The following is a 72,089-nucleotide window of genomic DNA, read 5'->3' as shown; positions in this document are numbered from 1 at the left end:
ACTGCGGCAACATAAGTTGTGTGCCAATTTGGAGAAATGCACTTTTGGCATGATGCAGGTTTAGTATCTAGGATACAATATTGATGAATGGAGGGTGCATGTGGTGTTGGAAATGATACTAAGAGGGGCGGGGGGGGTGAATCAATATTTACAAATCAATAACTTTTTCATTTCCATAATCAGATTTATATACGCTACTTTAGTGAAGGGAACTCGCGTGTGCATGCAACTGTTCTTAAGGCAACCAGTGTATATCCAGTAAACTTATGTTTCAGTTAATTCATCATATGTTGATCTTTAATCAATGCATCAGTACATTATTAAACATTAAATAGTAATCATGTGTAGTAATAACAGTATAAACCATCACAAATAAGCAACACACATGAACTCCAAGATTTAAGGTGGAAATCCTATGTTGGTGGAAACCAATTACTGTTGTCATCTATGTCTTCTTTTAATAATAAGAAAATATGTTTACATTCTTGTACTGGTGCAGACTCATACCAGTATGTAGGCACCCACTTGCAGAAGGCTACAACCTTCTCTCATTCTCCAGCTTCTACTGGAAGGGAGCTACAACCCCCTAGTTCTTGTACTAGCCGATATGTTTACTAGTACGTAGGCTCCAACCTACAAAAGGATACAACCTTCACTCATTCTCTAGCTGCTACTGGAAGGGAGCTCCAACCCCTTGATCAAATCACCAGCCACTACTAGGAGGAAGCTTCGACTTCCTCACTGAAGGCTCCAACCCTCAGTATCCTCCAGGGACCACGTTTCATAACTTTTCACACTTAATACTCCTACTACACAATACTATAATATGAAGGCCACATTTCATCAAATTTTCACACTGGATCCATTAGTAACATTGAAGCTCAAAATCAATCACCACTGCAATACAACCATTAAAAACAATCACTGAAACTCAATCATCAATCTCTGACATAACTGAAACCAATCATCAATATTTGAATCAACCATAACTGAATCAATCACTGAAACCTCTGACATACTTAATCAAACAATCACTGAACCTCTAACACAACTGAATAAACCATTCATTCAAACTTGATCAAATTCAACCAATCAACTGGAACGGACAGATCACTGTAACTAGTACACAGATCTGAACCTAGAACAATGTATCAACAACCAGAACTAATTGTAACCTCAAAATTCATGTGTTAGAATGTAAATGCTTCTTCAATGAAGCCAACCTGTGCGTATGCGTTACTTCCTTTAGCTCAAACTGCATATACCTCTAAAGATACTAAATCATAAAACCTCTGAACCACAAACTGTACCAATCAGTGACATTACGAAGATCTACTGTCATATTATAGAGTTCTAAACAGATAGAAACAAGTATCACCCTTCTTTATCAATAAATCAATCAATCAAACTCAATTTCCTTATACATTCAGTTCTACTTTCATATCTAAGAAGAAGACATCATTGAAAAACAACAGCAAAACAACAGTACTGATCTGATAGATCAGTCATCCCTGAACATCAAGCTTTTCTTTTGCATATTCTACTTGGAAGAGCCAAACCAACGTGTATATTCACCTTCACCAAAGTGAACCAGCATATATATCTAGAAATACTTACTTATAACTTCGCTGCAATTCTCGATTTTAGACATACCCAGATCGTCACATATAAAGGACAAAACATGTGTTAGCAATCGGATCTAGCCCATCCATTATCAGATCACACAATGATAAGTCATTATGATCCTGATCCATCATTAGATCTCATCCATCATCAAACACTCAGGTGCATACTTAGTCTAGATCAAGCGAAGAATCAGAAACCCATAACATGCATATTTTCTTTTGATCTAGCATTTCATAAGATATTCATACTTCTGCACTTAACCCTTTGATCTTCTCCTCATTATATAGTTTTTGCATTTCTCAATACCTCAAACCAAAACCAATTAGTACCAATACCTCTGACCAAATACCTCCGACCAAGTACCTCAAACCAAAACCTCGGACCAATACCTTGGACCAAAAGCCTCGGACCAATACCTCGGACCAAAAACCTTGGACCAAAACCTCAGACCAATACCTTGGACCAAAAACCTCAGACCAATACCTCGAACCAAAACCACACTTAGGATCTATGGTATTCTTGGACGGGATCAAATAGTCGTTACTCCGCTCAATATTGTGGGTTAATACCATGGTATTGACCCCTAGTATTCTCTACTCTTGAAATTCCTTGATTTTCCAACCTATACACACTTTTTCTCTTGTGAAAGTGCATGCATACATATATGCACTTTTTGTTCTGTGAGCCCACGTGCATATGCTACTTGGACAAGTTGAACCAGCATATACTTCTTAAACCATTCTCTTTCTTCAATTTCTTGATTTTGATCTGTAGTTGATGCAGGAGCATCGGGATGGGCCAGCAATGTGGGAAATTGCCCACATGTTGTGGCTTGACAAAGTGGAATTCATTTCGGTTCAGTTTGTTAAAGAAGGCGACTTTACAAATTATTAGCTATTACTGTAATAGGCGTGTCTATCTTATTGTTAAGATTGTTATAACAGGTGTATGAGAGCCCAAATAAGTAGGAGTTTATTGTTAGAATTCTTATAATTAGAAGAGTGTGTATTAGAGTGGGAAGGGGACAGCGTGTATGGTTTTGGGTAGTTCTGGAAAAATAAAGAAAAAAAACCAGTCCAAAGCTCTGTTTTTATCTGTGTTTGCATGATTATTTTCCAAAAAGTCGAATGACAATTACTGGAGGTTGCGCACTGATGTCTGTGTAATGAATTTAAATAAAAATCTGCAAACTGGCATTTTAAATGGTCATCCTGAGGAGCCCTTCTTTTATGGGTCTGGAGATAATCGGTGTTTTGCTCAATAATTTGAATTCATTTGTTGAGATCAATTCCAAAAATCCTAATTGCATCTTTTGAATATGTCATTCATCATTGTGAGCTTAGGCAACATGGATCTGTAGCGAAAAATCATGGTAGTATAAACCATTGACTTCCATTTTCCAAACTCTTCAAATCTGGAATTTCTTTACCATTTGCTCAGCGCTGTCGCCTTTGTGAGTTGGGAAGTCCTAACATAGAGAACGTGGAGTAAATCCCTATCGAATCACATATGTGGAATTGAATGCACCGTTTGAACTGAGTTAGCTCAGAGAAATCTGCATCGGCGTTATGAAGTTAGCAATAAATAATTGACAATCAGTCCTGGAGATTGCGATCCACCGCATCGGAGCGGATCTGGATCCGGTATTGCGGCATTCAATCGCGAGTTTCATGGGGGTGACTGTCGATCACGGTAAGTGTAGCTGTGCTGCAGGGGAACACTGGACAATCAACATACACGTGTGTTAATTAACCAATTTCTATGGGATCACATCAATTTTAAATTAGATTGAAATGGTTGGGATCGTTTTGGGTTTTAACCGCGCACCAGTGCAATATAGGTATGCCTGCAAAGGTTTGTAACGAGCGCTTTAACATGGTTGTGTGATTGTTAATGCATTGTCTTGCCTATGTTGTTGTTTGAAGAGGCTAGGAATTCGATTCCAGTGCTTAAAATAAAACAATGTTCCTATTTGTATTGTGAATTGGTAATTACCTGTTATTGAGTTGCGCCCAGGAAAAAAATTGGGAGTGCGCCCAGTGTTTTCAAGGGTCATCACCATTTTTTTTGTTTCAGCAATAGGTAAGGAGTGCGGGGCAGAGCCTTCAGGTTCTTGGTCATCAATTTTTGGTATCAAAGCAAAAGATACAGGTGGTTGCAGCTAAGATGCCGCCAAGGCGAGGAATTGGTCGAGGAAGACCAGAACCAAATGCAGTCCTGATAGAAGAAGTGCGAAGACTGCGTGAACGAATGGAGACAATGGAAACAGCCCAGAGAAGAGCGCCTGATGAGGGAGCTGAAAGTTCTTCAGAAGAATCTGAGGAAGAAGCGGAAGCAGGAGAAGAAAATGAAACTGCCAAAGTCCTCAAGATGCTAGCAAAAGTTGGAAGCAAACCCAAGATAGAAATTCCTATGTATGAAGGGAGTTTAAATGCCGAGGAGCTCATGGATTGGATCAGATCCATAGATCAGTATTTCGACTATGAAGAGGTTGAGGAGAATAAGAGCGTGAAGTTTGCAGTCACTAGACTGAAGGTCCATGCAGCCATCTGGTGGGACGAGTTACAGACATCAAGAACGTGAAAGGGGAAATCTAAGATCAAGCAGTGGGATAAAATGGTAAGCAAAATGAAAGCTAAGTTTTTGCCTAAAGACTATCATTTGAATCTTTTTAAGCAGATGCAAAATCTGAAGCAGAAAGGAATGTCTGTTAAAGAATATACTGAAGAATTTTACAGGTTAAATATCAGAACAGGGCATGTAGTAGATGATTTGGAGAAAGTAGCCAGGTATATTAATGGACTAAGGTATGAGATCCAAGATGAGATTAGCCTGTTAAGTTTGAAAACTGTTGAGGATGCCTATCAAGCAGTCTTGAAGGTAGAGGATAAACTGTTGCGCAAACAAAACCAAAGAAACAGAGGAAAGAGCTCAGCAAGGGGTAGAGGATCAGCCAGATCCAGAGGAACACAGCATCAGTTTGAAGCAGGAAGTTCAAGCAGCAGATCACCACAGATGGGTGACTCTAGTAGAGGGAGATTCGTGCCCAGAGTAAGAGGGCGGGGAAGAGATGTCAAGTGTTATACCTGTGGAGAATGGGGACATACGTCGTGGAATTGTCCTCATAACAAATCAGCAAGCCAAAGGGGTGCAAATGTGGCTGAGGCAAAGCCGGAACCACCTCGACTTGTAGAGAAGGAAGAACCACCGGAGGAAGGTGAATCATTGCTGCTCAGAAGAACTTTTCTGAGATCAGAAAAAGAGATTGGAGAACCTGCGCAAAGGAAGAACTTGTTCATAACTACATGCAAATCAAAGGGTAAGTGTTGTAAGGTTATAATTGATAGCGGGAGTACTGACAATCTTGTGTCTACAGAGATGGTGGAAAAGCTTGGGTTACCAAAGAAAGCACATCCTGCACCTTATAAAGCATCTTGGCTTCAGAAGGGTCATCAAGTCACCGTAACAGAACAATGTAATGTGGAAATGCAGATTGGCACATACAGAGATGTGATTTTATGTGACATAATGCCCATGGACGTATGTCACTTGTTATTGGGGAGACCATGGCAATTTGACCGAAAGGCGATTCATGATGGAAGAAGAAATACCTACACCATAGAAAAGGATGGAGTTAAGCATACGTTGCTGCCAGTGAAGAATGATGCTAATAAAGAGCTGCCTGAAAATAATATTATGTTGATCAGTGGCAAAGAATTTCTACAAGAGGTGGATAAAAGCGCAGAGATGCATTTTGCTATCGTGGGAAGGCCAAAGGTAATTTTAACCTCCACAAATTTACATGATTTGCCTGAAGAAATTCAATTTGTGTTAAATAGTTACATGGATATCATTGTGGATGAATTACCAAATAAATTACCACCGGTTAGAAGTATAAGTCACCATATCGACTTAATACCAGGAGCAAGTCTACCTAACAAAGCTGCATATAGATTAACTCCTCAGGAAAATGCAGAAGTTGCAAGATAGGTTCAAGAGCTGATGGACAAAGGGCTGATTCGAGAAAGTCTGAGTCCGTGTGTTGTGCCAACGGTGCTTAGTCCGAAAAAGGGAGGAGAATGGCGCATGTGCACCGATTCCAGAGCTATCAACAAGATAACATTCAGGTATAGATTTCCTTTGCCCAGGATGAATGATTTAATGGATTGTTTAAGTGGATCCAGGTACTTCACTAAGATAGATCTGAAAAGCGGGTATCATCAGATCAGAATCCGGGAAGGCGATGAGTGGAAAACCGTTTTCAAAACCAACAGTGGATTGTATGAGTGGTTAGTGATGCCTTTTGGGCTCACTAATGCGCCCAGCACATTCATGAGACTAATGAATGAGGTTTTGAAGGAATATATAGGTAAATTTGTTGTTGTTTACCTTGATGATATCCTAGTTTTTAGCAAAAGTAAAGAGGAGCATTTGGAACACTTGAAGTTAGTTTTGAAAACTCTGCAGAAAGAGAAACTACTAATCAATATGAAGAAATGTAGTTTCATGAAAGAGGAGCTGGTATATTTGGGATTTGTGATTTCCAGAGACGGTTTGAAAATGGATCCGGAAAAGGTACAAGCAATCAAAAACTGGCCTACTCCCAGGAGTGTCTTTGACGTAAGAAGTTTCCATGGACTTGCTAGTTTTTACCAAAAATTTATAAAGGGATTTAGTCAAGTTTGTGCACCAATCCTTGAGACAATCAAGGAGGTCAATCAGCCATTTCGATGGACAGAAGCAGCTAATAGGAATTTTAATTTGTTGAAAAGAAAGATAATAGAAAAGCCTATTCTAGCCTTACCAAATTTCGAGAAATTCTTTCAAGTGGAAACCGATGCAAGTGGAGAAGCAGTTGGTGCGGTGCTAAGCCAAGAGAAAAGGCCGATAGCATATTTCAGCGAGAAGTTAAATGATGCAAAGAAAAAATATTCTTCTTATGATAAAGAATTTTACGCTATTGTGCAGGCATTAAAAAAATGGAGGCATTACTTGCTACCGAAGGAGTTCATCTTATATTCAGACAACCATGCTTTGCAGTTTATTAGTAATCAGCCAAAGCTAAATCAGAAGCACGCCAAGTGGGTGGAATTTCTGCAAAGTTTCACTTTTTTAATAAAGCATAAAAGTGGTAAGTCTAACAAAGTGGCGGATGCATTGAGCAGAGTAAGTTTCCTTTTGCAAGAATTTAAAGTGGGTGTTGTAGGTTTTGATGAAATGATAGAAATGTACAAGGATGATGAGGATTTTAAAGACATCTACACAACAGTGCAGAATCCAGTGAGCAATAACAGAAGTCAATGGATGGATTACCTTGTTCAAGGAGGCCTGTTATTTAAAAGCAACAAATTATGCATTCCTAAATTTTTCATGAGAGAGAACATCATTAAAGAGAAGCACAGTGGAGGATTGTCTGGTCATTTTGGACAAGACAAAACTTTTTCTCAGGTGAATGCTTTTTATTATTGGCCTAAAATGCAAACTGATGTTAAAAAGTATGTTGAGAAATGCAGGGTATGCCAGTATGCCAAAGGAAGGAGTCAAAATACCGGACTATATCAGCCATTGCCCATACCAGATCGACCATGGGATGCAGTGAGTATGGACTTTGTTTTGGGTTTACCAAAAACCCAGAGAGGAAACGATTCTATTTATGTTGTTGTAGACAGATTTTCTAAAATGGCTCCTTTTATTGCTTGTAAGAAGACTAATGATGCCACACACATAGCAAATTTGTTCTTTTCAGAGATTATAAGATTGCATGGTTTGCCTGTGAGTATTGTATCAGATCGAGACACTAAATTTGTAGGGCATTTCTGGAGGACACTTTGGAAGAAGCTGGGAACTAAACTTAGTTTTAGTTCAGCTTACCATCCTCAAACGGATGGTCAAACTGAAGTTGTAAACAGAAGCTTGGGGAATATATTAAGAAGTTTGGTACATCAGAATCCCAAACAGTGGGATTTGGCATTAGCTCAAGCTGAATTTGCTTACAATGACACACCAAACCGAAGCACTGGAATGAGTCCATTTCAGATTGTCTTTGGAATGCATCCGAGAGGAGTATATGAGCTAAGAGACTTGGGGAAACAGGAAGCTAGAAGTGCAAGTGCTGAAGATTTTGCTGGACAAATGCAGAAGCTACAGGAAGAGGTTAAAGGTAAACTACAGAAAAGCAGCAAGAGATACAAGCAGAGAGAAGATTTGAGAAGGAGAGAAAAAGAGTTTCAGGTAGGAGATTTGGTCATGGCATATTTGAGAAAAGAGAGATTTCCTACAAAAACTTACAATAAGCTGAAACTGAAGAAGATAGGGCCATGTAAAATCAAAAGGAAATTTTCAGCCAATGCATATGAGATCGAGTTGCCGGAAGGGATCGGAATATCTCCCATTTTTAATATTGCAGACTTGTATCCATTCAGAGAGGCAGAAACAGAATTGCAGACTGAAGCTACAGGTGATGAAGTTCAAACTGTGGATTGGAAAGAACAGGTACCAAAAACATTCAAGAAAGAAGTTGAAGTAATTTTAGATCAAAGGATATCCAAGAAAACTCGAGGGCAGACATATTTTCAGTATCTTGTCAAGTGGAAGGAGCAGCCAGCGGAAGATTCCAGTTGGTTGACAGCAACTGAATTGTAGAAATATGGCATCAATATTGAAAGTTTAAAGAACCAATCTTTTCTTCTCCGGGAGTCTGATGCAGGAGCATCGGAACGGGCCAGCAATGTGGGAAATTGCCCACATGTTGTGGCCTGACAAAGTGGAATTCATTTCGGTTCAGTTTGTTAAAGAAGGCGACTTTACAAATTATTAGCTATTACTGTAATAGGCGTGTCTATCTTATTGTTAAGATTGTTATAACAGGTGTATGCGAGCCCAAATAAGTAGGAGTTTATTGTTAGAATTCTTATAATTGGAAGAGTGTGTATTAGAGTGGGAAGGGGACAGCGTGTATGGTTTTGGGTAGTTCTGGAAAAATAAAGAAAAAAAACCAGTCCAAAGCTCTGTTTTTATCTGTGTTTGCATGATTATTTTCCAAAAAGTCGAATGACAATTACTGGAGGTTGCGCACTGATGTCTGTGTAATGAATTTAAATAAAAATCTGCAAACTGGCATTTTAAATGGTCATCCTGAGGAGCCCTGCTTTTATGGGTCTGGAGATAATCGGTGTTTTGCTCAATAATTTGAATTCATTTGTTGAGATCAATTCCAAAAATCCTAATTGCATCTTTTGAATATGTCATTCATCATTGTGAGCTTAGGCAACATGGATCTGTAGCGAAAAATCATGGTAGTATAAACCATTGACTTCCATTTTCCAAACTCTTCAAATCTGGAATTGCTTTACCATTTGCTCAGCACTGTCGCCTTTGTGAGTTGGGAAGTCCTAACATAGAGAACGTGGAGTAAATCCCTATCGAATCACATATGTGGAATTGAATGCACCGTTTGAACTGAGTTAGCTCAGAGAAATCCGCATCGGCGTTATGAAGTCAGCAATAAATAATTAACAATCAGTCCTGGAGATTGCGATCCACCGCATCGGAGTGGATCTGGATCCGGTATTGCGGCATTCAATCGCGAGTTTCATGGGGGTGACTGTCGATCACGGTAAGTGTAGTTGTGCTGCAGGGGAACACTGGACAATCGACATACACGTTTGTTAATTAACCAATTTCTATGGGATCACATCAATTTTAAATTAGATTGAAATGGTTGGGATCGTTTTGGGTTTTAACCGCGCACCAGTGCAATATAGGTATGCCTGCAAAGGTTTGTAACGAGCGCTTTAACACGGTTGTGTGATTGTTAATGCATTTTCTTGCCTACGTTGTTGTTTGAAGAGGCTAGGAATTCGATTCCAGCACTTAAAATAAAACAATGTTCCTATTTGTATTGTGAATTGGTAATTACCTGTTATTGAGTTGCGCCCAGGAAAAAAATTGGGAGTGCGCCCAGTGTTTTCAAGGGTCATCACCATTTTTTTTGTTTCAGCAATAGGTAAGGAGTGCGGGGCAGAGCCTTCAGGTTCTTGGTCATCAGTAGTCCTTTGTTCCTTCATCCTATTCTTTTGTACCATTACTTTGTTCCCTCTGAATAGACATGTTATAATGCGATTTGCCATATTACTTTTGAAATGATTCCTTTGAACTTCCCTGCATTTTTTCACATCTGTAAACACAACTGCCATGCATTTTGTCGCATCTTATATTTCTCCTGAAGATTCATCTAGTTACCATATACAAGTGAGTCATTCTTCTACTAGTGGGTTTCCATCAAGTACAACACATGCATCATAATGCTAACAATCTCCCCCTTTGGACTTTATGGAAACCATGTTGGTGTTGATTACTGCAAGCTATAGAAACTGTTAGAGATAACAACCAACACCAATAACAGGAAACGCCAAAATACTCTCCCCCTTTGACATCAAGGGCAAAGGGTGGACCAAGATATTCTCCCCCTTTGATATCAAGGGAAAAGGGCTAACCAAAATGAAGACTTTCATATTTGAACAGTTGAATATGAACATTGATCATGCTCCCCCTAGGCACATGTTGAATTCTCTGATTAAAATCCCCCTTTTTACATGCTGAGATGCACTATACCGTCCATGCTCCCCCTGAGCACATGCAGAGTCTGCAAAAAAATATTTTCCAAAAGAATAACATGACTCTATAACTCAACTATGTGAGTATGACCTTCCTATCACCAATGATTCATACATACATCAATCTCCCAACCAAGTGGGGATATACCAAATTTGACTCATCTACCCAACCAAGTGGGGATATACCAAATTTGACTCATCTACCCAACCAAGTGGGGATATACCAATTGTTTATACATGACTGATATATAGCAATTATTACATCATCCTTCCCATGCATAGTGGGGGTACAAATTACATCATATGACCAAAACAGACTCATTAAAATACTATGACAAACAGAGACATATTATTACATCATGGGCCTTTATATGACCTTTACATCGAATGATATACATGACATTTATAACAAAGACCAAAGATCTAAACAAGACCATGATAGTCATCATCAACTATCATACACCATATGTGATCTGCACCATAAGCATCTGTCAGCAACATCCAGACCAGCAACCTGTATATGTCCATCATCAATTCCCAAGATATGACAAGGTAAATATCATCAACCTGTGACAAAGTATGCCGCATATCAACTCATCCTCTTGATCTCATCAAGATCAACTTGCTTTATTTCCTTAGTAGAAAGAGCCTTATCATAACCTTCCATGGATCAATTAAGCATATGTCATATCTCCAAGCAGTAACACATAATCATTCATATCATATCATATGTATGTGAAAACACCATAGTCATCATCTATGATCATAACATCATCATCAAGAACTGCATGATATTTCCACAAGAACCCTCAATATATCAACCATGTATCATCACTAGGGAACATCCAACATCTGATAAGAATCAACCATGATAATCAACATATGTGAATATCAAACCTATCATCATAAAGTAAGAATTCATTATCATTATGTGACTAAGTAAGCCATGTCTTCAAATAGCTATGTCTTCAAGTGACCTACAATAAAACCATTCTCTTGGCCAACCAACACTATTTATCAATATGCAACTTAAGTGATCATCCATGTATCGAGCATAATGTGTATCCATCAAAGAGATAGAAATATGTATCATTTAAACGCTTTAGCCACATAAGAATCATCACCATTGATAAGAATCATTAGGTACCAAATACTTCTAAAAATAATGCCAACAATGCATTATTAGAATCATAACATATTCTCCCCCTAAACCTGTACCACCTGTTCACTGTCAGATCTGATCATGGCATATATCAGTAATAAATATCAAGACGTCATCATCAATCAGATATACATCAAGTCATCAACAAATTATGAGGATGAAAAGAACTTCTACGTAACATCCACATATTGTAGTCATCAATCATCAAGGCAGAAAAGATAATTGATAATTGTCTAAACCATATTAGATCATTGTATGAGTTTGTCCCACTACTTCTTCATCAAACCAACATATATGTGACTGTGCAGCTTCTAACTCGCGAACATACGTGACTTGTCTTCATGATAACTGGGTATAAGACTTAGAACACTGAAATTTCATACTTTTAGTTCCTCTTGAATTTGTTCTATTTGCATACTGAGCTATGCCACATATTTCTGGTTGTACTTCCTTCTTCTTCCATACCTTGGAGTGTGATGATGTTTGTTCCTTTTGGTATGTTGGCTGAAATTTTCTCTTGCATTCTTTTGTTGTATGCCCAAACTTTTTACAAGCATAACATCTTATATGTTTCATATTCCTTCTATAGCAATAAGTGGCTTTGTGACCAAACATATTGCAAGGAAAACAATATCCCTTAAAGTACCTGGAAGTTGATGATCTTTCTGTGTGACTATTATTAGCTTGAACCATTCTAATTCTGCATCTCGCTGCAACATGTCCAAAATTATGACATATAAAACATTCAACATTATTCATCAGAGGAAAGAATCGATTAACACTTCCATAGTTCGGAGTAAATGATTTTCTTTGAAGACTTTCTTTCCTTGGTTGTTGATGGGGTTGACCTCTTATCTCCTTGTTGAGCATTTCAAATTTTGCACTAGAGTTCCTTGCTTCAATTTGTGAGCTAGATTCACTTTTAATAGTTTCATGAAAACCAAGACCAAATTTGATGTCAAGAGACTTTTGACTACGAAGAATATCATCCAAAGTCTTAGTACTATCTTGAAATCATAAAAGTTTATCCTTTTCTTCTAATTTACCTTTTAGGATATTTACCATGACTTGATATTGTTCTTCTGTTTCAAGATAATGCTTCTTCATGATTTCTTCATCTTTTCTTCCTTATTCCACTCGTTTCCTTAATTCGAGAACTTCATTTTCTTGTTTTTCAAATGCTTGGAGTAGTTCTTCATTCTACTTATTTGCATTTTTGAGATCTTCTTTTAGAGAAATGACCATAGCTTCAAGACCTTCACAGTAGCTACTTCTTTCTATAATTTCCTTGATTGTTGTGTACTTTTCATTCACTTCATTTCTCAATGATGTCACTTCATCCTACAACCTTTGAATTTGATCTTCCTTTTCTTTGTACTGCTTCTTTATTTTGTTCCCTTCCTCTAACTGGGCTTTTAACCTGGTAACTTCTTCTTTGTAGGCACATTCCCTTTTATCAATTAGATTTTTTTTATCTCTAATTGTGTCTGTGAGCTTTTTAAATTCTGCCTCTATTTGATTTCTTTCTCTTTCACCCATAAGAGCAAATTCAGTTGTTTCGTTGTCACATTCATTATCTTCAAATGAATAGAGAAATGTATCACCAGAGGACAACAAATTCATACCTGATAATTCTTTTTCTTGTTCATCTTCATTCTGAGGTGATTTTGAATCTGAAGAGTTTCTTCCACATAATGGCCAATCATCTCTCCCACTGTCACAGTTCCTTTGAGATGTCTTCTTCTTTTGAGGTGCTTTCTTCTTTTGCTTCTTTCCCATTGTTACTACGGATCTCCTTCAAGCGATCAAGCTTCTACCAAAGGACCTACTCTGATACCAATTGTTGGAAATAATACTGAGGGGGGGATGAATTAGTGTTTACAAATTAATAACTTTTTCATTTCCATAATCAGATTTATATACGCTACTTTACTGAAGGGAACTCGCGTGTACACACAATTGTTCTTAAGGCAATCAATGTATATCCAGTGCACTTATGATTTAGTTAATTCTTCATATTTTAATCTTTAATCAGTGCATCATTACTTTATTAAACATTAAACAATAACCATGTGCAGTAATAATAGAATAAACCATCACACATGAACACCAAGATTTATGGTGGAAATCCAATGTGGGTGAAAACCACCTGCCACTGTCGTCTCTGTCTTCTTTTAATAATAAGAAAATATGTTTACATTCTTGTGCTAGTGCAGATTCATACCAGTACGCAGGAAACCACCTACAGAAGGTTACACCTTCTCTCGTTCTCTAGCTTCTACTGGAAGGGAGCTACAACCCCCTAATATTGTACTATCTTATCTATTTACTAATACGTAGGCTCCGACCTACAAAAGGCTACAACCTTCACTTGTTCTCTAGCTGCTACTAGAATGGAGCTCCAATCCCCTGATCAAATCACCAGCCACTACTGGAAGGAAGCTTCGACTTCCTCATTGATGGCTCCAACTGATCTAAATTGGATCCTTAAACACAATTAAAGTTCCATGTACTCATAAAAGATCATACCGAAGTTTCAAAGTATTATGGATGTCGAAGCTTATCAGAAATAACCTCTGAACAATGGAAATTTGTGGTCAGCACGAAATAGAATGCTAATCGCATATCGCAGGGCATCCCTCTTAATGAAGGAAAGCCCCAAGCGCTCGGTCACGAGGAAAAGCATAAAACTGTATGGAAATCGTCGATTCCGTCAGAAGGAGAGTCCCACGCTAAAACCGACAAGATATCGGAAGGGCTTCAAGAAGTAAGAGGGTTCAACCGAGTCCCGCCCGATGCCATACACTGGGTGACACGCGTCCAGTGGATGAGAGAGAAAACCACTCACATCGCGTGGGTAAAGGTCATGATACTTACCTGCCCAATATGGATGGAGACCATAGGATCTGGAGGCTCCAGATCAACGACGAAGAAATGATTCGATGGATGACCTGATTCGACGGGGAAATAGGCTGAGTCATATAAGATTTGAGGTCCGGCATGACCAATGAGTTGGCAGGGCAATCAGTTTCATGGGAAATCTTGGAGCAATGGAAATAACGACCGTTCAAAGAGAACTGACACTCAGTTCGTGAGAAAACAAGTGGCCACCTCTATGTGAAGCATTACACAGTGATTATGACGGAGAGTAGGGGAATTCAAGCGAACAGAGATAGGAGATCCAAAGAGCCGGGAAGCAGAAACAAACAGTCAGGGAGAATATTGGCTTTAAGCCACGAACAGACAAAGAGTAGAGCAAGTAGAGAAAGAGAAGCAGAAAGCTGAGAGGCAAGAAAGAAGTGAAGTACAGAGAACAAAAAAGTTGATCTGACCTACAGGGAAAAGACAGCATTGAGCAGATAGAGATAGAGAGATTTTGAGAGTCTGTGAACTCCAGAGAAGGGTTGAAAGGTTCAGGCAACTCTTCTGTGTATACCTGTCAGGTATTGAGTACCAAATTGGACTCATACCACTCAGACCAGTTGAGGTCAATATTCAGTAAGGGGAGTCTGTGTACTCTAGAGACGTAGGGAATCCAAGTACAATCCTACTGATCATCATCTGTTAAGCGAGACCCAAATTGAGCTCTTTATTGTAAAAAATCTACTTTAAGACACAATAGAAAGGCCACCACTGAAGGCTGGACGAGGAGACATAGCCCAGGAGGATTAGGTGAACTCCTTATTAATCTTGTTGTGCTTTATGTGTTTTCTTACTGTGTTTCTCTTATTGTTTCAGTGTCTGTGTATTTCGCAATCTTATCGATCCGTTGCATAAAATAACATAGGCACACCCCAAAAATTGAGTTTGTAATACCTTAATTATTTCTATGAGGTCATCTACAGTTGATTTCAAATCAAGTGGTATCAGAGCTCTAGGTTGTTAAGGTTAGACAAGCTTGTGCTGGATTTTGTTATTGAATGATAACTAGATCAAAGCTTAAATTAGGAGAAGGAGAGTTGGTTGAAACTAACTCGGAAATTGGAAGAGCCTATCCTCAGAATAAAATGTCAGAAGAAAGTCCCTTGGGACCAGACCCCCAATTTATAGATATTTTCCTGGCCATGAGGTCCATGGTAGAGGAAATGTATAGGGAATTTAGGAAACATAAAGATGAAGATTCATCAGGCTCCAAACAAGATAAAGGAGAAGAAAATTCTCTCCTCCATGACCACTCAAAAGGCAAAGGGAAAGAAGAAAACTTTCTCACACCTCCTAATAGCCTTGAATTTAAAAAGAAGACATCTTTGATTAAATTAGATGTTAAATTTGATTTACCAATATATGATGGAGAGTTGAATGTAGAGAAGCTGGATAATTGGATCAGACAAATTGATGTTTATTGCAGAGTGCAAAGTATCAACTTAGACAAGAGTAAGACTTAGCTGGTCAGCCTACACCTCGGAGGCACTGCCTTGGTATGGTGGGAAGGTAGGACACAAGCTGACATGAAGAAACATGGTAAGATTCTTTCTGTCTGGAGTGAATTTGTTTCTACAATCAAAAAGTAGTTCTATCCACTAGCTTACATGCAGCAAGCCATGATGAGCTGGCAAAATCTTCGCCAATTAAAAGGGAAAAGTGTACAAGGTTACACCCAAGAATTTAGGAAAAGAGCTTTGATTCTAGGAATTTCATTAGACTCACCTGAGACTCTGTTGAAGTACATAGGTGCTCTACACAGCTACATGAGGCACACTATCCTCATGTTTAATCCCACTAGTATAGATGAGGTATCTGTTCAAGCTACACATCTAGAAGCTAGAGGAAAGAATGGGAACCTAGAAGTTGGGGGATCATCCAAGCCCACTGCAAGAAACAATAAGGAGAAAATAAAACATAAATGGAAAGAGAGGAAGGCAAACATTGCACAAAAAAGCAAGTTTTCATGCACTCACTATAAGAAGGATTCGCATGATGATGAGCACTGTTGGATCCTGCATCCAGAGCTGAGACCTAAGAAGTTCTAGGGCAAGAAGAAGAATATTGCTGCAGCTATTCAGAAAGATTTGGGGTCAGACTCAGGAGATGAAACAACAATTGCAGCCACATGTATAAAAGGTAAAAATTCTAAAGCGTCTACTAGTAATTCTGCACAATCTACTAATAATGAAGAAAATGAGAGAAAAAGACATGAGCTTTTCCATATTCAAGTTGTTTCCAAGCATCAAAAGATTGATACTTTGTTTGATTGTGGCTCACAAGTAAATTTAATTTCTGAAGCAATTGTAAAGAAGTTGGGATTAATAACTACACCTCACAAGAAACTATACCCATTAGGTTGGTTAAATGATAAAGCACAACTACAAGTGACTAGACAATGTAAAATTAAGTTTTCTTTTGGGTTGGCATTTGTAGATGAGGTTGAGTTAGATATAGTTACTTTGGATATATGTGGAATTATTTTAGGAAGTCCTTGTACGATAGAAAAGCTATTTTCTATAGAACTGAGAACAAGTATCTCCTCTTTAAAGATGGAATCGAATATATTGTAAGAGCTCATAAGCTCAAGAATAATTATACTCTCATAAACTCAGGGCAGATGAAACGAATTGTAAATTCATGCAAACAATTTTTACTGATGGTTGTAAAGGAAAAGAAACCTGATAAAACTAATGTATTTGAGGGCTGTGATGCTAAACAACAAGCTGATTTAGAAAAATTTGTTTTAGAATATGATATCTTGTTTCAAGAACCTAAAGGTCTGCCACCCAAAAGGGAAATAGTGCATGATATTAATTTGCAGCAAGATTCTCCATTGCCTAACATCGGAATGTACAGGTTGTCTGCTTTAGAGAATGCAGAAATCAAGAAGCAGGTGCAGGAGTTGCTCGAGAAGGGGTTCATCAGACCTAGCACATCACCATGTGGGTCTCCAATCGTTTTGGTGAAAAAGAAAGATGGCTTGTGGAGAATGTGCATTGATTACCGAGCACTAAATAAGATAACAATAAAAAATCGTTATCCCCTTCCTCGCATAGATGATCTATTAGATTAGTTAAAGGAAGCTGTTTATTTTTCCAAGTTAGACTTGCATAGTGGATATCATCAGGTCAGAGTTGTGAAACAAGATGTATGGAAGACTGCTTTCAAAACAAAGCAGGGATTGTATGAGTGGTTGGTTATGCCTTTTGGCTTAACTAATGCTCCTGCTACTTTCATGAGAATAATGAATGATGTACTCAGACCTTTTCTTGATGATTTTGTTATTGTATATCTAGCTGAAATTCTTATTTTTAACAAAACCTGGGAAGAACATTTAAAGAATGTTAAGCAGACACTAGATGTTTTGAAAAGAGAAAAAATTTATGTTAAACTCTCAAAATGTGAATTTGGCAAAACATCTTTGAATTATTTGGGACATATAGTAGGGGGTGGTGAATTGAAGATAGATCCCTCTAAGGTGGCAGTCATTGTAAACTGACATAAACCCAAATCTGCTACAAAAGTTAGAAGCTTCTTAGGATCAGCACAATATTGGAGAAAGTTCATTTCTAACTTTTCCTTAATTGAAGCTCCCTTGCATGCTTTAACAAGATTGAACAAGGTGTTTCAGTGGGGAGGCAAATAGCAGAAATCCTTCGACACCTTGAAAGAAAAGATTAGTACAGCACCAGTACTAGCACTACCCGATATTCAAAGACCATTTGAGATCCAAACAGATGCCAGTGACTATGCCATGGGAGCAGTGTTGATACAACACGGCAAACCCATATGTTATCATTCTGAGACATTTAATTCTGCATTAGTTAACTATCCCACATATGATAAAGAATTGTATGCATTAGTACAGAGTGTGAAAAAGTGGAAACATTACTTAATGGGCAAAGAGACAGTTATACATACTGATCATCAACCACTTCAATATCTACACTCCCAAACTAAGTTGCAGCAATCAAGACATTATAGATGGATGGGTTTTCTACAACAGTTTCATTTAGTCATTAGATATAAAAAGGGCATACACAATAAAGTTTTAGATATGCTATCTAGACCAACTATAAACACATCTACTATACTTAAGCATAACTCAGTATTGTATGAGAGCAACATTGAACAATATGCTCAAGATATAGATTTTAAAGATGTATATGCAACTTTAAGTCAAATAAAAGGAGTAGAAGAATTGGATTATCACATTAAGGACCAACTCTTGTATCATTGTGGGAAGTTATGCATTCCACAAACTGAAAGAGTAAAGATAATTCGAGAAGCACACACTTCTCCAATATCAAGTCACTTTGGTGTAAGTAAAACAGTTGCACTACTGCAAAGGTTTTGTTATTGGCCAAAAATGAATGAGACAGTTTCTAGATATGTAAGAGGGTGTACCATGTGCGCTAAAAGCAAGCCCAGCAATAGAAAACTAGGCTTGTACACTCCACTACCAGTCCCTTCTCATCCTTGGGAAAGTGTTTCCATGGACTTTGTTGGAGGACTGCCTAAATCTAGGAAAGGTCATGACTATTTATATGTTGTTGTGGATAGGTTCAGCAAAATGTGTATTTTGATACCTTGTAATAAATAGATTACAGCTGAACAACTGCAAAATTTTTCTTTCAGCATGTATGGGTTCATTTTGGATTACCCACTTCCATTGTATCTGATCAAGATTCCGAATTTGTTGGGAAGTTTTGGTCGAGTCTGTGGAAACTGGTGGAAACCAAACTGAAGAAAAGCACAACCTTTCATCCACAGACAGATGGCCAGACAGAAGTGGTCAACAGGACAATGATCCAGTTGCTCAGAGGCTATTGCAGCAAGCATCCCAAACTTTGGGATGAACATTTGTGTTATGTGCAGCATTCTTACAACCGAGAAAAACATTCTTCCACACAGAGATCTCCTTTTGAGACCTATTTTGGTTTCACACCAAGGTCTCCCTTGGATTTTGTCTTTGGTAAAGACATAGCAGTTGATGGACACAGTGATGTGGACAAAGAAACCAAGTTCATTGAACAAATCCAAGAGATTCACCAGGCAGTACAGGAATAGCTAGAAAAGAGCCAAACCAAATACAAGCCAAGGCATGACAAGCATCGGATGGAGCATAGTTTCCAAGTTGGTGATCAAGTCTAGCTGTATATCAGAAAAGACAGAATGCAAGGTGAAGGTAAAAAGCTAAAGCCAATAAGGTATGGACCTTTCAAGATACTTGAGAAAATTGGTGAGAATGATTTTCGCCTTAATTTACCAGCTTACATGCACATCTACTCAGTCATTAATGCAGACAGCTTGAGACTATTTGAACCTTCATTAATTGAAGATCCCGAAGAGCAGAGTCAATTGCCTTCTGTTGATGATCTGTTACTTGAATATCTTAATTAATTGCAGGAAGACACAGTTCTGGACAGGAAGGTGTGGACGACGCGCAGGGGAGATGTTGAGTACCTCAGGATTGGACTCAAGGGTTGAAAGCCAAGCATTGAAAAATGGACGGAGATTGGAAAAGTGAGATAGTTATACCCTCACTTAGTCGATGCTTGAAAACCAAATTTTGGTGGGTCCAAAAGCTATTTCAGTGGGAAGGCCGTGATCCGAATTGGATCCTTAAACACTCTTAAAGTTCCCTGAACTTAGAAAAACTCATACCGAAGTTTCAAAGTATAATGGATGTCGAAGCTTATCAGAAATAACCTCTTAATAATGGCAATTTGTGGTCAGCATGGAACAACGAGGACCCTCGATCAAAGCGCGCATGCGTAGACCGTTGGCCCATGGTGACCACGCACTAGCACAAATTGACAAACGCGAGGTCAAATCCAAAAATAGAGGTAGTTTCTAATACGCGATTAGTGCTATCACAGGGTGTCCCCCTTAGTCAGGGAAAGCCCCAAGCACTCAGTCACGAGGAAAAGCATACAACTGTATGGAAATCGCTGATTCTATCAGAAAGAGGGTCCCACGCTAAAACCGACAGGATATTGGAAGGGCTTCAAGTGGTAACCGGGTTCGATTGAGTCCCGCTCGATGCCATACACTGGGTGACACACATCTAGTGGATGAGAGAGAAAACCGCTCACATCGTGCAAGTAAAGGTCATGCTACTTACCCGCCCGATATGGATGGAGACCGTAGGATCTGGAGGCTCCAAATCAATGGAGAAGAAATGATCCGACAGATTACTAGAATCAATAGGGAAATAGGCTGAGTCATATAAGATTTGAGGTTCGGTATTACCGATGAGTTGGTATGGGAATCAGTTTCGCGGGAAATCTCAGAGCAATGGAAATAACGACCATTCAAAGAGAACTGACACTCAGTTCGTGAGAAAACAAGTGCCCACCTCTCTATGAAGCGTTACACAGTGATGATGATGCAGAGTAGGAGAATTCAAGCGGACAGAGGCATGAGATCCAAAGAGTCGAGAAGCGAAAAAAAACAGTCAGGGAGCAGATTGGCTTTAAGCCATGAACAAGCAAAGAGTAGAGCAAGCAGAGAAAGAGAATCAGAAAGCCGAGAGGCAAGAAAGAAGTGAATTGTAGAGAACAGAGAAGCGGAGCTGACCTACAAGGCAAAGGCAACATCGAGCAAACAGAGACAGAGAGCGTCTGAGAGTTTGTGAACTCCATAGAAGGGTTGAGAGGTTCAAGAAACTCTTCTGTGTATACCTGTTAGGTATTGAGTACCAAGTTGGACTCATACCACTTAGACCAGTTGAGGTCGAGATTGAGTAAGGGGAGTCTGTGTACTCTAGAGACTTGGGGAATCCAAGTACAATCCTACTGATCATCATCTGTTAAGTGAGACTCAAATTGAGCTCCTTATTGTAAAAAAATTGCTTTAAGACACAATAGAAAGGCCACCACTGAAGGTTGAACCAAGAGACGTAGCCCAGGAGGATTAAGTGAACTCCTTATTAAGCTTATTGTGTTTTATGTGTTTGCTTATTGTGTTTATCTTACTGTTTTAGTGTCTATGTATTTCACAATCTTATCGATTTGTTGCATAAAATAACATAGGCACACCCCAGCACTTGAGTCTGTAATACCTTCATTATTTCTCCGAGGTCATCTACGAGTGATTTCAGATCACCAACCCTCAGTATCCTCCAAGGACCACGTTTCATAAATTTTCACACTAGATACTCCGGGTACACAATACTACAATATGAAGGCCACGTTTCATCAAATTTTCACACTAAACCCATTAGTAACATTGAAGCTCAAAATCAATCACCACTGCAATACAACCATTAAAACCAATCACTGAAACTCAATCATCAATCTATAACATAACTGAAACCAATCATCAATCTTTGAATCAACCATATCTAAATCAATCAATCACTGAAACCTCTAACATACTGAATCAAACAATCATTGAACCTCTGACACAACTGAATCAACCATTCATTCAAACTTAATCAAATTCAACCAATCAACTGGAATAGACAGATCATTGTAACCAGTACATAGTTCTGAACCCAAAACATTGTATCAACAACCAAAACTAACTGTAACCTCAAAAGTCATGTGTTAGAATGTAAAATCTCATTCAATGAAGCCAACCTACGTGTATAAGCTACTTCCTTTAGCCCAACCTAAGTATACCTCTAAAGATACTGAATCATAAAACCTCTGAACCACAAACTATACCAATCAGTGATATTTTGAAGATCTATTGTCATATTATAGAGTTCTAAACATATAGAAATAAGGATCACCCTTATTTCTCAACCAGCCAATCAATCAATCAAACTCAATTTCTTTATACATTCAGTTCTACTTTCAGATCTAAGAAGACATCATTGAAAATAGCAGTAAAATGGAAGTATTGATCTGATAGATCAGTCATCCCTGAACATCAAGCCTTTCTTTTACATAGGCTACTTGGAAGAGCTGAACCAACGTGTATACGCACCTTCACCAAAGTGAACCGGCATATAGATCTGCAAATACTTACTTATAACTTCACAGCAATTCCCGACCTTAGACATACCTAGATCATCACATATAAAGAATACAACATGTGTTAGAAATCAGATCTAGCCCATCCATTATCAGATCACATAATGATAAGTCATTATGATCCTGATCCATCATTAGATCTCATCCATCATCAAACACTCAGGTGCATACTTAGTCTAGATCAAGAAAAGCATAAGAAACCCATAACATGCATATTTTCTTTCGATCTAACACTTCATAAGATATTCATTACTTCTACACTTAGCCCTTTCATCTTCTCCTCATTATATAGTTTAGGCATTTCTCAATACCTCGGACCAATACCTCAGACCAAAACCACTTAGGACCAATACCTCAGAACAAATGCCTCAGACCAAAACCTCAGACCAATACCTTGGACCAAAAACCTCGAACCAAAACCTCAAACTAATACCTTTGACCAAAAACCTCCAACCAATACCTTAGACCAAAACCACACTTAGGATCTGTGGTATTCTTGGATGGGATCAAATAGTCATTACTCCGCTCAATATTGTGGGCTAATACCATGGTATTGACCCCCGGTATTCTCTACTCTTGAAATTCCTTGATTTTCCATCCTATACCCTCTTTTCCTCTTATGAAAGTGTGTGCATATGTATACGCACTTTTTGTTCTGTGAACCTGTGTGTATACACTACTTGGACAAGGTGAACCATTGTATACTTCTTAAACCATTTGCTTTCTTCAATTTCTTGATTCTGATCTGTAGTCCTTTGTTACTTCATCATATTCTTTTGTACCATTACTTTGTTCCCTCTGAATAGACATGTTATAATGAGATTTTCCATATTACTTCTGAAATGATTCCTTTGAACTGCCCTGCATTTTGTCACATCTGATATCTCTCTTGTAGATTCATCTAGTTACCATATACAAGTGAGTTGTTCTGCTACAAGTGGGTTGCCATCAAGTACAACACATGCATCATAACACCAACATGTGGATCCGCCAAGATCCAAGTCATTCGAGATTGGCCGGCCCCAACCACTCTGATGGAGCTCCGCATCTTTCTGGGTCTTGCCAATTTCTACCGCAGGTTCATGTTGGGGTTCTCTCATATCAGTTGGCCCTTGAGTCAAGTCACCAAAGGAGGAGAAAAAGAAAAATATTTTGGTCTGAATCTCAATAGAAGGCATTCACAGAGTTGAAACATCACCTTTGCTCTACACCAGTGCTTACATTACCAAACTTGCAACAACCATTTGAGATCGAGACAGATGACTCTAACTATGCTATTGTGGTAGTCCTTACTCAACAGGGGCATCCAGTGGCATATCACAGTGAGACACTTTCAGACACAGTCCAAAAGTATCCAACCTATGAAAAAGAGATGTATTCCATTGTGTAGACCCGCCGACAATGGAAGCATCACATTTTGGGGAAGGAAACAGTCATCCACATAGACCACTGACCCGTACAGTTCATACAGACATAAGGGAAGTTTCAGAATGAACACCATCAGAAGTGGTCCACATACCTGCAATAGTTCCATTTGAATATCAAGTACAAGAAGGGCAGTACAAATAATGTTGCAGACTGCCTCAGCCAACCACCGATCATGGCGTTAACCACTGTGCTCAACTATTGTGGGCACGAGACTTCTAATTGGCCACTTCTCTACCAAAGCGACCCATAATTCAGAAACACATATCATACACTGTTGGAGGGTCAGCAAGTTCCATATTTTCACCTCCAGGATGCTCTATTATGCCACCTGGAACACCTTTGTGTTCTTTCAAGCGAGCGTGTGAAGATGATTTGGGAAGCGCACTACAGTTGGGCCGCTAGGCATTTCGGGGTCGAGAAAATGGTGGTAGTACTGCAGAAGTATTTCTATTGGCCGAATCTTCAATAGGATGTCAGGAAGTACATCAAATCCTGCACTACCTGCGCCATTTCCAAACTAACCATCAATAAGCAAGCTCTCTATACTCTGCTTCCTACCCCTAGTCGATCGTCGGAATCCATCTCCATGGATTGCATGTCAAGCCTTCTTTCTACTAAGCATGGAGACGACTTTGTTTTTGTGGTCGTCGATAGATTCTCGAAGATGGCCATTATGGCAGCCTGCAAGAAGAGTATCACAACATAAGCCATTATTAAACTCTTCTTTGAACGAGTGTGGGTACACTTCTGGTTCACACAGTCTATCATCTCAGATCAGGACAACAAGTTCCTCAATACATTTTGGTCCAGTCTTTGGTCAATGCTAGACACCAAGCTCACAAGTTCACATCTTTCCATCCCCAAACTGATGGCCAGACAGAGGTCGTCAACAGGATGATCGTACACATTCTACGCATGTATAACTCAAAGCATCCATGCACATGGGATGAGAACCTCCATTACATCCAGCGCAGCTACAACCGGGCTCTCCACAGCTTGACTAGCCACAACCTTTTTTAGGTGGTGGGATTCCACCTACTATGTCCCATTGATGTGGCTATACCATTTGCAGTGACTCAAGTAGATTCGACTCATGTCCAATCCGAAGTCGACAAGGAAATAGCTTCATTAAGCACATTCAACACATCCGCCAACAATTCCATGACATATTGGACAAATCCAATGCTAAGTACAAGTAGCGGCATGATCAGCATCGGGTGCCACAGAAGTTCCTGGTGGGTGACAAAATTTGGCTACATTTGTAGAAGGAGTGCCTCGTTGGGCCCCACCACAAGATTTTCCCGCTTCGATATGGGCCATACACCATCACCAAGGTTGTGGGAGATAATGCTTTTGAGATTAGAATTCCCCCATTCCTTGGCCTGCACCCATTGTTCAATGTGGATCGCCTTCGGCCATACTTTCCATCATTACTCGACATTCAACATTGAAGAACAGCTCACACCAACAGAGTTAAATCCAGATTGCATGGAACAAGCTGCAACTGATCGGATCATGGATATGCAGATCAAGCACACTCACCAGCAGAATATCCAACCGTATCGGGTTATCAAAGCCGTCCAACTCTTGCACCAAGGAAAATGGCTCACTAGGGACCGAGTTCAGCAAAAGTTTCCTCGTCTCATGGAAGAACTCAACACAATGGAGACCATTTATTCCTAAGGGGGAAGGAACAATCCAGGTGTATATTGGTGGCCACCTTCCTATTCCACATGGACTCTACCATTGTTTCTTTCAGTTTTTCAGTTTCCTTAATTGTAGCACATCTTACTATTTTTGGTAGTTTTTTAGGTCCTCAACTTCCAGAGTTGTTTTGAGGCCCTAAACAACGTTTTTATGGAAATATTCCTGGAAGATATTTCATTGAAATCACATTTTTGGTTGTATTCCTTAGAAATATCTTTCCAATGAGCTATCATGCACGTAAAACAGAGATAATATGACCAAGTCACGACCCCTGGAAATTGGTTGCCCAACTAACCCCAACGGGGCCCATAAACTCTTGGTGTTACATCTCCTCGAGTTAGGATTTTGGTTGTTTAAGGTTTTCTCTTATTGTTCAATAATAAAAAGGCCCTTGAGACTCATTGTAACTCAGTTCAAAGGAATGTAGCCGCCACATCTCTTCTTAGAGATATGCGACCTCGCCCAAGATAGTCTCATTTCCATTTTGTTTGTAATCATATTTAATTATTTTATATTAATGAAAGATAGTGTTATTTCTGATGCATCTTTGTATTTAGGTTATATCTGTAATTTTTTGCGTTCCTGTTTAAATTTAGATCAAAGTATGATGTTTGTGCTTGGGTTTGTTGCTTTGGGCAACGCGAGTAACCAGATATAATCAATTGAATGCCAATAATTTGGGCCATTGGTTTATCAAATGGTCTGGCTCATCACATAAAGCGCACGTGGAGGTATGTTGGGGGGTCACTAATTTTTTTTTCCTCTGAGCATGGCGAGAGGTTGAGGGACCAGAAGAGGGATAGGATCAAGAATCTTCTTCCCTCCTGACATAAAAAATGGTTTTAGACCCATCATATACTGATAGTGATGGGGTATTGGCTTGGGTGAGTTCACCTAATGCATTTCAATATCGAGGGATTTTTGGGAAACGATGAGTGTAATGCTCGTATTTTGTGCTTATGGTGCATGCATGGTTGGTGTGCAATGCCTTATAACGTGCAAATGTGCTATTTTCTCCAGCAGAGGGGCGGAGCGTTAACTAGCACTTTTGGGGAATGCAGAAAAGCTTTGAGCTCGTCTAACGTAGGGAACATATTGGTGGGGTTCCCAACTACTTCACACAAATCACAGGTGGAGGTATCCTAGAGGAGCGAGTGTTTGAAGCTTCCACCTTCTTGCCCTTTTATTTATCCATTTTTATGGCATTGGCTGGTGTCGATGTAGGCACTACTTATTGCGGGGTATTATCCTAAGGAGGTATAGGAATGACGCCTATTGTAGTGATACTTGAGCTTGCTGACATGGCCTGAGGGGCTAGATACCAGACCAGTATTGCCAGAACCATATTTGGAAACAAGAGTGTTGCACTGACTTGGTGCGAGACAAAACTTGGTGGGGGGTATCTCTTAGAGAAAACCCTGGTTGCTGGAAAAAATCTAAGGAAACCTCTATCCAATCTCTTGAATTAAAATCTAGTGCTTTCAATCTGAAGGGGGATCCCTTCTATAACTTAGTCAAAATGACTAGTTATGTATTTATCACATTAACTAGATCTAATTGGTTTTAAACAATATTGGTATGGAAAGGATAGGAAAAACCATTGGGCATGGAGCTTTCTTGACAACAAATTATTGCTATCAGGTTATATGAACAAAATACAAAGGCAATGTAGTAACAACTTTATTAGACCATTTTATCATTTAGCTATGGTAGAAGCAAGTAAAGATAAATACCCAAAAACATAGGAATTAAGGAATTGTGTTAAAGATATTTAAGTGGAAAACATATAGTAGTTTGGAAATAGTAAAACTCAGCTGACAAACTAAGTTTAGCTTTAATAACTTAATTTCCAAAATGTAGAAGACATATGGGAAAAGATAATGAAACAAAAGAGAATGACAACACTAGAAGACAAATAGTAAACCTGTCACACAAGAAACTTTGTAACTCTGAACAAATAACACTGAACACAGTAATATATTTTGATATCAAAGTATACATTGTATCAAAGGTTTTGCCAAAAATTTGAACCCTTTCTCATTCTTTAAAAAATCTTTATAGAAAATACTATAACTAAAACATAAATCTAGCTTATCCTTTCTTACAAAATCTAAAAATAACAGTGTATTTTATCAAATAAATGCATATGAAATATCTTCCAAACCTATATGTATCTAGATATAACAATGTATTACAAATGTTGCTGGAAAATAGGTTCAAAAATAGTGACTGGTATTTTTCTTTCTTTGCTGGAATTTTTGCTCTGTCACTCCTTCAAAAACGTGTTTTGCTAAACAATTCCTCCTTTTGGGCTTTCCATTTTGATAGCATTGACAGTATCATTTATATATTTTTTAAACCAAAAAATGCCAATTTTCCTGACGAGCTGACTACCAGGACTTTTATCTATATTCTTGTCAAAAATACGCCGACAATGAAACTGTCAGCGCCCTTTTAACTTCGTCGGTGAAAAATGCAAATAAGTGGGTTGTCGGTCTATAGATAGAAATTTCTTTCTGATAGTGAGAGATAAAAACTAAAAAATAAAACTTCAACTTAGCTCAAGGTGCTATCTACCTCTAACAAAATATCCAAATTGACCATCCTCTATCTTATACTCCTCCGAGTATCTATAGTAACAACCTTCTTTTATTTTTTTTTCTTTGGGATTTTGAGCTGGTATCCTTCTCCTTGTTATGATCATGTTCCTAAGAGGATTATTATCCACATTTATGACCTCCTTGGCTAGTTCAGGTTTTTTCTTTAATTTTATGTTTAATCTTAGCTTGTCGCAGGGTTTAGTGTGAGGTTTCTTTCCACCTTTAAACATTTCAGCCAAGGTGGGCTCCTTCTCAAATAAGGTATGTCAAAGTTCATGCTCGATTATTTTATCCTTAGCTTTCTCAGTCAATTGACTGTCTATTAGTAGGTTTTTAGTTGGAGAAGGGGTCTCCTACGTTTTCTTGAGCCTATCACTTCTCCTGGTAAAAACCCTAGGCAACCGAGGCACCAGAGGAGATGTTGTTTCAGTATTTTTCTTACTCCTTATCTATACATAAGATGTCGTATGAGAGGAATTTTCTACTTCGGGGTTTTTTGTTTGGCTAGCCTTCTTCTTACTGCCCTTTTTTCTACCTCTCTTTGATTTTGTAGTTTGTGGTTGAAACCCTCCCCAAAATAAAAAGTGCTCCCAAGTTCTCTCAACCCTTCTTACTTGACCTTCAATTAATAATTTTATCAAGCTCTTGTGGTATATAAAATGAGATGATGCATCCATTCTAGTTTTGACTCTAGAAGACATGTGTTTTAAACTCTCCAGTAGAAAACAAGGGATGTTAATTCTTAACTGACCTACAATGTGAGCCAAGAATCTGAAGTGGTACAAGTTATTCGAGTTGTAGTGTCCCTCATAGGTAAAATAGGGTTGGGTGATTTGCAGCAAACAATTCCATTCATATTTTAACCATGATCTATGCACCCCTACTCTCCATTTTTCTTCTTTAAATTCATCTTTCAAAAAGAAAGGTACATCGACTCCAGCTAAGACATGGCTTCTAAAGGATTTCTCCCCATCCGTGGGCATACCTATAATCTCAGCAATCAATTCCTATGTTACTTGAAAGGTAATTCATCCTACGACCACTTGTTGGTCATTGAATCCTTGAGAAAACGCCCTGGAAACCTCGTCATGGAAATCGCTACACCGTTTGAAAAGTTATATCCATCCTGCTGCCTAAAAATGCTGCTAGATATTTGGATATATCTCAAGTAATTTGGGAGCCTTGGGTTCGCTCCTATTCAGTTTCCCATGTCTTCCCATATTTTCCATCACTATATGAGAACACAAGATCAGGGCTTGGATTTGATCACTTGATCTCTAGGGAATCCTAACAACTTACAATCATGAGGAGTAAGGAATAAAATCAATCAAGACATTGGTTAACGAATGTTACTGAATTTGGTAAAAAATTGCAGGAAATGGCAAAGTACGTTATGATAATGAACTGACATAAAATATACAAAAAATATCACTATTAATCATGAATTTTACCTGTATTACCTTCTTGGCAGCAATAACCATCAACGGATCACGTAACCTCACTCAACCGAATCATCAATTCATATTTGATAAATGATTTCTTTTTCGCTAACATGGATGGTGTCAACACAATATATAAAAAAAAATGAATTTTCTTCATTTGGCGCTGATAGCCTGATTGCCTGCGCAATTTCCTGTTTCCATTTTCAAACACATGATAACATTAACAATCCATTATCAGTACTTTTCCCTGTTTATTACAAATTTATCGTTGACACTCTAGTTGTCAACATTTTTTCAAACAAAAAAAATATATAAAATGTGATAACAGGGGGAATAAGAAGGGTGTTTGGGTAATATCATATGGTAAGAAACCATGATCAGGAACAACACTATTGTTGGTATCCAAAATTGGTTCTTTATTTTGAGGGGTGTTTGATGAACTCATAATGCACACCAGTGCTCCTGTGGCTAGAGAAATATCCTCTGTCACAGGTGGGTCTCCTAGGAATGTCCCTAGGAGTGTTGATGGCTTAAATTGGCCAGGGTCGAATTCAGTGTAAGTGGTGACCAATTCAGAGAACATGCAATGAAATGTAGTACACCATCAGGTGTAGTTAATGTCTTATTCTCATAATATGTGAGTTGGTCTATTGTAATAATTCTCTCGTCATGGGGGGAAATCATTATCCTAAATACAGAGGATGCTACTGCTGACATTTCTTTCATATAACTTCGGCCCAACATTATATTGTAATCCAACTGTGCATCCACTACTTCAATGTTTATTAGGATGGTTTTGTCGTCAAGTTGTACTATAACACCTTGTATAGGCCTATGGGAACTGAGGGGTTCCCATCGTACACAATGAGAGATATGTCAAAAGGTTTGAGTTTGGGGAATCCAAGTTTTTTCCAAACTGATTTTGACATTATATACGTGGATGCCCCTTCGTCGACTATGCAACGATGGATGGTTATATTCTGGACTAAGACTATAATTTGAAAAGTGACGAATGATGGTAGACGTGGGGTGGATTTATATAGGTAAAAGACCATTAGACGAGAATCAACAAGATCGATTGATCGTAATGTGGAAAGTAACGCTTTCCATTAGGTTGGTCATGATTGCAAAACTTCCAATGCTGACACAGTTGAAGGGTTTGGGCTAAGTCATTGACTATGCTATAGTTGTGAGTAGCCTTCGAGTTATATCCTGCTCACCGTAAAGGAACTTTAACCATCTTTTGGATGGGCTCCATATCATATCAAGGGATTGTTAAGTGTTGTAGGTGATGTAGTAGTCGAGGTGGAATGATTGGTTTCTAGTGGAGTTTCGTACTCTTGATTGTGTGTTTCCAAGAGAACATCTTCTCCTGCCATGTAAATGTTGTGGTTTGAGGCACTTTGGGAACTTCCTCCAAAATGGTTTTTGCAGTGTTCCTGCTCGGTATTTACCACTCCCTAATGGGGGAAGGGATGATATATCACCATAGGCATAGGCATAGGTTTTCCAAGGTAATATGATGTGTGGTGTGGTGGTGTTGTGGCACCAAATGGTTGGCCACTGTAATTGTATTCATGGTACTAGAATGTTGTCGGGGTTATTTTGGACTAAGGTCCCAATCAACTCATCGGAACCAATGGATGTGCCTAGTGCCTCTTTATAAGTATGCACACGTGGGGCATATAGAAGCAAATGGTAGAGATGTCCAAACTAGGTGTATATAAGATATAATTTTTTAGACAGGTTTTTGGCGATAATCACATCAAAATTAATTTTTCGACACGTTTTGAACCGGCTAGTGTGGTTCATCGTTAGGACAAGATGAAGAACCAAATCCATGCATAGGTTAAATAGAGAGACAAATCATTCAAACGGTTAGAAAGAAATAACCACAATTGACCATAGGGAATGGGTACAATTGACAGGGCAACAACTACATTTCATTGGTCGAGGAGTTAGTTAATTCATTAATTAATTTGTTTGATATATTTATTTTTAATTCATGTGTACCTAAATAAATCTAATTGAAATTTTTTTTAACCTGAGAACTATAAGCTTAATAATTTAATTACCCTCTTTACCTATACTAATAATAAAAATTAAATATACTCATAATAATATAGGGAAAAAGATATTATGTTTATTCGATAAATAACTAATTAGTTAATTTTATTGCTAGGCCTATTTTTATATAACTAGATATGAATAATTTTTATTAAAAATATATAAACTCATAATAATTCCAACCTATGAGGAATTATGGTATCAACTATAAATTTTTTATAAATAAAGGATTATTAATTACTAAATAAATTGGCTAACTTATTTATTTATATTAATTGAAAGAAAACATATTAAGGGAACAATAAGGATTAAACCTAATGGTAATCAATTAATTAGTTGATTCGTAAATGATCATAATTTTAAACTTAATAAAATTACTAAGTAAAAATATACTAAATTTTAGAACTTAAACTTAAAGATTAAATAAATAAGGGAGGTTTTACAATCCTCTTATTTTCAACAAATGAAAATAAGTGAATTTATATGAATAAAAAATGATAAAAAAGGTCACGAGAATCAACAAAAAAATAGAAAGGGAGATCCACACAATCCAAAAGACGAGGGAAAATCAGAAAGGAAACAAAAAGACAAAAAGTGGGGAAAAAGGAGGGCTAAGAGGAAAGGGCAGGGATCCAACATCTTCTAATCTTCTAGTCATCATCCCTATTGAGATTGATCGGCCTCCTTTCGATTTCTATGTCCTCCCTAAACTTCCGGTGATGAAATTGAGCAATCTTAGCAATAACCTTAACCTCCTCAATACATATATGATGCTAAGTCTTCTCTGCGTGCTCCACTAAGAATGAAGTTTAGGTCCTCCCATGCTTGATTTAGCTGCATGCTCATGAATCCTCTGATTAATAGAGCGCCTATTTTCACCAACATAGGGGGTCCCACACGAACATGGAATAACATAAACACCTTTTATTTCCTTGGGGTCAACCGGGTCTTTAACAGATCTTAGGGAGCTACGAATGGTGTTGAGGGGTCTAAAGGTAAAGGGAACATTATGCTTTTTGAGGATTCTCGCAATCTTGTCAGTGGTCCCCTTGATGAAAGGGGGATGAACCCCTGAGGCTCGATCTATGGGGCCTTTTCTAACCTTGGGACCTTGGTGCCTACTATAACCATTATTAACAAAAACTTTAATAATATGGGCTTTCTCTTTATCAAGTTTCTCTTCATCAGAGATTCTCAATGCACAAGTAGCAAGCATGTTGAGAACACCCCATTTTTTAGCATGGAAATGATGAGAGTTTGCATGAAGATACTACTCAGTATGGGTTTTCTTCCGAAACACCTGGTGGGAGAAAGAACCATTATCCTTCCTCGAAATGAGAACATCAAGGAAAGGCAGTAGCATGCGGAGAAGACTAAGCATCATATATGTATTGAGGAGGCTAAGGTTATTGCTAAGATTTCTCACTTTCATCACCAGAAGTTTAGGGAGGCCATAGGAATCGAAAGGAGGCTGAGAAATCGCAATAGGGATGACGGATGGAAGATTAGCAATTGTTGGATCCCTGCCCTTTCCTCTTATCCCCCCCCTTTTTCCCCATTTTCATCTTTTTGTTTCCTTTCTGATTTTTTCCCTCATCTTCTGGATTGTGTGGATCTCCCGTTCTATTATTTTGTTGATTCTTGTGACCTTTTTTATAATTTTTAGTCACATAAATTTACTTATTTTCATTTGTTGAAAATAAGAGGATTGTAAAACCTCCCTTATTTATTTAATCTTTGACTTTAAGTTCTAAAAGTTTAGTATTATTTTACTTAGTAATTTGATTAAGTTTAAAATTATGATCATTTATTTTAGATAGCGAATCAACTAATTAATTGATTATCATTTAGATTTAATCCTTATTGTTCCCTTAATATTTTTCTTTCAATTAATATAAATAAATAAGTTAACCAATTTATTTAGTAATTTTGGATCCATTTGTTTTTCGCCTCTTGAATAAAGGGATCAATTTCACCCTTGCTCCTAAAAAGATTCCATTTGAGAACGTTATTTGTAACATTGAATATGGAATTAAAGACCTTCCTGACAATGTTAAGGAGCTTATTAGGCAAGACTGTGCTATTGTTCTTAGGAAGGCAAAGCCTCCTAAAAGAAACATTAGCAAAAATGAGTTTCTTGCCCTAAAATCCCTAAGGGATAACCCTGACATTGTTATCCTAAGAGTGGATAAAGGTGGGGCCGTTGTTATTTGAGATAAAGCCGATTATGTTAAAAAAATGAATGACCATCTCTATAACAGTGGTAATTACATTAATTTTAATAAGAATCCTATTAAGAAATTTTCTAAAGAATTTTCTTTTGCCATAAAATCTAATAATTCTCTTAATCATCTCATCAAAAAGCTTATCGAAAGCATCCCTCTCACCCCCAGAATTTATGGCCTTCCAAAGATTCATAAGGATGGGATCCCCCTGAGACCTATTGTTAACACAATAGGTGGGCCCACTTATCTTCTTGCTAAATTCCTAGCTCAAAAACTCAAACCTCTTGTTGGTCGCACAGATTCCTTTGTTAAAGACTCTGCTTCCTTTGTTAAAGAGTTGAAAGATACAAGACTAGAGCCTAGGGATCTATTAGTAAGCTTTGACGTTGTTTCCCTTTATACTAATATTCCTATTCAAGAAGCCATTGATGTCATTAATTGTGTTACTGATGAGAACATAGCCAAATTGGTTGGTCTATGCCTTACCTCTACATTTTTTAGCTTCCAGGGTGAGTTCTATGAATATACTTAGGGGATTTCGATGGGATCTCCTCTTTCCCCTATAGTTTCCAACTTGTTCATGGAAGATTTTGAGAGCAAAGCTTCAACCTCTGCTCCACTCTACCCCAAGCGATGGAAGAGGTTTGTTGACGATACTAATATTGTGTGGCCCCATGCTTGTGAAAAATTAAATATGTTTCTCAACCATCTTAATTCCTAATCTGCCTCCATCAAATTCACGATGGAATAGAGGTAGATGGATGTCTCCCTTTTATTGATATTCTCATCTCTAGAATGGATGATGGTACTATCTCTCACCGGGTTTTTCACAAGAAAATGCACACGAAACAGTATCTTCATGCCAGTTCTCATCATTTTATAGCACAAAAACTTGGGGTTTTCAACACCCTTGTGACCCGTGCTCTAAGAATTTCTTATGAGAATCACTTAGAAGATAAAAAATCTCATCTTTTGAAAGTTTTTGAAAATAATGGCTATAGCAGGTAGCAAGGCCTCAAAGATTTTCTAAGGGCTAGTAAAGAATCAAGGATTAAACCTTCTCATGACGATACAATCTCTAGTGTTCAACTTCCTTTTATTCAAGGGACCACCGATAAGATTTCTCATATCCTCAAAAAGAACAAAGTTTCTACTACCTTCAAACCCCTTAATACCATTAGAAATTCTCTTAGATCCGTCAAAGACCTTGTAAACCCTAAAGACATGAAAGGGGTCTACTCCATCCCATGTTCCTATGGGATTCCCTACATTGGAGAAAATGATCACTCCATTAACCAAAGAATGCAAGAACATGCAACAAATATTAAGCACAACCACTCTCGTTCCTCGGCTTTAGCTGAACATGCAGTGAAATCCAATCACCATGTATGCGTCGAGGATTCCCGGGTCATCGCCAATATTGATCACTTCCATAATAGGAAGCTTCGAGAAGCCATTGAAATTGAAAAATGTGCTATTAATCTTAACAGGGACGATGGATGGAAGTTAAGTAGAAGTTGGATCCCCACCCTCTTTTCATAATTTTTTTTTAATAAATATAATAATTGATAATTGACAATCTTTATTTTTATATTGAAATTTATATCCTCTTTGACCTCCCTATTAAAATATTATCCAATCTTTTAATATAATAATATTTAAATATAGTTGTTGAATTTTATTCATTTTTAATAATAACCATATTAAACTTATTTTTAATTATATATTTACAAATATTCAATTCTTATTATATTATTAAATTAATCTAACTAATTTTGAATTCAATATTATTTTAATTAAAAATATTAATAAATTAAAATAAAACATAACAAAATAATTATAAATTTATTCAACTAATTTTTTAAAGGCTAATTCATAATAGCTATTTCCTAATAGCTAACTCTGGAATAAATGCATCCTTGCTATTTAAACATTCTGATTGACTGGTTTTTTCACCTTTGTCCTAATGATGAACCACATTAGATGGTTCAAGACATCGACCAAAAACTCATGATGTGATTAATCTGAAAGAATTTATCAAAATCAGTATGGATCACAAAAGTCTAAAATCAAGCATTAGTAATTAATAATCCATTATTTATTAAAAAATCTAGTTCATAACATAATTCCACATAGGTTGGAATTATTATGATTTTATATATTTTTAATAAAAAAATATTCATATCATGTTATATAAAAATAGTCCTAGTAATAAAATTAACTAATTAATTTATTATCGAATAAACATAATATCTTTTTCCCTATATTATTATGAGTTTATTTAATATTTATTATTAGTATAGATAGAGAGGATAATTAAATTATTAAGATTATAGTTCCCATGTTAAAAAAAATTCAATTAGATTTATTTAGGTACATATGAATTAAACATAAATATATCAAACAAATTAATTAATGAATTAGCTAACTCCTGGACCAGTCAAATATAGTTGTTTCCCTGTCAATTCTACCCATTCCCTATGGTCAATTATAGTTGTTTCTTTATAATTGTTTGAATGGTCTGTCTCTCTATTTAACCTATGCATGGATTTGGTTCTTCATCTTGTCCTGACGATGAACCACACTTGTTGGTTCAAAATGCATCGAAAAATGAATTTTGATTTGATTATCGTCGAAAATCTGTCTCAAAAATTGGATATGGATCATAGAAGCCTCAATTCAATAATTACATCTAAGCTATAATTGTTAAGATTTGCGAATGGCCTCTTCCTCATTCTGTGGCAATGAATTCATCACGTCTTTTGATATTTCTGATGTGAGAGATCTCAAAAACAAGTCGAGGAGGACTTTGTCTTCAAACTGTGCTTTACACAAGCTATGTGTTTTCATCATTCATGGATATGATCCAATATGTGTGTAGTAGGTGTTTGTTTAAAGTGGGTGAATAGTTCCAAGCCCAAGTCGTGATAGACCGGGAGCTGGAAGAATGTGAGGAACATTGTAGCTAGGGAACTAAAGCTTCTATGTGATGCAGAAGGTTCGTTAATATACCATTTCGCTACCGGCCCAGTAAGGGTGCATTGAAATAGGCATAATCGAGTAGTATCATCTGTGATACTATTATATGAACACCACAAGTGAAAATTCATGACATGTATTCTTGGATCTTCTCCCTGCTTCCCTTCGAATTTTGAAATTTATGAAGGGAGCTTGGTGGGCATGGATGGCCAATTATGGTCATGTGCAATTGGGTCATTAGTTAGCTTACTTAAATCGGGAAGGTTTAAAGAAGCTAAAAACGGGACTTGCGAGTTGTCTGTCATTGCGAAACGATTTTGGACAACTATATGAATGGGGGGTTTTTGATGAGGGTGGTTATCCTCGTGATCGCTGCGTGGACTCTGTTAGTGTCAGTCTTTCCAGCCTTCCTCCAGTGATCAAATATGCTCTTACAAAGTGGTCTCAGAGTGTCCAGGTCAAATTTTGTAATTTCAAAGAGTTTTCAAGCAAAATTTGGTCACTAGACATTAGGTCTAGGGTTTGCTTTCACTCCTTCTAAAGTTGTCCAAATGTCGGTCCATGTCATCATTCTACTGAGTTTATCATCATTCATAGGGTTTTCATTATCATGTCAGTGTCTAATGAGTCATTTTACACCTTGTTCATGCTTCAGTTACGCCTAGGCAAGGTCATTTCCCTCTCCTAGGGTTTTTAAGGCAATTTCTCTTGGATGGTCAAATAATCAGCAAAAATTATATCCTAATGTTCATACACCTTCCCCTATCCTTAAAGTACCTTATAAAACACTTTCCATCACTGAGATTCCCCAAATTCTTCATTTTTGCACAAACCTTAGTTTCTTGCTACAACTTGGCAATTTTCTAGGTTGGGCCTGTGTTTTTCCCTTTTGGACCCCTTCCCCTCACTCAATATCTGAGATTCCACTTTCCCCTACTTCCTAACATCCCTCCCTACTTCCAAAAATTTTCTCAAGAATTTAGAAGCCCCCTATCCCCTTGATTTCGCTTCATTTCGACAAAATCCCTTGTTCCACACATCGGGATAAGTTTCACTCAATTGATGTTTCAGAGCAATACAAGATGAATTTTGGAAAACTGAGAGAGGTTTTTTTTCAAAACATTCCAAGGAATAAAAACCTCCTTCACTTTTTACACAGGTGTCATGGTTTTGGAGAAATGTCAAAAATACCGTTGCCTCAGGAGAATCGAATGCACCTCTGAAGTGACCGTGGGGAAATCAAGGTTTTTCCTAGCTTGGTTGTCCAAATGACTTTCTTGATGATTCCAATGATAACTAGACACAAAGCGCTTTCCAATGAGCTATCATGAGCTCAATTTGGAGTTGAGGAAGACATCCAAAAGTTGACTGCAACAGCACTCTGCCTTGAGGCAGCCTCATTTGGCACATTTTGACCAGTCTTGGGCGATTTTATTTTTGGAGGGGCAAATGGGCACCAAAATGAGAAATTCCACTTGGGTTGGAAATTAGACATCCAAAACTTTCCAAAAATCCCACTTGTGCCTCATTTTGATTCCGGGAAGTGCCCCAAACGTGGGCTCAAAGGCGCGCTATGCGTTGAGAAATGGCGTGCTACGCATCAGGACATTTTCTCAATTTTTCATCTTCAGCTCAGGAAAATGCAGCGTTTGACCAGTTTTGACTTTTGGATGGGATTTTTCACCCTCTTTGATGTAATTAATGTATTTTCATGTTGACATGACACTTTTTAACCTATTCTAGAAGATTCATTCATAAAATGGCAAAAAATTAATGAATGAATTGGTTTCCTAGCTTATAGAGGCAAGTTGTTTTGATTGCCTAGATTGTAGTGCTCAGTTTAGAATTGGTTGAAACAGCTCCTAGGATGATGAGCTCGACCCCTAGAGGCAAGGTAATGTGTTAGCTTGCCTATATGATGTAATTTCTCAATCATTTTCAGGGGTTGGAGAGGTTGGACTCTAGAGGGATAAGCTTAGACTATATTACTCTTTGTATCTCTGCAATTTTGGCAAAGGAAAGACCAGGGTTTTGCAGCACTATTTGGGATTCCTGTGGTTATTTGTGTTGATGGTGTGTTTCTCTCATGTACTTGTAAGTTTGTTATGTGTACCATTTTCCTACTCTTCTCTTCTGCAAATTAAGTAAATGAAGTGTTAAGGTAGAATTCATGGTTTCTATGCTCTGTCTTTAAGTTTGCTTAATATCTATGTTTTCATCTGTTTAAGGAGAACTCTTGATGGTTTCTTGCTCTCCTTAGCTCCTCACTGGTCATATCTATCCATTCACTTATTTCAAAGGCATCAAGACAATCTCCTACCTTTCCCCAAAAAGACCTCTGCAAAAACTGTGTCTCATCCCCGCACCCAAAATTGCCGTGCTCAGTTTTCCAACAAAACCCTAAAAACTTAAAATCAAACTTTCCCTATCAGTTTACTAGCCTAAAATCAGTGTTATTTATTGGTCATCTCAGCCCTTTGAAGACCTTTTGCCAAGATAGACCCAGAGAGAGCCCTCTCCTGTCCTCGTAGGGCTAGCTACGAGGCTAAGTGGTTTGATGTTGCCTTGGATTTTGCCTTCCTCAGCCTGAGGCAGATTCGAGCGCCAACAGACTCGCTGGAGGGGAGTTGTGGTGGCTCCCCTGAGGGGTAGTGTATGGGGTCTTTGGTGAGGAGAAGTTCCAAGAAAAGTTGCACCGATAAAGGAAGATCCTATAATGGTAGTTGATTGGTGTATTTTGCGCCTAAATGGTGAGAGACCTAGCACTCCTCCTAGTAATGTAGGAAGGTTTATTAAACATCTAGATTGATAGGGAGTCGTGGGGTCCCCTATGGTGTCGAGTAGAGTGGGTGCTACTTTGTTTGATTGAGGGAAGGAGATGATTCTCAAAGAAAATATATCACATACATAAAACAAAATGAAAATAAAATGATTACTTTCCCTTTACTTTAGACTATGTTATCAATCAAATAAAAAAATGGTTTTTGTTTGTTTTTGCATATGATAAAAGATCCTATGAATACCTATGCATCCTTTCAACTCTCAAAGAAATTAGACCTCGCAAAGATATCTTCTGATGGGTACTGGAACAAATTCCTAAAAGAACTGGTGATGCCTTCCAGTAGCTGAAGAATTGACCAAGGTAACAGATGAGGCTTTGGTGTTGCCCGGACTTCCACCTATAGGGATGGATGCCCTAGATTTTGGCCACTAAAGTACCTTTGTCCCACATGAACATTCAAGTCTTTATATTCTTGGTAGTTAGTTACCAGTACTGAACACTAGATGGGTCAGGTAGCCCCAAATAGTACCGCACACATTGGACCTAAGCCGAACCCCCTCTGAATCGGGTCTTTTCCATGATCAAGCATTCTTTTCTATGGGATGATTGAAGGATTTTAAGCTCCCTAAATATTCAACTGCTATGTCTCAAAGATGTAATATGACCATGGAAGCTTATGGGATGCCTACCCCCAATGGTCCTAACTTGAACTATAAATTCTTTGGTGGCCCCTATGGGGAATTTAGTTGGTTCAATTATTGATTTCTTTTAAGGGTCTTACTTTTCTTTAGGGTGTGATATGTAAGCTGAAAGAAACTAAGTATCAAAATACCTGAAAACTGGATGCCTTCTAATATGAAGATTATATAACTTTAGTGTGTGATGTGTAATTGTGTGTAAGTGATCAAGTGAGCATGCAAAGTGTGATAAGATGTGGATATTCGGTGATTCGTTACAATATCCTCCTAACTACACTAGATTTCAATTGTTCCTTGCATGAAAAAAAATTGATGTTTGGATAATGGGTCGCTTACTATCTTTCCTATTACACTATGTGTGACTAAAGGGAGATGGAAAACAAAGGTGCGTTAAGAAGGTGTTCATATGCTAGCCAAGGTTCATTTAAAAGACGTAAGGGAAATGGAGATTACTTTTTTTATGTAACGACACTTGGCCCTAGTCCCAAAACTAATGAAATGAAGAAATGCTTTGGTTAGTAACAATATTTTTGGATGATATGCCACTTACTCCTTTACTAATTAAGCTATGTGATTTGCAAAAACTAGAAAATAGATTGAAAAATATGTGTGGAATTTTTCCACTTACTTTTCCCCCTAATTAAGCTATGTGATAATTTGCAAATAAAAATAAAAAATAAAGATAATCTAATTACCCTACTAATTGTGATTAGTAGAGTAATTAAGTAATCTAAACTGACTGGAAAAAAATTGTAGAGGTGAAGGTAATTCACTAAAGGCTGCCAATCACCTAAAAAAAGTGAAATTATAAGGATTTTTTAGCTTTCTAGAAACTGCGCAACATTAGTTATGCACAGACGTGACCGCGTGTCTATCTATGAAAAAGTCACGCATTCGACAAGAAACTGTGAACTAGAAGTTGTTGGGTGTGGATCCTGATTATCTTCTTTATTCAAAGGTATCGCCACATTGGACCCCAGTTTGTAATGTGGCCCAAACGCCACCTATAAATGTGCACCACCATGTTATAGACATTTTTGTGCCTTATAGCTATAAGCATGAAATGTCCATAATTCAAGGGATCCAAAGTCCCTAAAGATGTTGTTACAGCTCCTAAAGGAACAAGGTCAACCAATGATAGCTTCTCCCAGAAGTTCTCCACCAAAAACCACTCAGAAACAGTCAATTCAGGATCAATTCAGAGGCTCCACTAGCTGCCTGCGTTGAAATGCAGAGGCTACACTGGCTAGTTGCACTGCAACGCAGGTGGAAGCACTACCAGGGTGCGCTGAGCGGGAAATGACAAATGGCAAGCTCATTCAACGAGGTGGAAAGACCCTGGAAGCTTCCAGAATCTTCTCCAATGACACTTGCCTCAATGAATTCGACTAGTGATGAGTAAGAGGCTCTCAACCTCCAAGTGGAAGCAAGAACTGACAGAGAGAAGCCACAAGTCAAAACATAAGCTGACTCATCCTCTCTGCTTACATCTATATATGGCTCTCTCACCCAGAGGTTTAGGAGGCTGGAATTTTGTACTTTGCAGAGAATTGCTGTTGGTTTGAGATTGAGATTAGTACATTGGGTGATTTATGCTTTGTTGGAGGAGAGGAAGGGATTCCTTTGCTGGGAGGTAGATGCTGGATCAGAACTCACTTGGTTGTATCTCCTCTTGGACTTTCTTATTTTATCAATAAACTATTTGAGTTTCTCCTACATGCTGTGTACCAATGATGTTTTGTTATGCTTACATGTTTAGCTTAATCTGACCTTGAGCTTTTTATGAATGTATATCTGTATCTTTGTGTAGTTTCTCTCTCTTGTGATCTTGCAGGAATCCAGTGAAGCTGGGCCGGTGAAGGAGCAAGAAGCTGGGAGCTACGGAAGAGAGGAGTGATTTGGATCGACAAACTAGCTGAAGGCACAGGTTAGTTACATCCTTCTTCCTCATTTACATTCCATAAAGAAGAATACTCAATTAGTTTATCTTGTTTGTTGCTAAGGCACTATCACACCTTAGAGTGGGATAGGGGCATTCCGAATTGGATACTTTTCCCAACAACAAATTGGCGACTCCGCTGGGGAACGTATCTTGTTAGTTTATTTGTGTTTCTATTGTTGTTCTTCTCATAAACTCAGGAGTGCCGAATCGAAATGCATTTGCCATTTTCAAATGCAAAGTAGAGATCTGCCACTCTAGTCCACTCACTGGGCCTGTTTTTATGATCTGAATAACTGATCCACAAGTGCTCTAACAGCCCTTTGTGATAGATCTTAGTCCTCCTTTAAATCATCCTTCTAATTGTCCCTAATTGATAGCTTTTATCCAGCCAAAAACTGTAGATTAAACTGCAAACCGTGACCCAGAACCAGAGACAATTCTCGTTTTTGCTTCAGCGCAGACTCTGTGAAGAGGTTCTGCATTTCAACGCAGGTCCGGTGAAGGATACCTGCGCTGAAGTTCAGTTTCTCTGTGCTGAGGGTGCGCTGATCAACCTTTGCCTTATGCAGCTGTGGTTCCCTGCTTCCTTTTGCTCAGTTTTGTCTCTGTTTTTTGCAGCCTGTTATTAGTCAGTGTACCTATCTGAAACCCCTTTTCTTTGCCTCAATTCCACCTCAGTTGTATAAAGAAACTGTATTTGTTCTTTGTGTATTTGTTACATCATTTGCAGTTTCCCATTACAAAAGTAAACTAGTCATACTGTCGCCCTTAGATCTAGACCTGTCGTAAGTGTTGTTTTGATCTTAGGAGTGAGTTTGTTTGTTGTTCACAGTTGATTGAGTTTTTAATTTTGTCGTTTGGTTTGAATTTATGCATTTCTAGTGTCGAAACAAGTGTTTACTTCAAAATCATAAAGTGTCGTAATCGTCTTTTTGTTTTCAAAAAGAAACTTGTTTATGTTTTCACTTGAAATTGAATTCAAATTTGTACAACGGCTTTCTTTTTAGGCATCAATATTAAGAAAGCGAAAAAAAATACATGCATATGTGCATTTGCATTTTGATAGTTTGTATGGTTTGATTTAGGGAAAAGTGCATTACAGTGTGCTCTATGCTCTTTGAGAAAAGTCTGTGTCTTCCTTTTCCCCTTGTAGCTAGGATTTTCATTGTTGAAAAGATATAAAAGCTTGCTTATCATCTTTAGACTGCATTTAGGAATTGTATCATACATCTCGTGGTGATCCAAAAAGGCAAACTTCTAAGAAAGATCAACCTAAAATAAATTGAATAAACTTAACAACGCTTTGTAACTTAACGCACAACATAGAGGTCTAGGCTAGAGACGTGTTCCGGCGTTGTAAAACCTAGTGACTGTCGATCTCACTGATGGTTGGGTGATTCCTCCTGAGAGACGATAGCGCCAGTACGGATTGTGCTCCCACGTACCGTCGAGTATATATTGGGAGACCCCTATAGGCATAAAACCTTTATCCTTAGGAAGCCGTGTCGGCCGCCCTACTGATCGCAATGCACTGAACACAGCTTTCGGGAAGATTGACTGCCCGTACCTTAAAAAGTATTCTGTGGTTTTGCGAAAATTTTGGCACACCCTCTACCTAGAACTCCATAGCAGTTCCTTTTGGCCTTTTTCAGACTCTATAACGGAAAAATTCCATCCGAGAATTTGTCACTTCGGGCTTGTTAAAACATCGAAGGAGACTAGAGTCATCTTTTGCTTTTTCTCGACTCTTTCAAATTGAAAAAGCAAGTTGTGTCTAAAGCGTCGTTAAAATTTATTTTAAACAGAACAATCACCCCTTTTTCCTGCGTTGATGTTTAGGTTGAGAAAATGGAGCCCACCAACCAAGGAATTCCTCTTGGTGGAAATCCTAGTCCCTTCTCCTCTTGGGGAGATGTTGGTGCGCCCCATATGGCCACATTGTTGCTTCCAAGACTGACAATTGGCTTGCCAGTCTGGCTCTTCTCAACCAATGTCGTTCAGAACACCACTATTCCTGAACAGTCGAATCAATAGTTAGACCAGTCCAGAGTTTCCCACCAGCCTTCTACTTCCTCTAATTCTTCCTCTCCTCCTTCCTCTTCACTTGACGGAACTCGTAAAACAAAAAACCAAGTTCCTAAGGAGAAGAAGGAAAAGAAGAAGAAAGAGAAGAAGAATAAGGAGCCAAAAGCGACTGGGGGCAAACAAGTGTCGTCTAACAAAAATCCACACACAGCACTCACTAGGCCTAAATCGCCATGTGTCACATGCAAGGGAGACCACTTCCACAGAGATTGTCCCTGTATCCCTCGGATACTAAGGGACTGGTCTCCCCGTTTGCACAATCCGGTGGCATCAACCTCTGATAGCCATGTTGAATGCACACCGTCAACTAGCGAAAGTGAAGTCCTTGGACAAAAAGGGAGAGCTAGATCCCCCTGTAGACTGTGCGAAGGCAATCATGCCATCCACTGTTGTCCCTTCTTAGATGAAGCGAAAAGAGTTTTGGATGATCGTCCGGTTTCACCGTTATGACTTCCTCCTGGATACAAAAAACTCTTGCCGAGTCCTTCGTTAGTTGAAAATCCAGCTGGCCCGCTCAAGTGGTCAGCTGAAGCGCCGGTCATTGAAGATGAACCAGTTGAATCCATACCCGACGAAAGTCAAAAGGTCGAGGCGGCAATTGACCCGGTCTTGCCTTCAGAGGTTTTGTCTTCGAATGATACAGTCACTGAAGAGGATAAAGATGACACCATCCAAATTCTCTTCATCAACACAGACTCCAACGAGCATGGGGGCAATCCCCCCATTCCTTTATCGCGGGAAGGAAGTTCGTCAGAGCGATACCCGGCCGTCTACTCGGTCCCACCACCAAGCAACCTAGTTGTCTCCTTCGACTGGAACCAACTAGGCAGACCCCGTTTGCCAGCAAGCATACCATTCAGAATTATCGTCCAAATATACAGAATGGTCATGGCTGGCACCATCATTGATGAGGGGGCATCTGTGAGTATCCTTTCCTCTATTGCTTGGAAAGCGCTTGGTTCGCCAGCGCTTTTGCCTGAAATGAGAAATCTAACAGGCTTTGATAAAGGAACCAGTCGACATTTAGGGATCCTCCCCAATGTGCCTATCACATTGAAAGGGAAGACCGTTCAAATGAATGTGATGGTCGTTCAAGGACCCTTGGATTATAACCTACTCCTTGGACGAGACTATATATATTGCATGGGAGCCATCGTCTCCTCACTCTTTAGAGTAATGTGTTTTCCACACGAAGGAAGAGTGGTCAAGCTCGTGGACGAGCTTTCATTTCCCGGATCACGCATCATAAATAGTCATATACCTTCCCTAAATGGTCTCTTCACGCAAGAAATGTCTCAACCCACGGTCTGTCCTCCCGATGAGCGCGAGTAATTCGGAGGGATATGACTGGAACCCAGGGGGCATGCGTCCTGGTCTTCTTCGGCAGGAAAACTTTGGGTATAGGGTAGGTTTCCGCGGGAGAATATGACTAGTCTGTACCCCGTCCGTCTTGGAAGAGGGGTTATTCTAGAATAAGATTCTTTTGTCAAAGTTATGTGTTTGGCGCTTGTTGTCACTCACCTTTGTCTATCTCGGTAGGCATCGCCGAAGAGGTGTTTTTTTTGCTGCGCAAATGAGACAATCTTTGATAACCTGAAAGAGGTAGGCCTTTCCTGGTAGAACAAATGTTTTATCTGCAAATTGAGAGGTAACCTTGAAATCGTACTTTATACTTGGGGGCATGCAAACCTTTTGGAGTACAAGCAAAGAGCGATTATTTATCTGTTTTTTGGGTTAGTCGTTTCCTAACTTGCATAAAGAAAGGATGCGGGGCAAAGCTTTGTAAGGCGCAAGCTCCATAAAAAATGGCATCTTACATGAGACATTCTTATCATATGATTGGATTATTTGAGCAGTTTTAGCACATAGTTCATGCTCGTTAAAAAATAAACATAAGATCGAGCAGTTTTAGCACATAGTTCATGCTCGTTAAAAAATAAACATAAGACCGAGCAGTGTTTTTCTGCGTTTAAGCTCGTTAAAAAATGAACTACCCTCCGGTAAATAACCACCGTGAATATAACATTATCAGCCACTAAAGCCTTGGTCGTGTTTGCACCGTCACCTCCACTTTTCCATTGGCCGATCATTCACCTCCATATTGATTGTTTACCCATTTTGAGGAACAGCTGCGAAGAGTGATTTCACTAGCCATCCTTGTGACACTGCCGTGATTGGAAAATTCCAACCCTTACCTGGAATCAGCTGCTAACCCGTTTTATCACTTGTTCCTCAAAAGACGAGTCTTCTTTAAGCTCTTTTCATCTGACTCGTAAAATATGAAAAGATTGCCGAGTTTTGGCCTTCCAGCTCGTTAAAGCGACCGGAAGTGTTATCCCTCCTCTAGATTTTAATCTTTTTGGACCTGAGGGATTATTGCACAAAAAGATCGAGCGCTTGTTTTGTTCGGCTCATTAAAACTATCGAAAATGCATCCCTTCTGTATTGTTTTATACTTTTTCGGACTTAAGGGATTAGATGACGAAAAAGGACTTTCGGAGTTGACTTTACGTACCTTTTCAGACTCTCTAAAAATGAAAAGGACCGAGTTATCTTTGTCGTTAGACTCGTTAAAAACATTAAATAGCGACAAACTTGTCTTTACACGAGAACGAGTTTCACTATCGCTAGGCTCGTTAAAACATAGCGATGGGTTTGCCCGAAGGGAAAATTATAGAACAAGCATATGTTATCCTCCTCAAGCTTGACAAAAATAAAGAGTTACTAGTCAGCAATGACTGGGGAAAAATTGGGAAGAAACTCAAAGAACTTTATTGGTAGCAAGTCGCTCTTGAACATGACACTTCCACTCCGTGCCAGAGTCGGGTTGGGTTGTTTCGTTCACCGGTCACATCACCATGGTCTCGCCATACCATCCACCTTTGGGGTAAATGATACCAATCCATCACACAAGTGTCGCCGATATGTTCAAGAGAAGTCATCCAGAGAAGTCAACCGTGTCCCATCCACTACCATACATTATCCTTCATTCTTTTCATGACCGCCACCCTGAACCATATGTCATCAGATCGTTTTCACCTCCATCAAAATCATTTGCTCCATTCCGTGTCACTGATGTGGGATACATTAAGGCCCTCCTTTGACGGATCGCTTCTTTTCGACATCAGCTCATTATCCAAGAAGTTGATCTAGGAACAACCCCTTCAGTACTTTGAAGCTTGCATGCCTCAATGGAAAGTTTCTCACTTCCGGCGACAGGTATACATCAATGACCTTCGACCGAAAGATTTTGCGTGGTGTTCGACGTCAAGTCCTTTATTCACACCACGTGAATTGTACTGCAGTACCTTGAGGGTCATTATCATTATCGGTGATTCCTCTTGCGCTTGTTAACGGTTTACATCATTGACTGGTAATCAAGTGATGTCTTTCCATGTTCGACTTCAGAACATTTCTCACATGGATCAACTTGTACTTAGAGTGAAGATCGGACGAGATTGAAGACCCCGGATCTAGTTTCATCCATCCGGGCTGCGATATATATTCAGGAAAAATAAAGACATTGACATGTACAACATTGCAGCACAGACAATCATCCTACCAAGGGATGATGATTTCAGTAGGATCATCAGTCTATCATCAGACAATTGTCTGTCCTATGTACATAAAAAATGAATTTATAAAGCTGAGCATGGGAATGCCCGCCTCAGCCAGATCATGAAAACAGTATGAAAAATAATGTATTGTATTGTATCTTATTACAGGTCTCCTCCCAGCATTGAATGAACTTCGGATCCTCCTAATAAAGCATTTCACCCGATAAACGGCCTCATACTTTAGGGGGCAACTGTTATAGACATTTTTGTGCCTTACAGCTATAAGCATGAAATGTCCATAATTCAAGGGATCCAAAGTCCCTAAAGATGTTGTTACAGCTCCTAAAGGAACAAGGTCAACCAATGACAGCTTCTCCCAGAAGTTCTCCACCAAAAACCACTCAGAAACAGTCAATTCAGGATCAATTCAGAGGCTCCATGAGCTGCCTGCGTTGAAATGCAGAGGCTACACTGGCTAGTTGCACTGCAACGCAAGTGGAAGCACTACCAGGGTGCGTTGAGCGGGAAATGACAAATGGCAAGCTCATTCAACGAGGTGGAAAGACCCTGGAAGCTTCCAGAATCTTCTCCAATGACACTTGCCTCAATGAATTCGACTAGTGATGAGTAAGAGGCTCTCAACCTCCAAGTGGAAGCAAGAACTGACAGAGAGAAGCCACAAGTCAAAACATAAGCTGACTCATCCTCTCTGCTTACATCTATATATGGATCTCTCACCCAGAGGTTCAGGAGGCTGGAATTTTGTACTTTGCAGAGAATTGTTGTTGGTTTGAGATTGAGATTAGTACATTGGGTGATTTATGCTTTGTTGGAGGAGAGGAAGGGATTCCTTTGCTGGGAGGTAGATGCTGGATCGGAACTCACTTGGTTGTATCTCCTCTTGGACTTTCTTATTCTATCAATAAACTATTTGTGTTTCTCCTACATGCTGTGTACCAATGATGTTTTGTTATGCTTACATGTTTAGCTTAATCTGATCTTGAGCTTTTTATGAATGTATATCTGTATCTTTGTGTAGTTTCTCTCTCTTGTGATCTTTCAGGAATCCGGTGAAGCTGGACCGGTGAAGGAGCAAGAAGCTGGGAGCTACGGAAGAGAGGAGTGATTTGGATCGACAAACTAGCTGAAGACACAGGTTAGTTACATCCTTCTTCCTCATTTACATTCCATAAAGAAGAATACTCAATTAGTTTATCTTGTTTCTTGCTAAGGCACTATCACACCTTAGAGTGGGATAGGGGCATTCCGAATTGGATACTTTTCCCAACAACACACCAGGGGGGTCCAGGGGGGGTGACAGCAAAGATCTGGGTCATTCATTAAGCGGAGATCTGGCGGTAGAAGTTATGTTTAACTTAGGGTTTTTTTCCCTAGAAGGAAACCCCTCGCTATATATAAGGGAATTGTATTGCGTCTATGTAGATCTGTATTCTGAGTGAGAAAGAGAGAGGAGATTGTGAGAGAGCGAATAGGGAATTACAACGGATCTACTGTAGGTTGTATATCTTCATTTTGCTGGATAATATAAAATGAAGGTTTGGTTGTTTCTCCGTAGACATAGCCTGAATTGGGTGAACCACGTATATCTGTGTCTTTCTTGTTTTATGTGTTTATATTTCTGCAATATATTTTATGTGTTCCATTGCTTTGTAATGTATCCTTAACTGCTTCACCTAATATCGACGCAAGGAGGATCAATCAGCCACTTATACCCTTTTCTTCTCAGATTTTGACAACAAATAAAACACTCTCATGCATTTAAATTAATAAAATTAATTAATCTCTTGTCTTCCAACCCTTTGTTAGACACAACATGTGATCATACCATCAGATTGCTGACTAGGTCCAAATGCTCCTGCATCAGACTCCCAAAGTTGAAAGTTTTGATGACCTCTTGGTCATGTGTTTCTTCTGCTAATCATCCAGTATCCCAAACTTTACTTTGTAATTGATCATAACTTCCATCATGTTGTTGGTTCAATTCTTCTTTCAGTATCACTTTTTTTCTTCCAGGATTCCAAATCTTATGTTGTTGTTGTCCACTTTCCTTGTTGATACAAATTTTCTTTGTTAATTTGTCTTCCTTGTTGTCCCTCTTCTTAACTGACTTCATCTTCCACACTTTCTCAACTTCTTCTTTACAATTTGTTCTTAGATGAGCTCCACTAACATCTATCTACTATACATTCTCCCTTACCATAGAAATTATAAAATTTCTGTCCAATTCTTCTTCACCTCTGTCATTTAGAAAATGTTGCTTGTACTCTACATCTTCCCTTTCATTATCATTAAAGATAATCTTTCCCTTTATCTTATCAAGTTCATCTAATAACTTTTCCAGTAATTTGAATCTTCCCTCATCTCCAATAAGCATATCATTTGCACATGACTCCTCTTTCCTGTGTAAAACCAAATTTCTACCACAATTATCAGATTTAAAGTTACTATGGATTTTTGTCTCCATAGATAACTCTACCATCAAGTCCTTATACTGAGTCTCTGCAAAATTTATAAAATTGTCAGTAAATTTCATATGAGCACTTTCCTATTCATTACAAAATATTCCCTATTTTAACACAAAAATGTCATTCAGCAATTCAAGAATTAAATTCTCCTTAAATATATCATTGTGAAGTATCCTTTCACCTTTTGTACAACTAACTAATGTTGTTTCATATTCACCTACAATAGAAACAAAATTCTATTTTTCTAAAGCTCCTTCATGGTTTACAAATTCATAAAAATAATCCACTTTAAAATCACATAATTCATGAACTTCTGTATTTGTCAACATCATCATACATTCCTTCACATTTTTCTCCAGCACTCAGTTTATCCAAATAATACAACAATGTCTCCTTCTCTTCTATGATAAGACTTTGATCTTTCAAAGATTTCCTTGACTTAACTTCTTCAACTAAGTTCTCTGTGTCAGCTTCACTTCTCTTCTCTTCACAACCCTGCAATGCATTAGCTTCTCTCCCTCTATCCATTTTCCATTGGTTTTCTATCCATGTTAATATTCCTTCTAACATGATCCAATAAGTTTTCACTAAGAGAAGACACAACCATTTACTCATACCTTTTAATTTTCTCCACCAATCAAATTCTTGAAAGTCTTCCTGCATCTTTTCTGTTTTTCTTATCTATGCCTCTTCCATAGAGTCAATTTCATTTGGTTGCATACCTACAACTTTACATTCACACAAATAATTAATCCCAAAATTATGAGATTCTCTTGCCTGTGAAGATGCTACCAACACCTTTCTCTCATGTTGATCTGTGTAGATCATCTCTTCATCACTATCATCACTGTCATCACTATCTCCTTCCCCAAGGAGAGGTCCTTTCTTTGATTCACAAAATTATTCTTCAACTTTTCGAAGCATTAATTTCTCAGCAAACAATTCTCTGATAGACCACTTAACTCTTTTTCCCACATAAAATCCTTTTTTCCATTCTTCTCTGGTTCCTTCCTGTACCAACTTCCTCAAATGACTGAGTTTTTCCTTCTCAGCCAACTCTATGTCCATTTCTTCTTTACTCATTCTTTTGAGTCCAACTGCTTTAGCACTCTTTTTCCTCTGTCTATGACTTTCCTCTGTACCCATGTTATGACTATCAATAGTCAATTCCATTTCTTCCTCTGGTGAAATTTCCTTGTTCACTAGTGAGCTACAACTAGCCCTTTCTTTCATCTATAAAAAGCCTCCTTCAAGCCTCACCAAACTTTTCTGATTTTAGTCTTTTGGCATCTGTTGGTTCTTTCCTCGAACCTTTCACTGACTAGCAATTCTACCCAGCATTCCTCTTGCTAGAGCTATTATCTTTAAGACAACTCTACCCACAATCACAATTGTGGAGTTGCCTCAACAACTTCTACCCAATCGTAGTTGGAAGTTGTTCTCAGCTTCTCTTGAACACTCCTTTCTCTAGGCTCTGCATCTTCAATTGCTCACTTCCTTATTTCATTCAGTAATTTCATTTGTTGTTGGGTACTATCACCTTTACTCATCTGAGAGTTCTTCTTGCTTCATCTTCTTTAACATAGCTCATGTGCTATGATGTTGATACAATTCATTCTTCCTTCCAGCAATTTCACTGCTTCCATTGACCTGTACAATATTATCTCAAGATACATCAAAGTACCTTTCAAACCTACCAATTTTCCTTCAAAGATGTCTTAAAACTAATTCCCATTCCATTAGTTAAATATTTTCCAAATGATTCATCTGTTCACTATTTCATTTAAACTTCCCCATTCAAAAGACTCCATATAGTCAACAACTATTCTTCATCTTACAATTAAGATTCAATTTGAAATTCACCTATATTTACAAATTCATGACACACTACAAATTCCTTCTGATAATCTGTTGTAAGCAAATCCTGTCTTGCTTCTACAAATTCCAAAATTCATTCCTTGTAGTGGTTCTTCTTTCAGATCTATCAAACCCAATCTCTGTTCTTTCAACCATCAATATCATTGTCTTCAACAATACTTTAAGCAATCCTTAATCATTAAAATTCTTCAAATCATTTAAATGATTTTAGTCATAGCAATCCACTCTTCTATTTGACTTTAAATTCAAAATCTTCTACTTCAATTTTGCTTTCAAATCAAACCAATCATTCAATCAACTTACATGGAAATTTCATTTTCCTGAAAGGAAATTTTCACTCCCTTGTTGTTCTTCAGACATTCAAAACAAATCTCTGTAAAATCACAAAATAAATCTTCTTACCAAATCTGCAATATCTTGTAGTAATTCCCAGATTTCAACAATTCTGACAGAATATCAAACTGCCTCTAATTAAGAATTCTGACAGGTATCTCCAATGTTCTTCTGATCATTCCAAGACTTTTTCTTATAGTCTCTCTGTTGAAATTGCTTCATTCGCTTCTTTGTCATGGCTACTTGCTGAGAATAAAATTCAACCCTTCAACCAAACTCCACAGAGCATTGGTCTAGCTCTGATACCAAAAATGATGCCAGAAAACTGACATCCTGTCAAAGATCCCATGTGGACCTATGGATTATGGCCACACTTGCACCGGAAGCCTTTGCATAGGTGGATTTTATCAAAAACCCGACCAATCACCAAACAACGGAATAACTCAAAACCCGCCAACGAACGCGGACCCACTCTGAACGCATACAGTCAAAACCCAAATAAAATAAATCCCAGTTCAATTCCTATCGGGTCCGCCTTTCCACAAATATTAACGTGATTAATTCTCCACCGTTAATCTTAACCTTCAATCTGACGGTTGATGATTCACCCGATCAACCAACCTACTCGGCGATCCTCCACCATTTTATCTAAGCACATTTGATCTAACGGTCAGTAACGATATCGCACGGGAATCTTGCACGATGTTTACCTAGCCTTACAGAGCCGATAAGGATTATAAATCCTTAATCTATAAATGTTCAGGTCCATTTTTGGAATTAAAGTCTGAGCACTTGATAACCCGATATCAATTGGATAACAGAGGCCATCAAATCCTATGGCTTGCGGTTCTTCAACTAGCACATGGGTTAAAAACAAGCCTAACCCCCACCATTGACTGTGACCTAAAAGTTTGAAATTGAGATCGATGACCAGGAGTGAGGGTGGGTCTCCAACCACGATCAAGAATTTATGTACTCTACTACCTCCTTATAGTTGCTAATCACCGTCGGATCTGCTAGCCAACGGACGGGCCTGATTTATTCTGGGGTTTCTTCACAAATTTAACAAGTTCCACCAAGATTTAACGCTTCTACCAAGTTAGTCGGTCTCTAAACTATATAATCTGGTTTCTCAAAACATATCTAGGCTCTTAATTGTTCACTGTAATCACAAAGGATTTTAGCCTAGGATCTATGAAACCAATGACATAAAAAAAGACCACGGAAAGCAATCTTTGTACACAAACTCCTTTTATTCATAACAGTCTTTACATAATGCATAGAACATCTCATGCTCTGATCTGTTCTCTCTTCCACTTAGCTCTCTCTACATTATCTAACCTCTATGTAACACACTCGGTCTACTCTAACACACTCGACTGAATTACACAAAGAGATACACAATCCACATTGTATTCATATTGATAACTATTTACAGAAGAAATAGTCACACTCGACTGTTTCAATTCTCCCCTCGCCCATCCATCCTATCTTTCCATTTGAATCTAACCCAACCTCTATCTCATTCCAAAATATTACAATTTATACAAAATACTGATTCATGAACCCATTTGGTTCACATCCAGAAATCTCTCATTCTTCCCTAAAGAATCTCTTCACTCCACTCTTTTCTCAAACAAATAATAATTTAAGCTTTCACATCCCTCATATCCTATTCAAACTAGATAATCTAACTGCTTGGCCTGATCTCCACGTGGGGAGGATCAATCAGCCTCTTATACGTTTTTCTAATCAGATTTTGACAACAAATAAAACACTCTCATACATTTAAATTAATAAAATTAATTAATCTCTTGTCTTCCAACCTTTTGTTAGCCACAACATGTGATCATGCCATCACATTGTTGACTAGGTCCAAATGCTCCTGCATAAAAAATCCTCAGCAAGGAGGTTCTTTTCTTCACTCTCTTTGTAAGCTCCTCCTCTCTATCCAAGAAGTATCAAGGCTCTCTCAATGGTGAAATATTTTCCACACTAGAGAGATGGATTGCTAAGAAGAAATTATGTCAACACAATAGTGTTCTACTTCTTCTGCTTCAATAATGAAATGAAGGTTTTCTCTTATAGAAATTTTGCCAGCATGACATTGTGTTATTTTTGGTTCTCCCATGGACTGTTTATATAGAATTTTTTGAATCCATCTTCCCTCTCTTGGTTCATGCATGATAATGACTTATGAGTAGCACAAGATGATTCCATTAAGGGCTTCATATCTTTAGGGCAACTCGAATTCGGCAGTCCTTGACTGAGATCCTGTCAGAGAATCATCTTCCAAGTGTGGGAAGTGGTCCTGAATTGCTGAGTCAAGCATTCCTTCGATCGCATAGCCTTCGAAGAAAATACCACACGTCGCGTGACTATCAAATAAAAATATGCACATACATCAATTTTTTAATTCCATATACTTTGGACCTTAGGAGAAATTAAATTTTTTGATATTCATAATGTCTTTAGTTGTAAAATCTTCACTTGTGAATTCTGCAAGACAACTTTGGGCATATTTTGGATTGTACAAATATGTGTACAATTTTATGGTGTTAACACCATTCATCATAATCTTATGTTGAGAAATTATATGAATAGACTCCCATTTAGAACAGACCTCATGTATGATATTATCCGAAATAATTTGTCTAGCTTCAATTATAAATATATTTCCCTTCAATTTCGTTTTTAATTGCTTGATATCATCTTGTGCTACCTTGTTCTTGGTGGTCAACTAATCATTGTCTTATTTTTTTGTATTTAGTTTCCTCCTTGATATCAAGTTGTTCCTTTGTCGGAGTTAGATTGTCCTAAATTTTCTTTTGTTAAACCTCTGAAATTCTAAGTTTTGCCATAACTTTTGTAAGCTTCTATGAGGGATCATTTGACTCAGTTAGGACCACATTAGTGCAAGCATGGACTTTGATTCATTGTTGTAAGCCTTTCACTTGTTTCTGCAAAATGAAAAATTGTTTGTTTTTGTCCCCTAACTCTCTCATCATCACTTCCTTCACTTTCTCAACCTGAGCTAGTTTAGTTGTTTGAGCACGCTTAGTCCTAGGAATTTTCAACTTCTTCCTTAATGAATGCATCTCATATTCTGTCTTTCTCAATAGGGTTTTGATAGCTTGACTATCTTTTGGATATATTACCAATTTAACAACTAGCTGCTTATAGTCCTCATTTTGAATATGCAATGCTTTAGAATTTTCCTTTTCTTGCTTGAGTTGATTTGAAACTTTCCCCAAAATATTTTCTACATTACTTACTATCAAAGAGCTTATGATTAGGTCACTATAGAGCATTCCCCTGCTTGTATATGCAAATTAATATTGTCAGGAAGTTGGCTTTCGCCTACATTTATGGATAGATATAATGTTATAAAATCAGGTCCTCAAGGAAGAGACTGAACTTTTGGATGCATGAGGGACAATTTTAATTGGTTCCTTTCTAAATCCATAACAAACAATAATCATGTTTGATAAGTTGGAGTTGCTTTTGATGCTAGCTAAGTTTCCATGTTGCTTCTCACTTCATGACTTCTTTCTTCAATCTATTGATAATTCCTCTGTAACAATTCTATGGTGGAGGGAGTTTCCTCAATTGACAATACTGCCAAATCAGTGGAAACAAAGGAGGAGGAGGGTCCCTATATTAATTTAACTTGTACCTATGTGAAAACCTAGTTGATTTGAGGGTCCCTATGTTAATTTAACTTGTAGCTATGCTTCTTCTTCTCTTTGAACCTTTGCTCTCTTTTGGAATTGTGAGTATTCTATCTCAACATCAATTTTTTAAGGTATATTTCTCTTTAAGCTCTTTTCCCTCACTACAAGGTTTGAACATTTATTCTTTTTTGCATTTTTCTATGTGGCCATGTTTCTTGGTTTCCCATTTTCTCAAGTTTTGGCTTGCTTTCATGAATATAAGGTGCAAAAGGGATTTACCCTCTTTTATTTGAATTTATATAATGAGGTTCATATTTCCACTTATCTCCTTGATCAAAAACAAACTCATTCATTATTTCTTCAACTTGCAGGAGGGCTTGTATGATATTCATGATGAATAGCCCAATAGTTCTTTCTAACTTACAAATATACTCTTTGCATGCAGGAACAAAATTAACTTGGTCAACATTTAGACTCTACCATATAAATTCAAGAGAAAATATCCTCATAAGAAAAAACATTGGCGAACAATATGGTGGTACTTCAATCCCATACAGTCTTATCTTAGTGTCATATTAAAAAATACACCAGTCCCCCACTCTGGTGTCCTTGTTGAGATACAACATCTCTTTTGCTTCAGGAAAAATCCTTGGAGGTTTTGATTATTCAAAATAGAATATACAATGGTCATGAATTATAAGTAATAAGAAAATCCCCCATTATTTTCCTTCTTCCTAACAACACTAGTCCATTCAATCATGGATTTCATTTTATTCTTTGAATCCCAGATACTCATGCCCAGATGGCCAAATTTATCAACATGTAGATATAAGAACATAAAGACTAGGAGAGAGGGATATCTAAAATGACCAAAAATATGACAATTCTGAAATTAAAAAATGATAGACTTAGCTAGGTAAGAAGGGATATCCAAAACAATATATACTTGCAGCATCAAACCCAAAAACCCTACGGCTTGTTCATTTACTATCCTAGTATTATCTTCTCTCAAAAGAGACAAAATTATAACTAATAAATGTTGTGCAGCTATAGAAAATAAGGTTGTTGGATAATTCACTGCATGTGAAGGAATTTTAGAATTTGGTGGCATAATGAGTCTAAACAGGCCTTCCTTATTCTCTTTAGAAATATCTCTATAAGTGAGGAGTAAGGACTCATTTGAAAAGCTCTTAGGTTTCCCGACTTTAAGAAAATTAAAACATTTTTGTACTAGCTCTAAATTGACCTCAAAAATATTATTCTCTAAGGAAGATATAAAAAAATTCCTCTATGGGGCAAAGGAAGACACTAACCAACTGGAAAATTTAGGGGGATTCTAGTTATGTAGGACAATTACATGATAAAGGTAAAACTGGATGACTCGAAAAAGATTATCTGAGTCACTGGAACAGTCAAGAATGTCGTGTCAAATATCCAAAAAATCCAAGGAGCAATGAGAATTGTATACTTCAGCTTCTTTGTCCATAAGGGATGCATGAATATACGTGATACAAATTGCAGGTTTGTTAGTTTATTTCGGGGTTTGCTCCATGTTTACAATTTGAAAGAATGGAAAAGGAAGAAATGGTGAATTATGATTTACCCAGTAACCAAAGACCTTGAATAGCCAAATGTAAATGAGGAATTGACAATGTACACTCTAGATGTTGGTCACTGTAACTAGGAAACTATAGGACAAATAAAATAACATGCGGGACGACCTTTTATCAAAAAGCATTGATGACATCTAAGGGCCTGCTCACTTACCTGGCTTGCCTGACAAGTACATGAGATTTCACCAACTTCTGATGTGTGGTTTTCATAAAAATCATTAACCACTTATGAGGGGTCCCTATAGTGATTTGTGAAAAGTAGAGGGGACCTATCAGAATCAATCGTGGTTGTTGATTTGGAGATGGGTTGTTTGTCCATCCCTCTTTCCGATGGGTCCTCATCTCGTGACTTTCGATTGCTTTAACCTGTCAAAAAGCCTTTGTTTCCTTGGGATAATTCCAATGAGCGATGATCCGACCCCAAACTTGTGCATGGTTTAATTTCCAATTTATAAAAAAATTTAACCCACTTTCATATAGTTTAAGGTTGTGCTTTTAAGGCCAAAAGGTTACGCTTGTATAACATATATAAATAAAACTTTTGAAAAGGGATTGTTATATAGAAAATTTCCTACTCCCTACATATATATATACAAAGAAACTAACATGCAGGATGACCTTTTATCCAAAAAAATTGATGACATGTAAGGGCCTGCTCACTTACCTAGCTCGCCTGAAGAGTACATGAGATTTCACCAAATTACAATGTGTGGTTTTCATAAAAATCATTAACCCCTTATGAGGGGTCCCTATAGTGGTTTGTGAAAAGTATAGGGGGGCTATCAGAATAAATCGTGGTTGTTGATTTGGAGATGGGATGTTTATCCATCCCTATTTCCGATGGGTCCTTGGGAAGATTCCAATGAGCAACGATCTGACCCCAAACTTGTGCATGGTTTAATTTCCATTTTATAAAAAAATTGAACCCACTTTCATATAGTTTAAGGTTGCGCTTTTAAGGCTGAAATTTTATGCTTGTATAAAATATATAAATAAAACTTTTGAAAATGGATTGTTATATAAAACATTTCCTACTCCCTACATCCAAAGTCTTATATATATATATATATATATATATATATATATCTATATATATATATATATATATATATATATATATATATATATATATATATATATATATATATATATATATATATATATATATATATATATATCTGTGTATATGTATATGTATATGTATATGTATATATATATGTATATGTATATATAGATGTATATGTATATATATATGTATATATGTGTGTGTGTGTGTGTGTGTACATATGTATATATACATATATACATATATACATATGTACACACACACACACACACATATATATAGAGAGAGAGAGATGAGTATTTTGTAGGAAAAGTAAAAAGTAACCTTTGAATACAACACCTTGCATTAAATAACCAGGGTCCTTGAATTCTTTACCCTTTAAACTCTTCATTCCTTTTCATTTGGGATTCCATCTCGGTAATAATGTATACCATGGCCTTAGGCATGCCTTACAATTGACTGGCTAGGTGTCTCATCTACTTCCTTATCTCATGCATCTTATCACATTAACACCCTATAGGAGGAGGATAGCTAGCCATGGCATGATTTTATTTAGGAATTTAAAAAATCCAAGAATCCAAGTATTTCCATAATTAAGACTACCACCACAAAGGAAAAAGAAACAACAAGAGGATTGGAGGGACAAAGCCCTTTTGAGTATTTGACTAGACCAATCAACTCAACAATCACTTTAAAATACAAATAGAAATAAAAACTAAAATTACAAACCTATTCATACTTTCAATAGGGAAAGTAGGTTCATTACCATCTATATGTGATTTATAATTAGCCATTAAGCATTAACCAGTAGAGTAGTAACAATGTTAATTTTATTAAAGCTAGAAGTCTCTGATGTTGATAATTGCATTTTAAAACATTTTCACATTGCATTCACCCAATATCATCATAATAAATCATGTAGAGAGAACATTATCAATAACAATGCAACATAACAATCATAGGCATGTCGTGATATCTCTATCATACAGCTCAACATATCTCCTTCATATCTTTGTCATAATCTTTTCTCATATCACAGATAAGAAGGCCCAAGGAGGCCATTTTCATACCCAAGAACTAAGTTCCATTAGGACACTATTACACCACAACATTGAGGCCCATTAGGGTGTTATTATACCACAATATTGAGGCCCACTAGGGTGTTGTGGTGTTATCACAAATATGAAGGCCCAAGGAGGTCATTGTCATACCCAAGAAATGAGGCCCATTAGGGCGTTGTTACACCACAAGACTAAGGCCCATTAGGGCATTGTTAAACCATAGGATTGAGGTGCAATTTCAGAGACCCATAGGATGGAATGATCATTATATCACTGCCAACTAATTACAGGTCCTGGTGTGCATTTATTTGAGGCACACAAACCCTAACTTTTACCCTATGAAAATCCATGCCATTTGGAGTATTACTGAAAAACAGAAATATAAATGTGAAAAAATTAAAATATGTAATTGTATTAATGTTACTTATGAGTAAATAAATACTCTCCAAGTTTTATCATTCAATTTGTCCTTGAAATGAAGGTTGGGCATGCGTTTTTGTGAAGTAGACCAAAATTGTCTTACTTCACTAAAATGCACGCCCATGATTCATTTCTTGGCCAATCTAATTGATTCAAATTTTATATTGTTTATTTTACTATTTTACACACTTTTACATTGTTATATCTTTATTAACTAGTATAGTAGTAACAATGTTAATTTTATTAGGGCTAGAAGTATATGTTGTAGATAATTGCATTTTAAAACATTTTCAACATTTTGACATTGCATTCACCCCATATCATCATAAACAATTATGTACAAATAACATTAGAAATAACAATGAAATGAAGCAATCATAGGTCTGTCATGGTATCTTTGTCATACATCTCATCATATCTCCTTTATATCTCTGTCATAATCTTTTCTCATATCACAGATGAGAAGGCCCAAAGAGCTATTGTCTTGCCCAAGACTCCGAGGTACAATTTTGCTGACCCATAGGATGGAATGATAATTATATCACTTCCAATTAATTACAAGCCCTGGTGTGCATTTATTTGAGGCACACAAACCATGCCTTTTACCCTATGAAATCCATGCAATTTGGAGTATTCTTGAACAATAGAAATACATATGTGAAAAATTGAAATTATTTAATTGCATTAATGTTACTTATGAGTAAGAAATACTCTCCAAGTTTTTTAATGTGGCCTTGAAATGAAGGCTAAGTGTGCATTTTTGTGAAGTAGGCCAAAATTTCCTTGCTTCACTAAAGTGCACGCCAGGCTTCATTTCTTTGACAATCTGATTGATTCAAATTGTAGATTGTTTATTTTACTATTTAACACACTTTTACATTGTTATATATTTACTAACCAGTAGAGTAGTAATAGTGTTAATTTTCTTAGGGATAGATGTCTGACAGTAGATAATTTCATTTTAAAACACTTTCAACATTTTCACATTGCATTCATCCCATATCATCATAAGAAATTATGTACAGAGAAAATTAGCAATAACAATGCAGCTGAATAGTCCTAGCTATATCATGATATCTCTATCATAGGGCTCAAGGTATCTCCTTCGTATCTTTGTTATAATATTTTCTCATATCACAAATAAGAAGGCCCAAAGAGGCCATTGTCATACCCAATAACTTAGGCCCATTAGGGCGTTGTCACACCACAAGGGCGAGGTACGATTTCACAAACCCATAGGATGAAATGATCATTATATCACTACCAATTAATTCGAGGTCCTGGTGTACATTTATTTGAGACACACAAATCCTACATTTTACCTTGATAAATCCATGCAATTTGGAGTATTCTTGAACAACAAAAATATATATGTGAAAAATTAAAAATATTTAATTATATTAATGTTACTTATAAGTAAAAAAATACTTCAATTTGGCCTTGAAATGATGGTTGGGTGTGTTTTTGTGAAGCAGACAAAAATTTCCTCCCTTCACTAAAATACACGCCCAAGCTTCATTTCTTGGCCAATATAATTGATTCAAATTGTAGATTTGTTACTTTACTATTTTACACACTTTGACATTGTTATATCTTTACTAACCAATAGAGTAGTAACAATTTTAATTTTGTTGTAGATAATTTCATTTTAAAACATTTTCACATTTCATTCACCCATATCATCATAAGTACTTATGTATAGAGAACATTAGCAATAACAATGTAGCAAAATAATCATAGGGTTTTCATGATATCTTTGTGATAGGTATGTCATGATATCTCTATCATATGGCTCACCATATCTCCTTTATATCTATGTCATAATATTTTCTCATATCTCAGATAAGATGAACCAAAGAGGCCCTTTTCATACCCAAGAAATAAGGCCCATTAGGGCATTGTTACACCACAAGGTCTAGGCCCATTAGGGTGTTGTTACACCACAAGGTCGAGGCCCATTAGGGTATTGTTACACCACAAGGTCGAGGCCAATTAAGGCACTACTACACCACAAATACTGAGGTATAATTTCACAAACCCATATGATGGAATTATCATTATATCACTTCCAATTAATTGCAGGTCTTGGTGTGCATTTATTGGAGGAACACAAAACCTGCCTTTTACCCTATGAAATCCATGCAATTTGGATTATTCTTGAATAGTAGAAATATTTATGTGAAAAATAAAAAATATTTAATTGTATTAATGTTACTTATGATTAAAAAAATACTCTCCAATTTGAATCAGTCAATTTTAACGTTGAAATGAAGGTTGGGCGTGCATTTTTGTGAAGCAAGCCAAAATTCCCTTGCTTGACTAAAAGGCATGCCCAGACTTCATTTCTTACCTAGTCTCATTGATTAAAATTTTATATTGTTTATTTTACTATTTTACACACTTTTACATTGTTATATATTTACTTACTAGTAGAGTAGTAACAATGTTAATTTTCTTATGGCTAGAAGTATTTATTGTAGATAATTGCATTTTAAAACATTTTCAACATTTTTGCATTGCATTCACCCCATATCATCATAAGAAATTATGTAGAGAGAACATTAGCAATAACGATGTAGCGAGACAGTGATAGGTTTGTCATAATATCTCTGTTATAGGGCTCAACATATGTCTCTCATAATCTTTTCTCATATTTCTGATAAGAAGGACCAAAGAGGTCGATGTTAGACCCAAGAAATGAGGTCCTTTAGGGCACTACTTTTTTTTGTTGGAAAATATTTGCATTATATTAACATGGAAATATACATAGAGTACATGAAAAAAATATTGGGGGGTCTTCACCCATCACCCATTGAGGTTCTCTTCCCTTGGAGAGAGAAACCAGAGAACCTTTCTAGAATTTGCAAATCAAGTCTTGTGTAATGCATCATCAGAATAGTGTTTAAGATGAACATTACAAAATTTAGAACTGTCATTCTGTGGTGGGACCGAGCCACTGAGAGATAGAACTTGAAGAGAAGAAAAAATATTAAAAGAAATTGTTGCGTTGTTACACCATAACACAAAAATATGTCTCGTCCTCGATCCACTAAGTCTTTCTTTTATCCCCATGGATCTAGAACCTATGTCCTTACTGAGATTGTCTTATTTCTCCTAGTATAGTAGGTGTGGGGGTAAACAGGGAACCTAGTTTCTTTAGAGCTCTTTGAACAAACTAGGATGGGTGAGACACATCCCCCCTTCCCCACAATGATGCTTTCAAATAGAGAAACATGAACACTTTCTCAAGGTCTGAATCCCATGCCTATCCTTGAACATTACTACCTGCTCCTTCCTTTGGCAAGTAGTGGTAAATATATGGTCTTTTTTCCTTCTTCAAGATACTCCAATGGTTACTAGGGTGGGGTGGCTCATACTTTTTCAAGCATCCATCCCATTTCCTAGAAGTGATTCTATCTCCTTCTGCTTTCCATAATAGGGATTCTTTCCAATTTCAAGTAACACTTAGTGGTAAGCCCATTCTCTCATTATTTCATCCATCTCTTTCAATTCTCCTTCAACTCACTCTATGAGCTCCCTCGTACATCTTCGGTTTGGCACCAATCTTGTGCTCCTTCCCCTGGTTCCAACTTAAACTGACTTCATCTCCTCTAATCCTCTATTACTCAAAGACTTCCTTTCACCATTTCTTTCCTTCCTCAATCATCCCTTGGGTGGTATTTTATAGTGTTTCACACTTCCTACTCCTTCATCATGGCTGCTTGTGACCTTGACTCCACCATTATGGTTTTCTGATCTGAATCACTCTAAGTCTGCACAAACCTGGTTTACAATCTTCCTTTGGATCAAATTGATACGATGCTTCACATGTGATACATGTCTCATCCCATATAGAATCATATTATTTATCCTTTTACCTTGGTATCAGCCTCATTAGTGTTCACCATCTCAAAATTCCATGGTTTACTTTGGAAACTTGCATGCTATCTTCAGCAACAAAAAATTAGTTCAACAATCCACCCAGATGATTTATTTTTCTTCAATCAAGATTACGATGTAGGGAATGAATACTTTGGTGAAACTCCCATCATGTTGTCTTGACTTTTACATGATATTCTGAGCCTTCACATGTTAAATTACACCATCACTAGTGCGCCTAGTACAAAATATTCTGACTCTGCCCTTAACTTTGTTGAAGATTTTTCATTCAAATAATTAATTATATTATTGGCCTTGAGTGCTTCCTTTTGTACTTGTTTCTTACATAGAGAAATGCTCATTTCTAATCCTCTTATCATAATCTTATGTTGTTCAATTATATAAATATATTCCCATATAGAGGGAACTTCTTGAATAATGTCGTCCCAAACAATTTGTCTAGCCTCATTTAAAGAAATATTACCTTTCAACTCTTTGATTTCATATTGACATGCCTATACTTACTGGTAATCTAATTTTTATTTTCATTTGCTATGCTTAGCTACCTCTCCTTTACATCCAATTTCTCCCCTACAATGACCAAATCATCTTGGGTTTTCTTTAGTTAAACTTCTACAATTCAGAGCTCTGCCATGACCTTTATCAATTTCTCTGAGGGTTCATCTAATTCAACTGGAACCATAATGGTGCAAACATTATTTTTAATTAACTGTTGTAGCCTCTGCACTTGTTCCTACAAAATAACAATGTCTTTGTTTTTGTCAACTAATTCTCCTATTAATAGCTCTTTTTCTTTTTCACTTGAGCCAACTCAGTTATTTGAGCATGCCCAGTCCCATGTAGTTTTAACTTCTTCCTTAATGATAGCACATGAGATTATGTGGTCTGCAATAGGGTCTTGATGTTGTGTTGTCATACTAATTCTGATTTTATATCTCCTTTCTTTAATTTTTTTATAATTATTCTAAAAAGTTTCAAATGAAGGAGTCTCTTCTATTGTGAATGCTGCCAAATCAATGGATATAGAAGAGCAAGTAGTGTGCCCTAGATTTCCCAACTGCATTTTAAAACCAGGCTCATTTGAAGTTCCTTTTGTTAGTTTTATTTGTATGTCTTCTTCATCCTCTATTTGAATTTTAGTCCTCTTCTTTGACTATGAATACTCCATATCAACATATATTTGTTCAAGATAAATCCTCTTCGAACTATTATCTTTTACCATAGGGGTTTCAACATCCATTTTTTGTTGCACCTTGCCACATAACCAAGTTTCTTGATTTGCCATTTTCTCAATTTCTGGTCTGATTTCATGAATATAAGGTGTAGAACTAATTTCCACCCTTTTATTATAAATTATATCATGAGGGTCATATTGCCACTTTTCTCCTTTCTCAAAACCAAACTCCTTCATCATCACTTCCACCTGTGTAAGGGATTGTTTGTTGTTTACAATAAATGGACCTACAATCCTCTCTAGCTTGAAAATATACCCTTTTTGTGTAGGAACAAAATGTACTTGGTCAACATTGAGACTCTGCCTTACAAATAAAAGAGAAAATGTCCTATGAAAAAGGACTAGCCTTCAAATGAAGGTTGGGCGTGCATTTTTGTGAAGCATGACAAAATTGCCTTGCTTCACTAAAATGCATGCCCATACTTCATTTATTGGCCAATCCTATTGATTCAAATTGTATATTGTTTATCTAATGATTTTACACACTTTTTCATTTTTATATATTTACTTTGAGCTTAATATTTATACTTCTAATTTCATACAACATTCTAAGGTTTTATTCAACTTGCCTTATGTGAAAGTTGTGTATAAGTGGGAAACATAGTTATATAGGATATTTGTCATACAAGATGCAAGGTTATATCCAAAGGTTAGGAGTTGTCCAATCATGTCCCATTTCAAATTTCATTACTAAGAGTGTAACTTGTTTGGCCTCGAAGTGCATATTTGTTCCGAATTTGATCATTAGAAGATATGATCAATTGTTATTTTGGCAGAATTGGATTTCAATGTATAAAATTCCCTTTATGAAAATGACTATGCTATGTTGCATAAAATGGTTTTATATTTAGGTTGGAATGTTCATTATCGCAGAATCAATTAAGTACAGGTCCTCGTGTGCATTTATTTGAGGCACACAAACCTTGACTTTAACCCTACGAAATCGATCCAATTTGGCATATCCTTGCTCAACCTAAATTTCCATGTGCAAAATTAATGTTAATTATAAGTAAAAAAAATACTCTCCAAGTTGAATCATTTAGTTTGGCCTTGAAATGAAGGCTGGGAATGCATTTTTGTGAAGCAGACCAAAATTGCCTTGCTTTACTAAAATGCACACCTAGGCTTCATTTATTGGCCAATATGATTAATTCCAATTGTAGATTGTTTATTTAATGATTTTACACACTTTTGAATTTTTATATCTTTACTTTGAGCTTAAATATTTATACTTCAGATTTCATACAGCATTCTAAGTTTTACTTCAACTTGCCTTATGTGAAAGTTGTGTATAAGTGGGAAACATAATTATATGGGATTATTGTCAAACATGTTGCAAGGTTATATGTTAAGGTTATGAATTTTCTAGTCATGTCCCATTTAAAATTTCATTAACAACAGTGTAATTGGTTTGGCCTAGGAGTGCATAATTGTTTCAACTGTGATCATTCCCAGATATGATCAATTGATATTCCAGCAGACTTGGATTTCAGTGTATAAGATTTCCTTTACAAAAATGACTATGCTATGCTGCATGAAATGGTTTTATATTTAGGTTGGAATGATCATTATTTCATAGTCAATCAATTACAGGTCCTGGCGTGCATGTATTTGAGGCACATAAACCTTGAATTTAACCCTATGAAATCAATCCAATTTGGGATATTCTTACACAACAGAGATTTTTATGTGAAAAATTAACGTTAATTGTGAGTAAAAAGGTACTCTCCAAGTTGAATCATTGAATTTGGCATTAAAATGAATGTTCGGCATGCATTTTTGTGAAGCAGGCCAAAATTTCATTGCTTCACTAAAATGCATGCCCAGCCTTCATCTATTGGCCAATCTGATTGATTAAAATTGTAGATTATTTATTTAATGATTTTACACACTTACATTGTTATATCTTTACTTTGAGCTTAAATATTTATACTTCATATTTCATACAACATTCTAAGTTTTGCTTCGACTTGCCTTGTGAAAGTGTATAAGTGGGAAACATAATTATGCAAGATATTTGCTAGACATGATGCAAGGTTATATCCTAAGGTTGGGAATTGTCCAATCATGTCCCATTTCAAATTTCATTACCAAGATTATAATTGGTTTGGCTTGGGAGTGCATATTTATTCCAACAATGATCATTGCCATATATGATCAATTGTTATGCCAACATACTTGGATTTCAGTGTATAACATTTCTTTTATGAAAATGACCATGCTATGTTGCATAAAATGGTTTTATATTGAGTTTCGAATGATCATTATCCCACATTCAATTAAGTACAAGTCCTATTGTGCATTTATTTGAGGCACACACACCTTAAATTTAACCCTACAAAATCAATCTAATTTAGCATATTCTTGCACAATAGAAATTTGTATGTAACAAATTAATGACTCTCAATGTTGAATCATTCAATTTGGCCTTGAAATGAAGGTTAGGTGTGCATTTTTGTTAAGTAGGCCAAAATTGCATTGCTTCACTAAAATGCATGCCCATACTTCATTTATTGGCCAATTTGATTGATTCAAATTGTAGAGTGTTTATTTAATTATTTTACACACTTTTGAATTATTATATGTTTACTTTGACCCTTAAATAATTATGCTTCATATTTCATACAACATTCCAAGTTTTGCTTCAACTTGCATTATGTGAAAGTTGTGCATAGGTTTTTCTTCAACTTGTTGTTGGGAAGAACAATTGTCCTTTTAATTCAGAGAAATAGTTCCAACTCTTCACATTAATTACCAATTTGGGTACTAGGTTTTGTTATTGCAAGGCTATTACAAAAAATATATGCAAGGGAAAATGATGACTAGTGCTAATGAATCTCAAACTCAATCGTTGTAATCACACTCTCAACAATTCAACACTCTGGTTGTTACACTCTCAAACCTTGTTCACACTCTCAAGAAATAAACACATAATGTAGAATAAAACCATTATTTAAAATTGTCACTCTTATTTAGAAAAGAAGAGCATCCCTGGAAAACATTCTCTCAACAAATGCTAAAATGCACATTCCGCTTAAATGAACACACCATCAAATAGTAATGGGAATTAAATAATTGTCACACTAACAAAGGGACTAGTCCAAGACCTATGTTGTTACACAATACAAAGGTTAGGATTCTGCAATCATTAAAGCATCAAAAAGACTAATAATAACAGTAACAACAATCACACATGAATTATAATTGAGAGGAAATAAATCAAGCAACTACAATACCTTCCTAACCAGTGATCCCTACTAAGAAGGAGGGCCCTTCCTTCATAGTAGGGGTTGGTACACTACACAAAACATAAACTAATCAACATAAAAGTATGGTGCCATTCCATGTTTGACTAACATTTATTAAAATTGTTGCATGTTTTACATCATTGGAATGGCATCTTAGTTATAATTTAATTGAAATTCTATTATGGTATATATGTGCACTTTGATATGATGTAATATGATTATGGTTCTGTTTCATATGTTGTAATATTACAAATATAACAAAAATATTAAATATTGCATGAAATAAAGAATAAATTTTCATTCTAAATGTTTTTTTTTGCAGAACATGGGTCTTCTAGAAGATCCAATTGATCCTAAAATCAATCCAAATTATGTTGGGTTTGGTTCATGCACTCGAGACAATGATGATGAGGTAGGTGGAGAGGACATCGAGGCAAGCGATGATGATGATGACAGTGATGATGATCATGATGTTGATGATCATTATAGACATGATGATGATGATGAGAAATATGTTGATAGTATCCTCTGACATTGATAATATAGAGTCCATCATGGATCATTGTTGATAAATCATTACGGTGCATCTTTTCACGTTTATTATCATATGTATCATTTTCACATGCAGTATCATATTGATTTGTATCATTTTGACACATATCATTTTGACTTATATCATTTGGACATGTATTATTTGGGCCTGCATTATGTGTAGCTAGTCACAAACCAACAACTTTGTTTATTAATAATATAAAAATACAAGTTATAGTAAAAAAAAATATCTTTTTATTTTATTCCAATGTTGTGGTGTGGTTTGTAACTATAAGAAACCTAAAAGAACTATGATCTAGAAATATCTATGATGTGAATTTGGGCTTGCATTATGTGTAGCTAGTCATGACCAGAATTGTTTTTATTAATAATATAAAAATATTGATTATAGATAATAATAAAAAATTGTTAGTTTATATGGATGTCCATTTTCCTAAAGATTCATTATAAGTGGTATGCTATAAGATATTTCAAATGAAATGTGACTTACTTTATAATCATATAATTTATTTAAAAGGTATGATATATTTAACTAATTTAATTGAAATAAAAAATATTAAATTAATAAATGGAATCTATAAAGGAAGCATGATGAGTTGTTAAAATGGAAGCAAAATGTGGTTGTAAAATGGAAGTAAAATTCGACATTAAATTGGAAGCCATACTTGGAGCTATTACTATCTCTAAATAGGAAGTTAAATTGGTTACTTAATCCAAACAGTAAAAGGAAGAAAACCCTAGACCTAAAAAAGAAACAAACCCAGATGCTAAACATGAAGCAAACCATGAGGCTAACATGGAAGAAAAAAAGGAAGTAACAATGGATGACAAGATAGAAGCACACTAGAAGAAATATTGGAAGAAAAAATTTCCGTTACCTAAGAAGAAGAAAAAAGAAGCAATTTAGGTAGAAAACCAAGAAGTAATGATGGGAGCAATACTAGCAACCAAAATTGGTGTTACTTGAGAAGAAAAAACATAATAAATTCAGGTAGAAAACAAATAAGTAATAATGAAAGCAATATTAGAAGCCAAACTTGGCATTCCTGAAGGAGAAAATAAAGAATCCATTTAGGTATAAAAAAAAAGAAGTAATAATGGAAGCAATATTAGAAGCAACAAAAGACACTATAATGGAAGCCATATTAGAATTTAAAGAGGATGACATAATGGAAGCAAAGCTAGATTCAGTAAGCGATGCCATATTGGAAGCATAAATTGGCATTAATTAGGAAGCCAAAAAAGAAGTTATTTACGATGCCATACCAGAAGAAAAGCATGAAGCACAATTGGGATCAAAACTATAATTGAAAATGGACGTAGGAGTGAAATAAAGAATGGAAGAAAAAAATTTAGCGCCATTCTCAGCATTATCCTAGTGCAAATCAAGGAAATCATGTGAACATGCCATTTTCCACCAGATTTTGCAATATTTCTTGAAGTAAATTTGCGCACTCGAAAACACTGGATTATGGTGCTATTTGCAGTGCTATTGGCCTATCTTGTTGTAGTGCACATACAACTCTAGGATGATTGTCTCACCCTCTACCTTCATATATTAAAGATTGGAATCCACATGACTCTTTTCAGAGGAAAAGGGAGGTATTATGACTATACTAGAGGTGATTCCAAGGTTGTATGGTTTTTCCTCAACTAGATCTATGCATTCCAGCAAGAAGTGTGAGTTCCAGGAAGGGAGTGTGAGTGGCTAGGAGGAGGTCGGGTTGATTGCAGAAGGAGATAGCGTGTCTCCAACATATTTTCTAGTAGATATTGCCAGATATTTTCCAGAAACACAAGCATATCATTGTACACTTGGATTTGTTGAAGATAATAATAAGACCCTCATCTGCTACATTGGTTTTCCCTTCATGGTTTTTCCAGGGACAATTGTCCAAAAACAATCATGTCAATTTTATGTGTGTGTGCATCTATTTATCAACTCCAGTTTTTATATTATGCATCATATTTTTTTGTGAAGATTGCAATTGTGAAATTATTTTTATTTGTCGTAATCTTAATTTATAGTTAAAAAATAAACTACAATAAGTTAGAAGATAAATATCTAGTAATTGCAATTGTGGAAATTTCACAAAGTATGTAATGACTCGTATTAATAAATAATAATAATAATAACAATAATAAATGAAATAATAATAATATATAAATAAATAAAATAACAAAGAACAAAGAAAAGATAATAAAATTAAATTAAAAAGAAATAAAAAGTTGGCATGATGACACATGGATTGTGCACATGCAAATCCCTTTCCAACACCCTGTTGATGCCTCGAAAATCGCTGCAACAACATCGGGGATAACCACCCGGTCCGGACCTTAGTACAGCTCCTTTTCCGTTTGGAATAGTGGCTCCGACTGGGGATAATGGGACCAGTTTCCCAGAAATAGATAAACGGGATGGATGGATGATTATAAACTACGCTAGCGATGAGCAAATAACTAAAACTATTGACAAGAATATAATAACTATGATCTACCCCGGGGACTTATTGAGCTTTTCAAGTGCAGCGCTTGATGATCCATATCTATAAATGGGCATATAGATGACTCCATTTGACAGACATGGATATTATTCTATTCATGATTGCTATGCCTAAATAGTTAAGCAAAGTGATTAAGGCGATATTACCACACTTTATCATTTATATCATTGTCACATGCATGATTAAAAGAAAAGGCACATCGTGAAACATCCAATAGTGGAATGAATAAAGATCTGTTGTTACAGCGCATGCATATAATCAACAATAGCAAGAATAATCACATAACAATTCATAT

Source organism: Pinus tabuliformis, chromosome 2_2 (genome assembly GCF_031772625.1).
Source record: "Pinus tabuliformis cultivar Carrire ecotype Pingquan chromosome 2_2, CPIR1, whole genome shotgun sequence".
NCBI classification, from domain to species: domain Eukaryota; kingdom Viridiplantae; phylum Streptophyta; class Pinopsida; order Pinales; family Pinaceae; genus Pinus; species Pinus tabuliformis.
The sequence above is the reverse complement of the archived record's forward strand: the minus strand, read 5'-3'. Positions refer to the sequence as shown.